The sequence below is a fragment of the Larus michahellis genome, unplaced genomic scaffold (genome assembly GCF_964199755.1).
Source record: "Larus michahellis unplaced genomic scaffold, bLarMic1.1 SCAFFOLD_26, whole genome shotgun sequence".
Lineage (NCBI taxonomy): Eukaryota > Metazoa > Chordata > Aves > Charadriiformes > Laridae > Larus > Larus michahellis.
In genome coordinates this window covers 6070263-6142351 of record NW_027436225.1, presented here as the reverse complement: position 1 = coordinate 6142351, position 72089 = coordinate 6070263, and positions in this window count along the sequence as shown.

Below are 72089 nucleotides of genomic sequence, written 5' to 3'. Positions count from 1 at the left end.
GTACTCAAAGACAGGGAGAGCAAGCTCTACATTACTCTCTTGGCACTTTGGATGTGGGACATACAGGGAGATGTTTGCTGCTTTTGTGTTTGTCTGTTGGGAGATTTACAGCACAAAGATATCTAGTTGATTTGAAGCAGTTCCGAGAAAGTCTAAACATAAGCCCCACTTTTGCCTCCTGGCATTTTCCATGTGGGAGATATAGCAGGATGTATATTGGTTTTGAGGACAACTCAATGGACAGTGTGGGCAGAAAAGTTCCTGGCTCCTTGAATGCCGTTTCTGGAGACACTGCGATCAATGCGGGAGATATGTCAAGATGTGTGTTGGTTTTGAGGAAGGCTCTCTGGAGAGTCTTAGCAAAGAGGTCACACGGATAATCAGAGCAATTCTCAGAGACACTGAGACCAAGCTCCACAATTCCTCCTGGCACTTTCCCCGTAGGAGATACCGCAAGACGTTTCTGTATATTGGGCACAGCGCTATGCAGGGTGTTAGCAGAGACTTTCCCGGGACAGTGAAACCCGACATCAGAGACACTGAGAAGAAGCCCCAATGTTCCTTCCAGTCATTTTCAGTGTGGGTGCCTTCTCCACGTGGTTCCTGGTTTCACTGCAGCTCTGAAGAGAATGTTAGCAAAGAGGTAACCGGGACACTGAAAACTGTACTCAAAGACAGGGAGAGCAAGCTCTACATTACTCTCTTGGCACTTTGGATGTGGGACATACAGCGAGATGTTTGCTGCTTTTGCGTTTGGCTGTTGGGAGATTTACAGCACAAAGATATCTAGTTGATTTGAAGCAGTTCCGAGAAAGTCTAAACATAAGCCCCACTTTTGCCTCCTGGCATTTTCCATGTGGGAGATATAGCAGGATGTATATTGGTTTTGAGGACAACTCAATGGACAGTGTGGGCAGAAAAGTTCCTGGCTCCTTGAATGCCGTTTCTGGAGACACTGCGATCAATGCGGGAGATATGTCAAGATGTGTGTTGGTTTTGAGGAAGGCTCTCTGGAGAGTCTTAGCAAAGAGGTCACACGGATAATCAGAGCAATTCTCAGAGACACTGAGACCAAGCTCCACAATTCCTCCTGGCACTTTCCCCGTAGGAGATACCGCAAGACGTTTCTGTATATTGGGCACAGCGCTCTGCAGGGTGTTAGCAGAGACTTTCCCGGGACAGTGAAACCCTATGTCAGAGACACTGAGAAGAAGCCCCAATGTTCCTTCCAGTCATTTTCAGTGTGGGTGCCTTCTCCACGTGGTTCCTGGTTTCACTGCAGCTCTGAAGAGAATGTTAGCAAAGAGGTAACCGGGACACTGAAAACTGTACTCAAAGACAGGGAGAGCAAGCTCTACATTACTCTCTTGGCACTTTGGATGTGGGACATACAGGGAGATGTTTGCTGCTTTTGCGTTTGTCTGTTGGGAGATTTACAGCACAAAGATATCTAGTTGATTTGAAGCAGTTCCGAGAAAGTCTAAACATAAGCCCCACTTTTGCCTCCTGGCATTTTCCATGTGGGAGATATAGCAGGATGTATATTGGTTTTGAGGACAACTCAATGGACAGTGTGGGCAGAAAAGTTCCTGGCTCCTTGAATGCCGTTTCTGGAGACACGCGATCAATGCGGGAGATATGTCAAGATGTGTGTTGGTTTTGAGGAAGGCTCTCTGGAGAGTCTTAGCAAAGAGGTCACACGGATAATCAGAGCAATTCTCAGAGACACTGAGACCAAGCTCCACAATTCCTCCTGGCACTTTCCCCGTAGGAGATACCGCAAGACGTTTCTGTATATTGGGCACAGCGCTCTGCAGGGTGTTAGCAGAGACTTTCCCGGGACAGTGAAACCCTATGTCAGAGACACTGAGAAGAAGCCCCAATGTTCCTTCCAGTCATTTTCAGTGTGGGTGCCTTCTCCACGTGGTTCCTGGTTTCACTGCAGCTCTGAAGAGAATGTTAGCAAAGAGGTAACCGGGACACTGAAAACTGTACTCAAAGACAGGGAGAGCAAGCTCTACATTACTCTCTTGGCACTTTGGATGTGGGACATACAGCGAGATGTTTGCTGCTTTTGCGTTTGTCTGTTGGGAGATTTACAGCACAAAGATATCTAGTTGATTTGAAGCAGTTCCGAGAAAGTCTAAACATAAGCCCCACTTTTGCCTCCTGGCATTTTCCATGTGGGAGATATAGCAGGATGTATATTGGTTTTGAGGACAACTCAATGGACAGTGTGGGCAGAAAAGTTCCTGGCTCCTTGAATGCCGTTTCTGGAGACACTGCGATCAATGTGGGAGATATGTCAAGATGTGTGTTGGTTTTGAGGACGTCTCTCTGGAGAGTCTTAGCAAAGAGGTCACACGGATAATCAGAGCAATTCTCAGAGACACTGAGAACAAGATCGAGAATTCCCTCTTGGCACTTTCCCTGTAGGAGATACCGCAAGACGTTTCTGTATATTGGGCACAGCGCTCTGCAGGGTGTTAGCAGAGACTTTCCCGGGACAGTGAAACCCTATGTCAGAGACACTGAGAAGAAGCCCCAATGTTCCTTCCAGTCATTTTCAGTGTGGGTGCCTTCTCCACGTGGTTCCTGGTTTCACTGCAGCTCTGAAGAGAATGTTAGCAAAGAGGTAACCGGGACACTGAAAACTGTACTCAAAGACAGGGAGAGCAAGCTCTACATTACTCTCTTGGCACTTTGGATGTGGGACATACAGCGAGATGTTTGCTGCTTTTGTGTTTGTCTGTTGGGAGATTTACAGCACAAAGATATCTAGTTGATTTGAAGCAGTTCCGAGAAAGTCTAAACATAAGCCCCACTTTTGCCTCCTGGCATTTTCCATGTGGGAGATATAGCAGGATGTATATTGGTTTTGAGGACAACTCAATGGACAGTGTGGGCAGAAAAGTTCCTGGCTCCTTGAATGCCGTTTCTGGAGACACTGCAATCAATGCGGGAGATATGTCAAGATGTGTGTTGGTTTTGAGGAAGGCTCTCTGGAGAGTCTTAGCAAAGAGGTCACACGGATAATCAGAGCAATTCTCAGAGACACTGAGACCAAGCTCCACAATTCCTCCTGGCACTTTCCCCGTAGGAGATACCGCAAGACGTTTCTGTATATTGGGCACAGCGCTCTGCAGGGTGTTAGCAGAGACTTTCCCGGGACAGTGAAACCCTATGTCAGAGACACTGAGAAGAAGCCCCAATGTTCCTTCCAGTCATTTTCAGTGTGGGTGCCTTCTCCACGTGGTTCCTGGTTTCACTGCAGCTCTGAAGAGAATGTTAGCAAAGAGGTAACCGGGACACTGAAAACTGTACTCAAAGACAGGGAGAGCAAGCTCTACATTACTCTCTTGGCACTTTGGATGTGGGACATACAGCGAGATGTTTGCTGCTTTTGCGTTTGTCTGTTGGGAGATTTACAGCACAAAGATATCTAGTTGATTTGAAGCAGTTCCGAGAAAGTCTAAACATAAGCCCCACTTTTGCCTCCTGGCATTTTCCATGTGGGAGATATAGCAGGATGTATATTGGTTTTGAGGACAACTCAATGGACAGTGTGGGCAGAAAAGTTCCTGGCTCCTTGAATGCCGTTTCTGGAGACACTGCGATCAATGCGGGAGATATGTCAAGATGTGTGTTGGTTTTGAGGAAGGCTCTCTGGAGAGTCTTAGCAAAGAGGTCACACGGATAATCAGAGCAATTCTCAGAGACACTGAGAACAAGCTCCACAATTCCTCCTGGCACTTTCCCCGTAGGAGATACCGCAAGACGTTTCTGTATATTGGGCACAGCGCTCTGCAGGGTGTTAGCAGAGACTTTCCCGGGACAGTGAAACCCGACATCAGAGACACTGAGAAGAAGCCCCAATGTTCCTTCCAGTCATTTTCAGTGTGGGTGCCTTCTCCACGTGGTTCCTGGTTTCACTGCAGCTCTGAAGAGAATGTTAGCAAAGAGGTAACCGGGACACTGAAAACTGTACTCAAAGACAGGGAGAGCAAGCTCTACATTACTCTCTTGGCACTTTGGATGTGGGACATACAGCGAGATGTTTGCTGCTTTTGCGTTTGTCTGTTGGGAGATTTACAGCACAAAGATATCTAGTTGATTTGAAGCAGTTCCGAGAAAGTCTAAACATAAGCCCCACTTTTGCCTCCTGGCATTTTCCATGTGGGAGATATAGCAGGATGTATATTGGTTTTGAGGACAACTCAATGGACAGTGTGGGCAGAAAAGTTCCTGGCTCCTTGAATGCCGTTTCTGGAGACACTGCGATCAGTGAGGGAGATATGTCAAGATGTGTGTTGGTTTTGAGGACGTCTCTCTGGAGAGTCTTAGCAAAGAGGTCACACGGATAATCAGAGCAATTCTCAGAGACACTGAGAACAAAATCGAGAATTCCCTCTTGGCACTTTCCCTGTAGGAGATACCGCAAGACGTTTCTGTATATTGGGCACTGCGCTCTGCAGGGTGTTAGCAGAGACTTTCCCGGGACAGTGAAACCCTATGTCAGAGACACTGAGAAGAAGCCCCAATGTTCCTTCCAGTCATTTTCAGTGTGGGTGCCTTCTCCACGTGGTTCCTGGTTTCACTGCAGCTCTGAAGAGAATGTTAGCAAAGAGGTAACCGGGACACTGAAAACTGTACTCAAAGACAGGGAGAGCAAGCTCTACATTACTCTCTTGGCACTTTGGATGTGGGACATACAGCGAGATGTTTGCTGCTTTTGCGTTTGTCTGTTGGGAGATTTACAGCACAAAGATATCTAGTTGATTTGAAGCAGTTCCGAGAAAGTCTAAACATAAGCCCCACTTTTGCCTCCTGGCATTTTCCATGTGGGAGATATAGCAGGATGTATATTGGTTTTGAGGACAACTCAATGGACAGTGTGGGCAGAAAAGTTCCTGGCTCCTTGAATGCCGTTTCTGGAGACACTGCGATCAATGCGGGAGATATGTCAAGATGTGTGTTGGTTTTGAGGAAGGCTCTCTGGAGAGTCTTAGCAAAGAGGTCACACGGATAATCAGAGCAATTCTCAGAGACACTGAGAACAAGCTCCACAATTCCTCCTGGCACTTTCCCCGTAGGAGATACCGCAAGACGTTTCTGTATATTGGGCACAGCGCTCTGCAGGGTGTTAGCAGAGACTTTCCCGGGACAGTGAAACCCGACATCAGAGACACTGAGAAGAAGCCCCAATGTTCCTTCCAGTCATTTTCAGTGTGGGTGCCTTCTCCACGTGGTTCCTGGTTTCACTGCAGCTCTGAAGAGAATGTTAGCAAAGAGGTAACCGGGACACTGAAAACTGTACTCAAAGACAGGGAGAGCAAGCTCTACATTACTCTCTTGGCACTTTGGATGTGGGACATACAGCGAGATGTTTGCTGCTTTTGCGTTTGTCTGTTGGGAGATTTACAGCACAAAGATATCTAGTTGATTTGAAGCAGTTCCGAGAAAGTCTAAACATAAGCCCCACTTTTGCCTCCTGGCATTTTCCATGTGGGAGATATAGCAGGATGTATATTGGTTTTGAGGACAACTCAATGGACAGTGTGGGCAGAAAAGTTCCTGGCTCCTTGAATGCCGTTTCTGGAGACACTGCGATCAGTGAGGGAGATATGTCAAGATGTGTGTTGGTTTTGAGGACGTCTCTCTGGAGAGTCTTAGCAAAGAGGTCACACGGATAATCAGAGCAATTCTCAGAGACACTGAGAACAAAATCGAGAATTCCCTCTTGGCACTTTCCCTGTAGGAGATACCGCAAGACGTTTCTGTATATTGGGCACTGCGCTCTGCAGGGTGTTAGCAGAGACTTTCCCGGGACAGTGAAACCCTATGTCAGAGACACTGAGAAGAAGCCCCAATGTTCCTTCCAGTCATTTTCAGTGTGGGTGCCTTCTCCACGTGGTTCCTGGTTTCACTGCAGCTCTGAAGAGAATGTTAGCAAAGAGGTAACCGGGACACTGAAAACTGTACTCAAAGACAGGGAGAGCAAGCTCTACATTACTCTCTTGGCACTTTGGATGTGGGACATACAGCGAGATGTTTGCTGCTTTTGCGTTTGTCTGTTGGGAGATTTACAGCACAAAGATATCTAGTTGATTTGAAGCAGTTCCGAGAAAGTCTAAACATAAGCCCCACTTTTGCCTCCTGGCATTTTCCATGTGGGAGATATAGCAGGATGTATATTGGTTTTGAGGACAACTCAATGGACAGTGTGGGCAGAAAAGTTCCTGGCTCCTTGAATGCCGTTTCTGGAGACACTGCGATCAATGTGGGAGATATGTCAAGATGTGTGTTGGTTTTGAGGACGTCTCTCTGGAGAGTCTTAGCAAAGAGGTCACACGGATAATCAGAGCAATTCTCAGAGACACTGAGAACAAGATCGAGAATTCCCTCTTGGCACTTTCCCTGTAGGAGATACCGCAAGACGTTTCTGTATATTGGGCACTGCGCTCTGCAGGGTGTTAGCAGAGACTTTCCCGGGACAGTGAAACCCGACATCAGAGACACTGAGAAGAAGCCCCAATGTTCCTTCCAGTCATTTTCAGTGTGGGTGCCTTCTCCACGTGGTTCCTGGTTTCACTGCAGCTCTGAAGAGAATGTTAGCAAAGAGGTAACCGGGACACTGAAAACTGTACTCAAAGACAGGGAGAGCAAGCTCTACATTACTCTCTTGGCACTTTGGATGTGGGACATACAGCGAGATGTTTGCTGCTTTTGTGTTTGTCTGTTGGGAGATTTACAGCACAAAGATATCTAGTTGATTTGAAGCAGTTCCGAGAAAGTCTAAACATAAGCCCCACTTTTGCCTCCTGGCATTTTCCATGTGGGAGATATAGCAGGATGTATATTGGTTTTGAGGACAACTCAATGGACAGTGTGGGCAGAAAAGTTCCTGGCTCCTTGAATGCCGTTTCTGGAGACACTGCAATCAATGCGGGAGATATGTCAAGATGTGTGTTGGTTTTGAGGAAGGCTCTCTGGAGAGTCTTAGCAAAGAGGTCACACGGATAATCAGAGCAATTCTCAGAGACACTGAGACCAAGCTCCACAATTCCTCCTGGCACTTTCCCCGTAGGAGATACCGCAAGACGTTTCTGTATATTGGGCACAGCGCTCTGCAGGGTGTTAGCAGAGACTTTCCCGGGACAGTGAAACCCTATGTCAGAGACACTGAGAAGAAGCCCCAATGTTCCTTCCAGTCATTTTCAGTGTGGGTGCCTTCTCCACGTGGTTCCTGGTTTCACTGCAGCTCTGAAGAGAATGTTAGCAAAGAGGTAACCGGGACACTGAAAACTGTACTCAAAGACAGGGAGAGCAAGCTCTACATTACTCTCTTGGCACTTTGGATGTGGGACATACAGCGAGATGTTTGCTGCTTTTGCGTTTGTCTGTTGGGAGATTTACAGCACAAAGATATCTAGTTGATTTGAAGCAGTTCCGAGAAAGTCTAAACATAAGCCCCACTTTTGCCTCCTGGCATTTTCCATGTGGGAGATATAGCAGGATGTATATTGGTTTTGAGGACAACTCAATGGACAGTGTGGGCAGAAAAGTTCGTGGCTCCTTGAATGCCGTTTCTGGAGACACTGCGATCAATGCGGGAGATATGTCAAGATGTGTGTTGGTTTTGAGGAAGGCTCTCTGGAGAGTCTTAGCAAAGAGGTCACACGGATAATCAGAGCAATTCTCAGAGACACTGAGAACAAGCTCCACAATTCCTCCTGGCACTTTCCCCGTAGGAGATACCGCAAGACGTTTCTGTATATTGGGCACAGCGCTCTGCAGGGTGTTAGCAGAGACTTTCCCGGGACAGTGAAACCCGACATCAGAGACACTGAGAAGAAGCCCCAATGTTCCTTCCAGTCATTTTCAGTGTGGGTGCCTTCTCCACGTGGTTCCTGGTTTCACTGCAGCTCTGAAGAGAATGTTAGCAAAGAGGTAACCGGGACACTGAAAACTGTACTCAAAGACAGGGAGAGCAAGCTCTACATTACTCTCTTGGCACTTTGGATGTGGGACATACAGCGAGATGTTTGCTGCTTTTGCGTTTGTCTGTTGGGAGATTTACAGCACAAAGATATCTAGTTGATTTGAAGCAGTTCCGAGAAAGTCTAAACATAAGCCCCACTTTTGCCTCCTGGCATTTTCCATGTGGGAGATATAGCAGGATGTATATTGGTTTTGAGGACAACTCAATGGACAGTGTGGGCAGAAAAGTTCCTGGCTCCTTGAATGCCGTTTCTGGAGACACTGCGATCAGTGAGGGAGATATGTCAAGATGTGTGTTGGTTTTGAGGACGTCTCTCTGGAGAGTCTTAGCAAAGAGGTCACACGGATAATCAGAGCAATTCTCAGAGACACTGAGAACAAAATCGAGAATTCCCTCTTGGCACTTTCCCTGTAGGAGATACCGCAAGACGTTTCTGTATATTGGGCACTGCGCTCTGCAGGGTGTTAGCAGAGACTTTCCCGGGACAGTGAAACCCTATGTCAGAGACACTGAGAAGAAGCCCCAATGTTCCTTCCAGTCATTTTCAGTGTGGGTGCCTTCTCCACGTGGTTCCTGGTTTCACTGCAGCTCTGAAGAGAATGTTAGCAAAGAGGTAACCGGGACACTGAAAACTGTACTCAAAGACAGGGAGAGCAAGCTCTACATTACTCTCTTGGCACTTTGGATGTGGGACATACAGGGAGATGTTTGCTGCTTTTGCGTTTGTCTGTTGGGAGATTTACAGCACAAAGATATCTAGTTGATTTGAAGCAGTTCCGAGAAAGTCTAAACATAAGCCCCACTTTTGCCTCCTGGCATTTTCCATGTGGGAGATATAGCAGGATGTATATTGGTTTTGAGGACAACTCAATGGACAGTGTGGGCAGAAAAGTTCCTGGCTCCTTGAATGCCGTTTCTGGAGACACTGCGATCAATGCGGGAGATATGTCAAGATGTGTGTTGGTTTTGAGGAAGGCTCTCTGGAGAGTCTTAGCAAAGAGGTCACACAGATAATCAGAGCAATTCTCAGAGACACTGAGACCAAGCTCCACAATTCCTCCTGGCACTTTCCCCGTAGGAGATACCGCAAGACGTTTCTGTATATTGGGCACAGCGCTCTGCAGGGTGTTAGCAGAGACTTTCCCGGGACAGTGAAACCCGACATCAGAGACACTGAGAAGAAGCCCCAATGTTCCTTCCAGTCATTTTCAGTGTGGGTGCCTTCTCCACGTGGTTCCTGGTTTCACTGCAGCTCTGAAGAGAATGTTAGCAAAGAGGTAACCGGGACACTGAAAACTGTACTCAAAGACAGGGAGAGCAAGCTCTACATTACTCTCTTGGCACTTTGGATGTGGGACATACAGCGAGATGTTTGCTGCTTTTGCGTTTGTCTGTTGGGAGATTTACAGCACAAAGATATCTAGTTGATTTGAAGCAGTTCCGAGAAAGTCTAAACATAAGCCCCACTTTTGCCTCCTGGCATTTTCCATGTGGGAGATATAGCAGGATGTATATTGGTTTTGAGGACAACTCAATGGACAGTGTGGGCAGAAAAGTTCCTGGCTCCTTGAATGCCGTTTCTGGAGACACTGCGATCAATGAGGGAGATATGTCAAGATGTGTGTTGGTTTTGAGGAAGGCTCTCTGGAGAGTCTTAGCAAAGAGGTCACACGGATAATCAGAGCAATTCTCAGAGACACTGAGAACAAGATCGAGAATTCCCTCTTGGCACTTTCCCTGTAGGAGATACCGCAAGACGTTTCTGTATATTGGGCACTGCGCTCTGCAGGGTGTTAGCAGAGACTTTCCCGTGATAGTGAAACCCGACATCAGAGACACTGAGAAGAAGCCCCAATGTTCCTTCCAGTCATTTTCAGTGTGGGTGCCTTCTCCACGTGGTTCCTGGTTTCACTGCAGCTCTGAAGAGAATGTTAGCAAAGAGGTAACCGGGACACTGAAAACTGTACTCAAAGACAGGGAGAGCAAGCTCTACATTACTCTCTTGGCACTTTGGATGTGGGACATACAGGGAGATGTTTGCTGCTTTTGCGTTTGTCTGTTGGGAGATTTACAGCACAAAGATATCTAGTTGATTTGAAGCAGTTCCGAGAAAGTCTAAACATAAGCCCCACTTTTGCCTCCTGGCATTTTCCATGTGGGAGATATAGCAGGATGTATATTGGTTTTGAGGACAACTCAATGGACAGTGTGGGCAGAAAAGTTCCTGGCTCCTTGAATGCCGTTTCTGGAGACACTGCGATCAATGCGGGAGATATGTCAAGATGTGTGTTGGTTTTGAGGAAGGCTCTCTGGAGAGTCTTAGCAAAGAGGTCACACGGATAATCAGAGCAATTCTCAGAGACACTGAGACCAAGCTCCACAATTCCTCCTGGCACTTTCCCCGTAGGAGATACCGCAAGACGTTTCTGTATATTGGGCACTGCGCTCTGCAGGGTGTTAGCAGAGACTTTCCCGGGACAGTGAAACCCTATGTCAGAGACACTGAGAAGAAGCCCCAATGTTCCTTCCAGTCATTTTCAGTGTGGGTGCCTTCTCCACGTGGTTCCTGGTTTCACTGCAGCTCTGAAGAGAATGTTAGCAAAGAGGTAACCGGGACACTGAAAACTGTACTCAAAGACAGGGAGAGCAAGCTCTACATTACTCTCTTGGCACTTTGGATGTGGGACATACAGCGAGATGTTTGCTGCTTTTGCGTTTGTCTGTTGGGAGATTTACAGCACAAAGATATCTAGTTGATTTGAAGCAGTTCCGAGAAAGTCTAAACATAAGCCCCACTTTTGCCTCCTGGCATTTTCCATGTGGGAGATATAGCAGGATGTATATTGGTTTTGAGGACAACTCAATGGACAGTGTGGGCAGAAAAGTTCCTGGCTCCTTGAATGCCGTTTCTGGAGACACTGCGATCAATGCGGGAGATATGTCAAGATGTGTGTTGGTTTTGAGGAAGGCTCTCTGGAGAGTCTTAGCAAAGAGGTCACACGGATAATCAGAGCAATTCTCAGAGACACTGAGAACAAGATCGAGAATTCCCTCTTGGCACTTTCCCTGTAGGAGATACCGCAAGACGTTTCTGTATATTGGGCACTGCGCTCTGCAGGGTGTTAGCAGAGACTTTCCCGGGACAGTGAAACCCTATGTCAGAGACACTGAGAAGAAGCCCCAATGTTCCTTCCAGTCATTTTCAGTGTGGGTGCCTTCTCCACGTGGTTCCTGGTTTCACTGCAGCTCTGAAGAGAATGTTAGCAAAGAGGTAACCGGGACACTGAAAACTGTACTCAAAGACAAGGAGAGCAAGCTCTACATTACTCTCTTGGCACTTTGGATGTGGGACATACAGCGAGATGTTTGCTGCTTTTGCGTTTGGCTGTTGGGAGATTTACAGCACAAAGATATCTAGTTGATTTGAAGCAGTTCCGAGAAAGTCTAAACATAAGCCCCACTTTTCCCTCCTGGCATTTTCCATGTGGGAGATATAGCAGGATGTATATTGGTTTTGAGGACAACTCAATGGACAGTGTGGGCAGAAAAGTTCCTGGCTCCTTGAATGCCGTTTCTGGAGACACTGCGATCAATGCGGGAGATATGTCAAGATGTGTGTTGGTTTTGAGGAAGGCTCTCTGGAGAGTCTTAGCAAAGAGGTCACACGGATAATCAGAGCAATTCTCAGAGACACTGAGACCAAGCTCCACAATTCCTCCTGGCACTTTCCCCGTAGGAGATACCGCAAGACGTTTCTGTATATTGGGCACAGCGCTCTGCAGGGTGTTAGCAGAGACTTTCCCGGGACAGTGAAACCCGACATCAGAGACACTGAGAAGAAGCCCCAATGTTCCTTCCAGTCATTTTCAGTGTGGGTGCCTTCTCCACGTGGTTCCTGGTTTCACTGCAGCTCTGAAGAGAATGTTAGCAAAGAGGTAACCGGGACACTGAAAACTGTACTCAAAGACAGGGAGAGCAAGCTCTACATTACTCTCTTGGCACTTTGGATGTGGGACATACAGCGAGATGTTTGCTGCTTTTGCGTTTGGCTGTTGGGAGATTTACAGCACAAAGATATCTAGTTGATTTGAAGCAGTTCCGAGAAAGTCTAAACATAAGCCCCACTTTTGCCTCCTGGCATTTTCCATGTGGGAGATATAGCAGGATGTATATTGGTTTTGAGGACAACTCAATGGACAGTGTGGGCAGAAAAGTTCCTGGCTCCTTGAATGCCGTTTCTGGAGACACGCGATCAATGCGGGAGATATGTCAAGATGTGTGTTGGTTTTGAGGAAGGCTCTCTGGAGAGTCTTAGCAAAGAGGTCACACGGATAATCAGAGCAATTCTCAGAGACACTGAGAACAAGCTCCACAATTCCTCCTGGCACTTTCCCCGTAGGAGATACCGCAAGACGTTTCTGTATATTGGGCACAGCGCTCTGCAGGGTGTTAGCAGAGACTTTCCCGGGACAGTGAAACCCTATGTCAGAGACACTGAGAAGAAGCCCCAATGTTCCTTCCAGTCATTTTCAGTGTGGGTGCCTTCTCCACGTGGTTCCTGGTTTCACTGCAGCTCTGAAGAGAATGTTAGCAAAGAGGTAACCGGGACACTGAAAACTGTACTCAAAGACAGGGAGAGCAAGCTCTACATTACTCTCTTGGCACTTTGGATGTGGGACATACAGCGAGATGTTTGCTGCTTTTGCGTTTGTCTGTTGGGAGATTTACAGCACAAAGATATCTAGTTGATTTGAAGCAGTTCCGAGAAAGTCTAAACATAAGCCCCACTTTTGCCTCCTGGCATTTTCCATGTGGGAGATATAGCAGGATGTATATTGGTTTTGAGGACAACTCAATGGACAGTGTGGGCAGAAAAGTTCCTGGCTCCTTGAATGCCGTTTCTGGAGACACTGCGATCAATGTGGGAGATATGTCAAGATGTGTGTTGGTTTTGAGGACGTCTCTCTGGAGAGTCTTAGCAAAGAGGTCACACGGATAATCAGAGCAATTCTCAGAGACACTGAGAACAAGATCGAGAATTCCCTCTTGGCACTTTCCCTGTAGGAGATACCGCAAGACGTTTCTGTATATTGGGCACAGCGCTCTGCAGGGTGTTAGCAGAGACTTTCCCGGGACAGTGAAACCCTATGTCAGAGACACTGAGAAGAAGCCCCAATGTTCCTTCCAGTCATTTTCAGTGTGGGTGCCTTCTCCACGTGGTTCCTGGTTTCACTGCAGCTCTGAAGAGAATGTTAGCAAAGAGGTAACCGGGACACTGAAAACTGTACTCAAAGACAGGGAGAGCAAGCTCTACATTACTCTCTTGGCACTTTGGATGTGGGACATACAGGGAGATGTTTGCTGCTTTTGTGTTTGTCTGTTGGGAGATTTACAGCACAAAGATATCTAGTTGATTTGAAGCAGTTCCGAGAAAGTCTAAACATAAGCCCCACTTTTGCCTCCTGGCATTTTCCATGTGGGAGATATAGCAGGATGTATATTGGTTTTGAGGACAACTCAATGGACAGTGTGGGCAGAAAAGTTCCTGGCTCCTTGAATGCCGTTTCTGGAGACACTGCGATCAATGCGGGAGATATGTCAAGATGTGTGTTGGTTTTGAGGAAGGCTCTCTGGAGAGTCTTAGCAAAGAGGTCACACGGATAATCAGAGCAATTCTCAGAGACACTGAGACCAAGCTCCACAATTCCTCCTGGCACTTTCCCCGTAGGAGATACCGCAAGACGTTTCTGTATATTGGGCACAGCGCTCTGCAGGGTGTTAGCAGAGACTTTCCCGGGACAGTGAAACCCTATGTCAGAGACACTGAGAAGAAGCCCCAATGTTCCTTCCAGTCATTTTCAGTGTGGGTGCCTTCTCCACGTGGTTCCTGGTTTCACTGCAGCTCTGAAGAGAATGTTAGCAAAGAGGTAACCGGGACACTGAAAACTGTACTCAAAGACAGGGAGAGCAAGCTCTACATTACTCTCTTGGCACTTTGGATGTGGGACATACAGCGAGATGTTTGCTGCTTTTGCGTTTGTCTGTTGGGAGATTTACAGCACAAAGATATCTAGTTGATTTGAAGCAGTTCCGAGAAAGTCTAAACATAAGCCCCACTTTTGCCTCCTGGCATTTTCCATGTGGGAGATATAGCAGGATGTATATTGGTTTTGAGGACAACTCAATGGACAGTGTGGGCAGAAAAGTTCCTGGCTCCTTGAATGCCGTTTCTGGAGACACTGCGATCAATGCGGGAGATATGTCAAGATGTGTGTTGGTTTTGAGGAAGGCTCTCTGGAGAGTCTTAGCAAAGAGGTCACACGGATAATCAGAGCAATTCTCAGAGACACTGAGACCAAGCTCCACAATTCCTCCTGGCACTTTCCCCGTAGGAGATACCGCAAGACGTTTCTGTATATTGGGCACAGCGCTCTGCAGGGTGTTAGCAGAGACTTTCCCGGGACAGTGAAACCCTATGTCAGAGACACTGAGAAGAAGCCCCAATGTTCCTTCCAGTCATTTTCAGTGTGGGTGCCTTCTCCACGTGGTTCCTGGTTTCACTGCAGCTCTGAAGAGAATGTTAGCAAAGAGGTAACCGGGACACTGAAAACTGTACTCAAAGACAGGGAGAGCAAGCTCTACATTACTCTCTTGGCACTTTGGATGTGGGACATACAGCGAGATGTTTGCTGCTTTTGCGTTTGTCTGTTGGGAGATTTACAGCACAAAGATATCTAGTTGATTTGAAGCAGTTCCGAGAAAGTCTAAACATAAGCCCCACTTTTGCCTCCTGGCATTTTCCATGTGGGAGATATAGCAGGATGTATATTGGTTTTGAGGACAACTCAATGGACAGTGTGGGCAGAAAAGTTCCTGGCTCCTTGAATGCCGTTTCTGGAGACACTGCGATCAATGCGGGAGATATGTCAAGATGTGTGTTGGTTTTGAGGAAGGCTCTCTGGAGAGTCTTAGCAAAGAGGTCACACGGATAATCAGAGCAATTCTCAGAGACACTGAGACCAAGCTCCACAATTCCTCCTGGCACTTTCCCCGTAGGAGATACCGCAAGACGTTTCTGTATATTGGGCACAGCGCTCTGCAGGGTGTTAGCAGAGACTTTCCCGGGACAGTGAAACCCTATGTCAGAGACACTGAGAAGAAGCCCCAATGTTCCTTCCAGTCATTTTCAGTGTGGGTGCCTTCTCCACGTGGTTCCTGGTTTCACTGCAGCTCTGAAGAGAATGTTAGCAAAGAGGTAACCGGGACACTGAAAACTGTACTCAAAGACAGGGAGAGCAAGCTCTACATTACTCTCTTGGCACTTTGGATGTGGGACATACAGCGAGATGTTTGCTGCTTTTGCGTTTGTCTGTTGGGAGATTTACAGCACAAAGATATCTAGTTGATTTGAAGCAGTTCCGAGAAAGTCTAAACATAAGCCCCACTTTTGCCTCCTGGCATTTTCCATGTGGGAGATATAGCAGGATGTATATTGGTTTTGAGGACAACTCAATGGACAGTGTGGGCAGAAAAGTTCCTGGCTCCTTGAATGCCGTTTCTGGAGACACTGCGATCAGTGAGGGAGATATGTCAAGATGTGTGTTGGTTTTGAGGACGTCTCTCTGGAGAGTCTTAGCAAAGAGGTCACACGGATAATCAGAGCAATTCTCAGAGACACTGAGAACAAAATCGAGAATTCCCTCTTGGCACTTTCCCTGTAGGAGATACCGCAAGACGTTTCTGTATATTGGGCACTGCGCTCTGCAGGGTGTTAGCAGAGACTTTCCCGGGACAGTGAAACCCTATGTCAGAGACACTGAGAAGAAGCCCCAATGTTCCTTCCAGTCATTTTCAGTGTGGGTGCCTTCTCCACGTGGTTCCTGGTTTCACTGCAGCTCTGAAGAGAATGTTAGCAAAGAGGTAACCGGGACACTGAAAACTGTACTCAAAGACAGGGAGAGCAAGCTCTACATTACTCTCTTGGCACTTTGGATGTGGGACATACAGGGAGATGTTTGCTGCTTTTGCGTTTGTCTGTTGGGAGATTTACAGCACAAAGATATCTAGTTGATTTGAAGCAGTTCCGAGAAAGTCTAAACATAAGCCCCACTTTTGCCTCCTGGCATTTTCCATGTGGGAGATATAGCAGGATGTATATTGGTTTTGAGGACAACTCAATGGACAGTGTGGGCAGAAAAGTTCCTGGCTCCTTGAATGCCGTTTCTGGAGACACTGCGATCAATGCGGGAGATATGTCAAGATGTGTGTTGGTTTTGAGGAAGGCTCTCTGGAGAGTCTTAGCAAAGAGGTCACACGGATAATCAGAGCAATTCTCAGAGACACTGAGACCAAGCTCCACAATTCCTCCTGGCACTTTCCCCGTAGGAGATACCGCAAGACGTTTCTGTATATTGGGCACAGCGCTCTGCAGGGTGTTAGCAGAGACTTTCCCGGGACAGTGAAACCCTATGTCAGAGACACTGAGAAGAAGCCCCAATGTTCCTTCCAGTCATTTTCAGTGTGGGTGCCTTCTCCACGTGGTTCCTGGTTTCACTGCAGCTCTGAAGAGAATGTTAGCAAAGAGGTAACCGGGACACTGAAAACTGTACTCAAAGACAGGGAGAGCAAGCTCTACATTACTCTCTTGGCACTTTGGATGTGGGACATACAGCGAGATGTTTGCTGCTTTTGCGTTTGTCTGTTGGGAGATTTACAGCACAAAGATATCTAGTTGATTTGAAGCAGTTCCGAGAAAGTCTAAACATAAGCCCCACTTTTGCCTCCTGGCATTTTCCATGTGGGAGATATAGCAGGATGTATATTGGTTTTGAGGACAACTCAATGGACAGTGTGGGCAGAAAAGTTCCTGGCTCCTTGAATGCCGTTTCTGGAGACACTGCGATCAATGCGGGAGATATGTCAAGATGTGTGTTGGTTTTGAGGAAGGCTCTCTGGAGAGTCTTAGCAAAGAGGTCACACGGATAATCAGAGCAATTCTCAGAGACACTGAGAACAAAATCGAGAATTCCCTCTTGGCACTTTCCCTGTAGGAGATACCGCAAGACGTTTCTGTATATTGGGCACTGCGCTCTGCAGGGTGTTAGCAGAGACTTTCCCGGGACAGTGAAACCCTATGTCAGAGACACTGAGAAGAAGCCCCAATGTTCCTTCCAGTCATTTTCAGTGTGGGTGCCTTCTCCACGTGGTTCCTGGTTTCACTGCAGCTCTGAAGAGAATGTTAGCAAAGAGGTAACCGGGACACTGAAAACTGTACTCAAAGACAGGGAGAGCAAGCTCTACATTACTCTCTTGGCACTTTGGATGTGGGACATACAGGGAGATGTTTGCTGCTTTTGCGTTTGTCTGTTGGGAGATTTACAGCACAAAGATATCTAGTTGATTTGAAGCAGTTCCGAGAAAGTCTAAACATAAGCCCCACTTTTGCCTCCTGGCATTTTACATGTGGGAGATATAGCAGGATGTATATTGGTTTTGAGGACAACTCAATGGACAGTGTGGGCAGAAAAGTTCCTGGCTCCTTGAATGCCGTTTCTGGAGACACTGCGATCAATGTGGGAGATATGTCAAGATGTGTGTTGGTTTTGAGGAAGGCTCTCTGGAGAGTCTTAGCAAAGAGGTCACACGGATAATCAGAGCAATTCTCAGAGACACTGAGAACAAGCTCCACAATTCCCTCTTGGCACTTTCCCCGTAGGAGATACCGCAAGACGTTTCTGTATATTGGGCACAGCGCTCTGCAGGGTGTTAGCAGAGACTTTCCCGGGACAGTGAAACCCTATGTCAGAGACACTGAGAAGAAGCCCCAATGTTCCTTCCAGTCATTTTCAGTGTGGGTGCCTTCTCCACGTGGTTCCTGGTTTCACTGCAGCTCTGAAGAGAATGTTAGCAAAGAGGTAACCGGGACACTGAAAACTGTACTCAAAGACAGGGAGAGCAAGCTCTACATTACTCTCTTGGCACTTTGGATGTGGGACATACAGGGAGATGTTTGCTGCTTTTGTGTTTGTCTGTTGGGAGATTTACAGCACAAAGATATCTAGTTGATTTGAAGCAGTTCCGAGAAAGTCTAAACATAAGCCCCACTTTTGCCTCCTGGCATTTTCCATGTGGGAGATATAGCAGGATGTATATTGGTTTTGAGGACAACTCAATGGACAGTGTGGGCAGAAAAGTTCCTGGCTCCTTGAATGCCGTTTCTGGAGACACTGCGATCAATGTGGGAGATATGTCAAGATGTGTGTTGGTTTTGAGGACGGCTCTCTGGAGAGTCTTAGCAAAGAGGTCACACGGATAATCAGAGCAATTCTCAGAGACACTGAGAACAAAATCGAGAATTCCCTCTTGGCACTTTCCCTGTAGGAGATACCGCAAGACGTTTCTGTATATTGGGCACAGCGCTCTGCAGGGTGTTAGCAGAGACTTTCCCGGGACAGTGAAACCCTATGTCAGAGACACTGAGAAGAAGCCCCAATGTTCCTTCCAGTCATTTTCAGTGTGGGTGCCTTCTCCACGTGGTTCCTGGTTTCACTGCAGCTCTGAAGAGAATGTTAGCAAAGAGGTAACCGGGACACTGAAAACTGTACTCAAAGACAGGGAGAGCAAGCTCTACATTACTCTCTTGGCACTTTGGATGTGGGACATACAGCGAGATGTTTGCTGCTTTTGCGTTTGTCTGTTGGGAGATTTACAGCACAAAGATATCTAGTTGATTTGAAGCAGTTCCGAGAAAGTCTAAACATAAGCCCCACTTTTGCCTCCTGGCATTTTCCATGTGGGAGATATAGCAGGATGTATATTGGTTTTGAGGACAACTCAATGGACAGTGTGGGCAGAAAAGTTCCTGGCTCCTTGAATGCCGTTTCTGGAGACACTGCGATCAATGCGGGAGATATGTCAAGATGTGTGTTGGTTTTGAGGAAGGCTCTCTGGAGAGTCTTAGCAAAGAGGTCACACGGATAATCAGAGCAATTCTCAGAGACACTGAGAACAAGCTCCACAATTCCCTCTTGGCACTTTCCCCGTAGGAGATACCGCAAGACGTTTCTGTATATTGGGCACTGCGCTCTGCAGGGTGTTAGCAGAGACTTTCCCGGGACAGTGAAACCCTATGTCAGAGACACTGAGAAGAAGCCCCAATGTTCCTTCCAGTCATTTTCAGTGTGGGTGCCTTCTCCACGTGGTTCCTGGTTTCACTGCAGCTCTGAAGAGAATGTTAGCAAAGAGGTAACCGGGACACTGAAAACTGTACTCAAAGACAGGGAGAGCAAGCTCTACATTACTCTCTTGGCACTTTGGATGTGGGACATACAGCGAGATGTTTGCTGCTTTTGCGTTTGTCTGTTGGGAGATTTACAGCACAAAGATATCTAGTTGATTTGAAGCAGTTCCGAGAAAGTCTAAACATAAGCCCCACTTTTCCCTCCTGGCATTTTCCATGTGGGAGATATAGCAGGATGTATATTGGTTTTGAGGACAACTCAATGGACAGTGTGGGCAGAAAAGTTCCTGGCTCCTTGAATGCCGTTTCTGGAGACACTGCGATCAATGAGGGAGATATGTCAAGATGTGTGTTGGTTTTGAGGAAGGCTCTCTGGAGAGTCTTAGCAAAGAGGTCACACGGATAATCAGAGCAATTCTCAGAGACACTGAGAACAAGCTCCACAATTCCCTCTTGGCACTTTCCCCGTAGGAGATACCGCAAGACGTTTCTGTATATTGGGCACTGCGCTCTGCAGGGTGTTAGCAGAGACTTTCCCGGGACAGTGAAACCCTATGTCAGAGACACTGAGAAGAAGCCCCAATGTTCCTTCCAGTCATTTTCAGTGTGGGTGCCTTCTCCACGTGGTTCCTGGTTTCACTGCAGCTCTGAAGAGAATGTTAGCAAAGAGGTAACCGGGACACTGAAAACTGTACTCAAAGACAGGGAGAGCAAGCTCTACATTACTCTCTTGGCACTTTGGATGTGGGACATACAGGGAGATGTTTGCTGCTTTTGTGTTTGTCTGTTGGGAGATTTACAGCACAAAGATATCTAGTTGATTTGAAGCAGTTCCGAGAAAGTCTAAACATAAGCCCCACTTTTGCCTCCTGGCATTTTCCATGTGGGAGATATAGCAGGATGTATATTGGTTTTGAGGACAACTCAATGGACAGTGTGGGCAGAAAAGTTCCTGGCTCCTTGAATGCCGTTTCTGGAGACACTGCGATCAATGTGGGAGATATGTCAAGATGTGTGTTGGTTTTGAGGACGGCTCTCTGGAGAGTCTTAGCAAAGAGGTCACACGGATAATCAGAGCAATTCTCAGAGACACTGAGAACAAAATCGAGAATTCCCTCTTGGCACTTTCCCTGTAGGAGATACCGCAAGACGTTTCTGTATATTGGGCACAGCGCTCTGCAGGGTGTTAGCAGAGACTTTCCCGGGACAGTGAAACCCTATGTCAGAGACACTGAGAAGAAGCCCCAATGTTCCTTCCAGTCATTTTCAGTGTGGGTGCCTTCTCCACGTGGTTCCTGGTTTCACTGCAGCTCTGAAGAGAATGTTAGCAAAGAGGTAACCGGGACACTGAAAACTGTACTCAAAGACAGGGAGAGCAAGCTCTACATTACTCTCTTGGCACTTTGGATGTGGGACATACAGCGAGATGTTTGCTGCTTTTGCGTTTGTCTGTTGGGAGATTTACAGCACAAAGATATCTAGTTGATTTGAAGCAGTTCCGAGAAAGTCTAAACATAAGCCCCACTTTTGCCTCCTGGCATTTTCCATGTGGGAGATATAGCAGGATGTATATTGGTTTTGAGGACAACTCAATGGACAGTGTGGGCAGAAAAGTTCCTGGCTCCTTGAATGCCGTTTCTGGAGACACTGCGATCAATGCGGGAGATATGTCAAGATGTGTGTTGGTTTTGAGGAAGGCTCTCTGGAGAGTCTTAGCAAAGAGGTCACACGGATAATCAGAGCAATTCTCAGAGACACTGAGAACAAGCTCCACAATTCCCTCTTGGCACTTTCCCCGTAGGAGATACCGCAAGACGTTTCTGTATATTGGGCACAGCGCTCTGCAGGGTGTTAGCAGAGACTTTCCCGGGACAGTGAAACCCTATGTCAGAGACACTGAGAAGAAGCCCCAATGTTCCTTCCAGTCATTTTCAGTGTGGGTGCCTTCTCCACGTGGTTCCTGGTTTCACTGCAGCTCTGAAGAGAATGTTAGCAAAGAGGTAACCGGGACACTGAAAACTGTACTCAAAGACAGGGAGAGCAAGCTCTACATTACTCTCTTGGCACTTTGGATGTGGGACATACAGCGAGATGTTTGCTGCTTTTGTGTTTGTCTGTTGGGAGATTTACAGCACAAAGATATCTAGTTGATTTGAAGCAGTTCCGAGAAAGTCTAAACATAAGCCCCACTTTTGCCTCCTGGCATTTTCCATGTGGGAGATATAGCAGGATGTATATTGGTTTTGAGGACAACTCAATGGACAGTGTGGGCAGAAAAGTTCCTGGCTCCTTGAATGCCGTTTCTGGAGACACTGCGATCAATGTGGGAGATATGTCAAGATGTGTGTTGGTTTTGAGGACGGCTCTCTGGAGAGTCTTAGCAAAGAGGTCACACGGATAATCAGAGCAATTCTCAGAGACACTGAGAACAAAATCGAGAATTCCCTCTTGGCACTTTCCCTGTAGGAGATACCGCAAGACGTTTCTGTATATTGGGCACAGCGCTCTGCAGGGTGTTAGCAGAGACTTTCCCGGGACAGTGAAACCCTATGTCAGAGACACTGAGAAGAAGCCCCAATGTTCCTTCCAGGCATTTTCAGTGTGGGTGCCTTCTCCACGTGGTTCCTGGTTTCACTGCAGCTCTGAAGAGAATGTTAGCAAAGAGGTAACCGGGACACTGAAAACTGTACTCAAAGACAGGGAGAGCAAGCTCTACATTACTCTCTTGGCACTTTGGATGTGGGACATACAGCGAGATGTTTGCTGCTTTTGCGTTTGTCTGTTGGGAGATTTACAGCACAAAGATATCTAGTTGATTTGAAGCAGTTCCGAGAAAGTCTAAACATAAGCCCCACTTTTGCCTCCTGGCATTTTCCATGTGGGAGATATAGCAGGATGTATATTGGTTTTGAGGACAACTCAATGGACAGTGTGGGCAGAAAAGTTCCTGGCTCCTTGAATGCCGTTTCTGGAGACACTGCGATCAATGCGGGAGATATGTCAAGATGTGTGTTGGTTTTGAGGAAGGCTCTCTGGAGAGTCTTAGCAAAGAGGTCACACGGATAATCAGAGCAATTCTCAGAGACACTGAGAACAAGCTCCACAATTCCCTCTTGGCACTTTCCCCGTAGGAGATACCGCAAGACGTTTCTGTATATTGGGCACTGCGCTCTGCAGGGTGTTAGCAGAGACTTTCCCGGGACAGTGAAACCCTATGTCAGAGACACTGAGAAGAAGCCCCAATGTTCCTTCCAGTCATTTTCAGTGTGGGTGCCTTCTCCACGTGGTTCCTGGTTTCACTGCAGCTCTGAAGAGAATGTTAGCAAAGAGGTAACCGGGACACTGAAAACTGTACTCAAAGACAGGGAGAGCAAGCTCTACATTACTCTCTTGGCACTTTGGATGTGGGACATACAGCGAGATGTTTGCTGCTTTTGCCTTTGTCTGTTGGGAGATTTACAGCACAAAGATATCTAGTTGATTTGAAGCAGTTCCGAGAAAGTCTAAACATAAGCCCCACTTTTCCCTCCTGGCATTTTCCATGTGGGAGATATAGCAGGATGTATATTGGTTTTGAGGACAACTCAATGGACAGTGTGGGCAGAAAAGTTCCTGGCTCCTTGAATGCCGTTTCTGGAGACACTGCGATCAATGAGGGAGATATGTCAAGATGTGTGTTGGTTTTGAGGAAGGCTCTCTGGAGAGTCTTAGCAAAGAGGTCACACGGATAATCAGAGCAATTCTCAGAGACACTGAGAACAAGCTCCACAATTCCCTCTTGGCACTTTCCCCGTAGGAGATACCGCAAGACGTTTCTGTATATTGGGCACTGCGCTCTGCAGGGTGTTAGCAGAGACTTTCCCGGGACAGTGAAACCCTATGTCAGAGACACTGAGAAGAAGCCCCAATGTTCCTTCCAGTCATTTTCAGTGTGGGTGCCTTCTCCACGTGGTTCCTGGTTTCACTGCAGCTCTGAAGAGAATGTTAGCAAAGAGGTAACCGGGACACTGAAAACTGTACTCAAAGACAGGGAGAGCAAGCTCTACATTACTCTCTTGGCACTTTGGATGTGGGACATACAGGGAGATGTTTGCTGCTTTTGTGTTTGTCTGTTGGGAGATTTACAGCACAAAGATATCTAGTTGATTTGAAGCAGTTCCGAGAAAGTCTAAACATAAGCCCCACTTTTGCCTCCTGGCATTTTCCATGTGGGAGATATAGCAGGATGTATATTGGTTTTGAGGACAACTCAATGGACAGTGTGGGCAGAAAAGTTCCTGGCTCCTTGAATGCCGTTTCTGGAGACACTGCGATCAATGTGGGAGATATGTCAAGATGTGTGTTGGTTTTGAGGACGGCTCTCTGGAGAGTCTTAGCAAAGAGGTCACACGGATAATCAGAGCAATTCTCAGAGACACTGAGAACAAAATCGAGAATTCCCTCTTGGCACTTTCCCTGTAGGAGATACCGCAAGACGTTTCTGTATATTGGGCACAGCGCTCTGCAGGGTGTTAGCAGAGACTTTCCCGGGACAGTGAAACCCTATGTCAGAGACACTGAGAAGAAGCCCCAATGTTCCTTCCAGTCATTTTCAGTGTGGGTGCCTTCTCCACGTGGTTCCTGGTTTCACTGCAGCTCTGAAGAGAATGTTAGCAAAGAGGTAACCGGGACACTGAAAACTGTACTCAAAGACAGGGAGAGCAAGCTCTACATTACTCTCTTGGCACTTTGGATGTGGGACATACAGCGAGATGTTTGCTGCTTTTGCGTTTGTCTGTTGGGAGATTTACAGCACAAAGATATCTAGTTGATTTGAAGCAGTTCCGAGAAAGTCTAAACATAAGCCCCACTTTTGCCTCCTGGCATTTTCCATGTGGGAGATATAGCAGGATGTATATTGGTTTTGAGGACAACTCAATGGACAGTGTGGGCAGAAAAGTTCCTGGCTCCTTGAATGCCGTTTCTGGAGACACTGCGATCAATGCGGGAGATATGTCAAGATGTGTGTTGGTTTTGAGGAAGGCTCTCTGGAGAGTCTTAGCAAAGAGGTCACACGGATAATCAGAGCAATTCTCAGAGACACTGAGAACAAGCTCCACAATTCCCTCTTGGCACTTTCCCCGTAGGAGATACCGCAAGACGTTTCTGTATATTGGGCACTGCGCTCTGCAGGGTGTTAGCAGAGACTTTCCCGGGACAGTGAAACCCTATGTCAGAGACACTGAGAAGAAGCCCCAATGTTCCTTCCAGTCATTTTCAGTGTGGGTGCCTTCTCCACGTGGTTCCTGGTTTCACTGCAGCTCTGAAGAGAATGTTAGCAAAGAGGTAACCGGGACACTGAAAACTGTACTCAAAGACAGGGAGAGCAAGCTCTACATTACTCTCTTGGCACTTTGGATGTGGGACATACAGCGAGATGTTTGCTGCTTTTGCCTTTGTCTGTTGGGAGATTTACAGCACAAAGATATCTAGTTGATTTGAAGCAGTTCCGAGAAAGTCTAAACATAAGCCCCACTTTTCCCTCCTGGCATTTTCCATGTGGGAGATATAGCAGGATGTATATTGGTTTTGAGGACAACTCAATGGACAGTGTGGGCAGAAAAGTTCCTGGCTCCTTGAATGCCGTTTCTGGAGACACTGCGATCAATGAGGGAGATATGTCAAGATGTGTGTTGGTTTTGAGGAAGGCTCTCTGGAGAGTCTTAGCAAAGAGGTCACACGGATAATCAGAGCAATTCTCAGAGACACTGAGAACAAGCTCCACAATTCCCTCTTGGCACTTTCCCCGTAGGAGATACCGCAAGACGTTTCTGTATATTGGGCACTGCGCTCTGCAGGGTGTTAGCAGAGACTTTCCCGGGACAGTGAAACCCGACATCAGAGACACTGAGAAGAAGCCCCAATGTTCCTTCCAGTCATTTTCAGTGTGGGTGCCTTCTCCACGTGGTTCCTGGTTTCACTGCAGCTCTGAAGAGAATGTTAGCAAAGAGGTAACCGGGACACTGAAAACTGTACTCAAAGACAGGGAGAGCAAGCTCTACATTACTCTCTTGGCACTTTGGATGTGGGACATACAGGGAGATGTTTGCTGCTTTTGTGTTTGTCTGTTGGGAGATTTACAGCACAAAGATATCTAGTTGATTTGAAGCAGTTCCGAGAAAGTCTAAACATAAGCCCCACTTTTGCCTCCTGGCATTTTCCATGTGGGAGATATAGCAGGATGTATATTGGTTTTGAGGACAACTCAATGGACAGTGTGGGCAGAAAAGTTCCTGGCTCCTTGAATGCCGTTTCTGGAGACACTGCGATCAATGTGGGAGATATGTCAAGATGTGTGTTGGTTTTGAGGACGGCTCTCTGGAGAGTCTTAGCAAAGAGGTCACACGGATAATCAGAGCAATTCTCAGAGACACTGAGAACAAAATCGAGAATTCCCTCTTGGCACTTTCCCTGTAGGAGATACCGCAAGACGTTTCTGTATATTGGGCACAGCGCTCTGCAGGGTGTTAGCAGAGACTTTCCCGGGACAGAGAAACCCTATGTCAGAGACACTGAGAAGAAGCCCCAATGTTCCTTCCAGGCATTTTCAGTGTGGGTGCCTTCTCCACGTGGTTCCTGGTTTCACTGCAGCTCTGAAGAGAATGTTAGCAAAGAGGTAACCGGGACACTGAAAACTGTACTCAAAGACAGGGAGAGCAAGCTCTACATTACTCTCTTGGCACTTTGGATGTGGGACATACAGCGAGATGTTTGCTGCTTTTGCGTTTGTCTGTTGGGAGATTTACAGCACAAAGATATCTAGTTGATTTGAAGCAGTTCCGAGAAAGTCTAAACATAAGCCCCACTTTTGCCTCCTGGCATTTTCCATGTGGGAGATATAGCAGGATGTATATTGGTTTTGAGGACAACTCAATGGACAGTGTGGGCAGAAAAGTTCCTGGCTCCTTGAATGCCGTTTCTGGAGACACTGCGATCAATGCGGGAGATATGTCAAGATGTGTGTTGGTTTTGAGGAAGGCTCTCTGGAGAGTCTTAGCAAAGAGGTCACACGGATAATCAGAGCAATTCTCAGAGACACTGAGAACAAGCTCCACAATTCCCTCTTGGCACTTTCCCCGTAGGAGATACCGCAAGACGTTTCTGTATATTGGGCACTGCGCTCTGCAGGGTGTTAGCAGAGACTTTCCCGGGACAGTGAAACCCTATGTCAGAGACACTGAGAAGAAGCCCCAATGTTCCTTCCAGTCATTTTCAGTGTGGGTGCCTTCTCCACGTGGTTCCTGGTTTCACTGCAGCTCTGAAGAGAATGTTAGCAAAGAGGTAACCGGGACACTGAAAACTGTACTCAAAGACAGGGAGAGCAAGCTCTACATTACTCTCTTGGCACTTTGGATGTGGGACATACAGCGAGATGTTTGCTGCTTTTGCGTTTGTCTGTTGGGAGATTTACAGCACAAAGATATCTAGTTGATTTGAAGCAGTTCCGAGAAAGTCTAAACATAAGCCCCACTTTTGCCTCCTGGCATTTTCCATGTGGGAGATATAGCAGGATGTATATTGGTTTTGAGGACAACTCAATGGACAGTGTGGGCAGAAAAGTTCCTGGCTCCTTGAATGCCGTTTCTGGAGACACTGCGATCAATGAGGGAGATATGTCAAGATGTGTGTTGGTTTTGAGGAAGGCTCTCTGGAGAGTCTTAGCAAAGAGATCACACGGATAATCAGAGCAATTCTCAGAGACACTGAGAACAAGCTCCACAATTCCCTCTTGGCACTTTCCCCGTAGGAGATACCGCAAGACGTTTCTGTATATTGGGCACTGCGCTCTGCAGGGTGTTAGCAGAGACTTTCCCGGGACAGTGAAACCCGACATCAGAGACACTGAGAAGAAGCCCCAATGTTCCTTCCAGTCATTTTCAGTGTGGGTGCCTTCTCCACGTGGTTCCTGGTTTCACTGCAGCTCTGAAGAGAATGTTAGCAAAGAGGTAACCGGGACACTGAAAACTGTACTCAAAGACAGGGAGAGCAAGCTCTACATTACTCTCTTGGCACTTTGGATGTGGGACATACAGCGAGATGTTTGCTGCTTTTGCGTTTGTCTGTTGGGAGATTTACAGCACAAAGATATCTAGTTGATTTGAAGCAGTTCCGAGAAAGTCTAAACATAAGCCCCACTTTTCCCTCCTGGCATTTTCCATGTGGGAGATATAGCAGGATGTATATTGGTTTTGAGGACAACTCAATGGACAGTGTGGGCAGAAAAGTTCCTGGCTCCTTGAATGCCGTTTCTGGAGACACTGCGATCAATGAGGGAGATATGTCAAGATGTGTGTTGGTTTTGAGGAAGGCTCTCTGGAGAGTCTTAGCAAAGAGGTCACACGGATAATCAGAGCAATTCTCAGAGACACTGAGAACAAGCTCCACAATTCCCTCTTGGCACTTTCCCCGTAGGAGATACCGCAAGACGTTTCTGTATATTGGGCACTGCGCTCTGCAGGGTGTTAGCAGAGACTTTCCCGGGACAGTGAAACCCGACATCAGAGACACTGAGAAGAAGCCCCAATGTTCCTTCCAGTCATTTTCAGTGTGGGTGCCTTCTCCACATGGTTCCTGGTTTCACTGCAGCTCTGAAGAGAATGTTAGCAAAGAGGTAACCGGGACACTGAAAACTGTACTCAAAGACAGGGAGAGCAAGCTCTACATTACTCTCTTGGCACTTTGGATGTGGGACATACAGCGAGATGTTTGCTGCTTTTGCGTTTGTCTGTTGGGAGATTTACAGCACAAAGATATCTAGTTGATTTGAAGCAGTTCCGAGAAAGTCTAAACATAAGCCCCACTTTTGCCTCCTGGCATTTTCCATGTGGGAGATATAGCAGGATGTATATTGGTTTTGAGGACAACTCAATGGACAGTGTGGGCAGAAAAGTTCCTGGCTCCTTGAATGCCGTTTCTGGAGACACTGCGATCAATGAGGGAGATATGTCAAGATGTGTGTTGGTTTTGAGGAAGGCTCTCTGGAGAGTCTTAGCAAAGAGGTCACACGGATAATCAGAGCAATTCTCAGAGACACTGAGAACAAGATCGAGAATTCCCTCTTGGCACTTTCCCTGTAGGAGATACCGCAAGACGTTTCTGTATATTGGGCACTGCGCTCTGCAGGGTGTTAGCAGAGACTTTCCCGGGACAGTGAAACCCGACATCAGAGACACTGAGAAGAAGCCCCAATGTTCCTTCCAGTCATTTTCAGTGTGGGTGCCTTCTCCACGTGGTTCCTGGTTTCACTGCAGCTCTGAAGAGAATGTTAGCAAAGAGGTAACCGGGACACTGAAAACTGTACTCAAAGACAGGGAGAGCAAGCTCTACATTACTCTCTTGGCACTTTGGATGTGGGACATACAGGGAGATGTTTGCTGCTTTTGCGTTTGTCTGTTGGGAGATTTACAGCACAAAGATATCTAGTTGATTTGAAGCAGTTCCGAGAAAGTCTAAACATAAGCCCCACTTTTGCCTCCTGGCATTTTCCATGTGGGAGATATAGCAGGATGTATATTGGTTTTGAGGACAACTCAATGGACAGTGTGGGCAGAAAAGTTCCTGGCTCCTTGAATGCCGTTTCTGGAGACACTGCGATCAATGAGGGAGATATGTCAAGATGTGTGTTGGTTTTGAGGAAGGCTCTCTGGAGAGTCTTAGCAAAGAGGTCACACGGATAATCAGAGCAATTCTCAGAGACACTGAGAACAAGCTCCACAATTCCCTCTTGGCACTTTCCCCGTAGGAGATACCGCAAGACGTTTCTGTATATTGGGCACTGCGCTCTGCAGGGTGTTAGCAGAGACTTTCCCGGGACAGTGAAACCCGACATCAGAGACACTGAGAAGAAGCCCCAATGTTCCTTCCAGTCATTTTCAGTGTGGGTGCCTTCTCCACGTGGTTCCTGGTTTCACTGCAGCTCTGAAGAGAATGTTAGCAAAGAGGTAACCGGGACACTGAAAACTGTACTCAAAGACAGGGAGAGCAAGCTCTACATTACTCTCTTGGCACTTTGGATGTGGGACATACAGCGAGATGTTTGCTGCTTTTGCGTTTGTCTGTTGGGAGATTTACAGCACAAAGATATCTAGTTGATTTGAAGCAGTTCCGAGAAAGTCTAAACATAAGCCCCACTTTTCCCTCCTGGCATTTTCCATGTGGGAGATATAGCAGGATGTATATTGGTTTTGAGGACAACTCAATGGACAGTGTGGGCAGAAAAGTTCCTGGCTCCTTGAATGCCGTTTCTGGAGACACTGCGATCAATGAGGGAGATATGTCAAGATGTGTGTTGGTTTTGAGGAAGGCTCTCTGGAGAGTCTTAGCAAAGAGGTCACACGGATAATCAGAGCAATTCTCAGAGACACTGAGAACAAGCTCCACAATTCCCTCTTGGCACTTTCCCCGTAGGAGATACCGCAAGACGTTTCTGTATATTGGGCACTGCGCTCTGCAGGGTGTTAGCAGAGACTTTCCCGGGACAGTGAAACCCGACATCAGAGACACTGAGAAGAAGCCCCAATGTTCCTTCCAGTCATTTTCAGTGTGGGTGCCTTCTCCACATGGTTCCTGGTTTCACTGCAGCTCTGAAGAGAATGTTAGCAAAGAGGTAACCGGGACACTGAAAACTGTACTCAAAGACAGGGAGAGCAAGCTCTACATTACTCTCTTGGCACTTTGGATGTGGGACATACAGCGAGATGTTTGCTGCTTTTGCGTTTGTCTGTTGGGAGATTTACAGCACAAAGATATCTAGTTGATTTGAAGCAGTTCCGAGAAAGTCTAAACATAAGCCCCACTTTTGCCTCCTGGCATTTTCCATGTGGGAGATATAGCAGGATGTATATTGGTTTTGAGGACAACTCAATGGACAGTGTGGGCAGAAAAGTTCCTGGCTCCTTGAATGCCGTTTCTGGAGACACTGCGATCAATGAGGGAGATATGTCAAGATGTGTGTTGGTTTTGAGGAAGGCTCTCTGGAGAGTCTTAGCAAAGAGGTCACACGGATAATCAGAGCAATTCTCAGAGACACTGAGAACAAGATCGAGAATTCCCTCTTGGCACTTTCCCTGTAGGAGATACCGCAAGACGTTTCTGTATATTGGGCACTGCGCTCTGCAGGGTGTTAGCAGAGACTTTCCCGGGACAGTGAAACCCGACATCAGAGACACTGAGAAGAAGCCCCAATGTTCCTTCCAGTCATTTTCAGTGTGGGTGCCTTCTCCACGTGGTTCCTGGTTTCACTGCAGCTCTGAAGAGAATGTTAGCAAAGAGGTAACCGGGACACTGAAAACTGTACTCAAAGACAGGGAGAGCAAGCTCTACATTACTCTCTTGGCACTTTGGATGTGGGACATACAGCGAGATGTTTGCTGCTTTTGCGTTTGTCTGGTGGGAGATTTACAGCACAAAGATATCTAGTTGATTTGAAGCAGTTCCGAGAAAGTCTAAACATAAGCCCCACTTTTGCCTCCTGGCATTTTCCATGTGGGAGATATAGCAGGATGTATATTGGTTTTGAGGACAACTCAATGGACAGTGTGGGCAGAAAAGTTCCTGGCTCCTTGAATGCCGTTTCTGGAGACACTGCGATCAATGCGGGAGATATGTCAAGATGTGTGTTGGTTTTGAGGAAGGCTCTCTGGAGAGTCTTAGCAAAGAGGTCACACGGATAATCAGAGCAATTCTCAGAGACACTGAGACCAAGCTCCACAATTCCTCCTGGCACTTTCCCTGTAGGAGATACCGCAAGACGTTTCTGTATATTGGGCACTGCGCTCTGCAGGGTGTTAGCAGAGACTTTCCCGGGACAGTGAAACCCTATGTCAGAGACACTGAGAAGAAGCCCCAATGTTCCTTCCAGTCATTTTCAGTGTGGGTGCCTTCTCCACGTGGTTCCTGGTTTCACTGCAGCTCTGAAGAGAATGTTAGCAAAGAGGTAACCGGGACACTGAAAACTGTACTCAAAGACAGGGAGAGCAAGCTCTACATTACTCTCTTGGCACTTTGGATGTGGGACATACAGCGAGATGTTTGCTGCTTTTGCGTTTGTCTGTTGGGAGATTTACAGCACAAAGATATCTAGTTGATTTGAAGCAGTTCCGAGAAAGTCTAAACATAAGCCCCACTTTTGCCTCCTGGCATTTTCCATGTGGGAGATATAGCAGGATGTATATTGGTTTTGAGGACAACTCAATGGACAGTGTGGGCAGAAAAGTTCCTGGCTCCTTGAATGCCGTTTCTGGAGACACTGCGATCAATGCGGGAGATATGTCAAGATGTGTGTTGGTTTTGAGGAAGGCTCTCTGGAGAGTCTTAGCAAAGAGGTCACACGGATAATCAGAGCAATTCTCAGAGACACTGAGAACAAGATCGAGAATTCCCTCTTGGCACTTTCCCTGTAGGAGATACCGCAAGACGTTTCTGTATATTGGGCACTGCACTCTGCAGGGTGTTAGCAGAGACTTTCCCGGGACAGTGAAACCCGACATCAGAGACACTGAGAAGAAGCCCCAATGTTCCTTCCAGTCATTTTCAGTGTGGGTGCCTTCTCCACGTGGTTCCTGGTTTCACTGCAGCTCTGAAGAGAATGTTAGCAAAGAGGTAACCGGGACACTGAAAACAGTACTCAAAGACAGGGAGAGCAAGCTCTACATTACTCTCTTGGCACTTTGGATGTGGGACATACAGCGAGATGTTTGTTGCTTTTGCGTTTGTCTGTTGGGAGATTTACAGCACAAAGATATCTAGTTGATTTGAAGCAGTTCCGAGAAAGTCTAAACATAAGCCCCACTTTTGCCTCCTGGCATTTTCCATGTGGGAGATATAGCAGGATGTATATTGGTTTTGAGGACAACTCAATGGACAGTGTGGGCAGAAAAGTTCCTGGCTCCTTGAATGCCGTTTCTGGAGACACTGCGATCAATGTGGGAGATATGTCAAGATGTGTGTTGGTTTTGAGGAAGGCTCTCTGGAGAGTCTTAGCAAAGAGGTCACACGGATAATCAGAGCAATTCTCAGAGACACTGAGACCAAGCTCCACAATTCCTCCTGGCACTTTCCCTGTAGGAGATACCGCAAGACGTTTCTGTATATTGGGCACTGCGCTCTGCAGGGTGTTAGCAGAGACTTTCCCGGGACAGTGAAACCCTATGTCAGAGACACTGAGAAGAAGCCCCAATGTTCCTTCCAGTCATTTTCAGTGTGGGTGCCTTCTCCACGTGGTTCCTGGTTTCACTGCAGCTCTGAAGAGAATGTTAGCAAAGAGGTAACCGGGACACTGAAAACTGTACTCAAAGACAGGGAGAGCAAGCTCTACATTACTCTCTTGGCACTTTGGATGTGGGACATACAGCGAGATGTTTGTTGCTTTTGCGTTTGTCTGTTGGGAGATTTACAGCACAAAGATATCTAGTTGATTTGAAGCAGTTCCGAGAAAGTCTAAACATAAGCCCCACTTTTGCCTCCTGGCATTTTCCATGTGGGAGATATAGCAGGATGTATATTGGTTTTGAGGACAACTCAATGGACAGTGTGGGCAGAAAAGTTCCTGGCTCCTTGAATGCCGTTTCTGGAGACACTGCGATCAATGTGGGAGATATGTCAAGATGTGTGTTGGTTTTGAGGAAGGCTCTCTGGAGAGTCTTAGCAAAGAGGTCACACGGATAATCAGAGCAATTCTCAGAGACACTGAGACCAAGCTCCACAATTCCTCCTGGCACTTTCCCTGTAGGAGATACCGCAAGACGTTTCTGTATATTGGGCACTGCGCTCTGCAGGGTGTTAGCAGAGACTTTCCCGGGACAGTGAAACCCTATGTCAGAGACACTGAGAAGAAGCCCCAATGTTCCTTCCAGTCATTTTCAGTGTGGGTGCCTTCTCCACGTGGTTCCTGGTTTCACTGCAGCTCTGAAGAGAATGTTAGCAAAGAGGTAACCGGGACACTGAAAACTGTACTCAAAGACAGGGAGAGCAAGCTCTACATTACTCTCTTGGCACTTTGGATGTGGGACATACAGCGAGATGTTTGCTGCTTTTGCGTTTGTCTGTTGGGAGATTTACAGCACAAAGATATCTAGTTGATTTGAAGCAGTTCCGAGAAAGTCTAAACATAAGCCCCACTTTTGCCTCCTGGCATTTTCCATGTGGGAGATATAGCAGGATGTATATTGGTTTTGAGGACAACTCAATGGACAGTGTGGGCAGAAAAGTTCCTGGCTCCTTGAATGCCGTTTCTGGAGACACTGCGATCAATGCGGGAGATATGTCAAGATGTGTGTTGGTTTTGAGGAAGGCTCTCTGGAGAGTCTTAGCAAAGAGGTCACACGGATAATCAGAGCAATTCTCAGAGACACTGAGAACAAGCTCCACAATTCCTCCTGGCACTTTCCCCGTAGGAGATACCGCAAGACGTTTCTGTATATTGGGCACTGCGCTCTGCAGGGTGTTAGCAGAGACTTTCCCGGGACAGTGAAACCCTATGTCAGAGACACTGAGAAGAAGCCCCAATGTTCCTTCCAGTCATTTTCAGTGTGGGTGCCTTCTCCACGTGGTTCCTGGTTTCACTGCAGCTCTGAAGAGAATGTTAGCAAAGAGGTAACCGGGACACTGAAAACTGTACTCAAAGACAGGGAGAGCAAGCTCTACATTACTCTCTTGGCACTTTGGATGTGGGACATACAGCGAGATGTTTGCTGCTTTTGCGTTTGTCTGTTGGGAGATTTACAGCACAAAGATATCTAGTTGATTTGAAGCAGTTCCGAGAAAGTCTAAACATAAGCCCCACTTTTGCCTCCTGGCATTTTCCATGTGGGAGATATAGCAGGATGTATATTGGTTTTGAGGACAACTCAATGGACAGTGTGGGCAGAAAAGTTCCTGGCTCCTTGAATGCCGTTTCTGGAGACACTGCGATCAATGCGGGAGATATGTCAAGATGTGTGTTGGTTTTGAGGAAGGCTCTCTGGAGAGTCTTAGCAAAGAGGTCACACGGATAATCAGAGCAATTCTCAGAGACACTGAGAACAAGATCGAGAATTCCCTCTTGGCACTTTCCCTGTAGGAGATACCGCAAGACGTTTCTGTATATTGGGCACTGCACTCTGCAGGGTGTTAGCAGAGACTTTCCCGGGACAGTGAAACCCGACATCAGAGACACTGAGAAGAAGCCCCAATGTTCCTTCCAGTCATTTTCAGTGTGGGTGCCTTCTCCACGTGGTTCCTGGTTTCACTGCAGCTCTGAAGAGAATGTTAGCAAAGAGGTAACCGGGACACTGAAAACTGTACTCAAAGACAGGGAGAGCAAGCTCTACATTACTCTCTTGGCACTTTGGATGTGGGACATACAGCGAGATGTTTGCTGCTTTTGCGTTTGTCTGTTGGGAGATTTACAGCACAAAGATATCTAGTTGATTTGAAGCAGTTCCGAGAAAGTCTAAACATAAGCCCCACTTTTGCCTCCTGGCATTTTCCATGTGGGAGATATAGCAGGATGTATATTGGTTTTGAGGACAACTCAATGGACAGTGTGGGCAGAAAAGTTCCTGGCTCCTTGAATGCCGTTTCTGGAGACACTGCGATCAATGCGGGAGATATGTCAAGATGTGTGTTGGTTTTGAGGAAGGCTCTCTGGAGAGTCTTAGCAAAGAGGTCACACGGATAATCAGAGCAATTCTCAGAGACACTGAGAACAAGATCGAGAATTCCCTCTTGGCACTTTCCCTGTAGGAGATACCGCAAGACGTTTCTGTATATTGGGCACTGCACTCTGCAGGGTGTTAGCAGAGACTTTCCCGGGACAGTGAAACCCGACATCAGAGACACTGAGAAGAAGCCCCAATGTTCCTTCCAGTCATTTTCAGTGTGGGTGCCTTCTCCACGTGGTTCCTGGTTTCACTGCAGCTCTGAAGAGAATGTTAGCAAAGAGGTAACCGGGACACTGAAAACAGTACTCAAAGACAGGGAGAGCAAGCTCTACATTACTCTCTTGGCACTTTGGATGTGGGACATACAGCGAGATGTTTGTTGCTTTTGCGTTTGTCTGTTGGGAGATTTACAGCACAAAGATATCTAGTTGATTTGAAGCAGTTCCGAGAAAGTCTAAACATAAGCCCCACTTTTGCCTCCTGGCATTTTCCATGTGGGAGATATAGCAGGATGTATATTGGTTTTGAGGACAACTCAATGGACAGTGTGGGCAGAAAAGTTCCTGGCTCCTTGAATGCCGTTTCTGGAGACACTGCGATCAATGTGGGAGATATGTCAAGATGTGTGTTGGTTTTGAGGAAGGCTCTCTGGAGAGTCTTAGCAAAGAGGTCACACGGATAATCAGAGCAATTCTCAGAGACACTGAGACCAAGCTCCACAATTCCTCCTGGCACTTTCCCTGTAGGAGATACCGCAAGACGTTTCTGTATATTGGGCACTGCGCTCTGCAGGGTGTTAGCAGAGACTTTCCCGGGACAGTGAAACCCTATGTCAGAGACACTGAGAAGAAGCCCCAATGTTCCTTCCAGTCATTTTCAGTGTGGGTGCCTTCTCCACGTGGTTCCTGGTTTCACTGCAGCTCTGAAGAGAATGTTAGCAAAGAGGTAACCGGGACACTGAAAACTGTACTCAAAGACAGGGAGAGCAAGCTCTACATTACTCTCTTGGCACTTTGGATGTGGGACATACAGCGAGATGTTTGCTGCTTTTGCGTTTGTCTGTTGGGAGATTTACAGCACAAAGATATCTAGTTGATTTGAAGCAGTTCCGAGAAAGTCTAAACATAAGCCCCACTTTTGCCTCCTGGCATTTTCCATGTGGGAGATATAGCAGGATGTATATTGGTTTTGAGGACAACTCAATGGACAGTGTGGGCAGAAAAGTTCCTGGCTCCTTGAATGCCGTTTCTGGAGACACTGCGATCAATGTGGGAGATATGTCAAGATGTGTGTTGGTTTTGAGGAAGGCTCTCTGGAGAGTCTTAGCAAAGAGGTCACACGGATAATCAGAGCAATTCTCAGAGACACTGAGACCAAGCTCCACAATTCCTCCTGGCACTTTCCCTGTAGGAGATACCGCAAGACGTTTCTGTATATTGGGCACTGCGCTCTGCAGGGTGTTAGCAGAGACTTTCCCGGGACAGTGAAACCCTATGTCAGAGACACTGAGAAGAAGCCCCAATGTTCCTTCCAGTCATTTTCAGTGTGGGTGCCTTCTCCACGTGGTTCCTGGTTTCACTGCAGCTCTGAAGAGAATGTTAGCAAAGAGGTAACCGGGACACTGAAAACTGTACTCAAAGACAGGGAGAGCAAGCTCTACATTACTCTCTTGGCACTTTGGATGTGGGACATACAGCGAGATGTTTGCTGCTTTTGCGTTTGTCTGTTGGGAGATTTACAGCACAAAGATATCTAGTTGATTTGAAGCAGTTCCGAGAAAGTCTAAACATAAGCCCCACTTTTGCCTCCTGGCATTTTCCATGTGGGAGATATAGCAGGATGTATATTGGTTTTGAGGACAACTCAATGGACAGTGTGGGCAGAAAAGTTCCTGGCTCCTTGAATGCCGTTTCTGGAGACACTGCGATCAATGCGGGAGATATGTCAAGATGTGTGTTGGTTTTGAGGAAGGCTCTCTGGAGAGTCTTAGCAAAGAGGTCACACGGATAATCAGAGCAATTCTCAGAGACACTGAGAACAAGCTCCACAATTCCTCCTGGCACTTTCCCCGTAGGAGATACCGCAAGACGTTTCTGTATATTGGGCACTGCGCTCTGCAGGGTGTTAGCAGAGACTTTCCCGGGACAGTGAAACCCTATGTCAGAGACACTGAGAAGAAGCCCCAATGTTCCTTCCAGTCATTTTCAGTGTGGGTGCCTTCTCCACGTGGTTCCTGGTTTCACTGCAGCTCTGAAGAGAATGTTAGCAAAGAGGTAACCGGGACACTGAAAACTGTACTCAAAGACAGGGAGAGCAAGCTCTACATTACTCTCTTGGCACTTTGGATGTGGGACATACAGCGAGATGTTTGCTGCTTTTGCGTTTGTCTGTTGGGAGATTTACAGCACAAAGATATCTAGTTGATTTGAAGCAGTTCCGAGAAAGTCTAAACATAAGCCCCACTTTTGCCTCCTGGCATTTTCCATGTGGGAGATATAGCAGGATGTATATTGGTTTTGAGGACAACTCAATGGACAGTGTGGGCAGAAAAGTTCCTGGCTCCTTGAATGCCGTTTCTGGAGACACTGCGATCAATGCGGGAGATATGTCAAGATGTGTGTTGGTTTTGAGGAAGGCTCTCTGGAGAGTCTTAGCAAAGAGGTCACACGGATAATCAGAGCAATTCTCAGAGACACTGAGAACAAGATTGAGAATTCCCTCTTGGCACTTTCCCTGTAGGAGATACCGCAAGATATTTCTGTATATTGGGCACTGCGCTCTGCAGGGTGTTAGCAGAGACTTTCCCGGGACAGTGAAACCCTATGTCAGAGACACTGAGAAGAAGCCCCAATGTTCCTTCCAGTCATTTTCAGTGTGGGTGCCTTCTCCACGTGGTTCCTGGTTTCACTGCAGCTCTGAAGAGAATGTTAGCAAAGAGGTAACCGGGACACTGAAAACTGTACTCAAAGACAGGGAGAGCAAGCTCTACATTACTCTCTTGGCACTTTGGATGTGGGACATACAGCGAGATGTTTGCTGCTTTTGCCTTTGTCTGTTGGGAGATTTACAGCACAAAGATATCTAGTTGATTTGAAGCAGTTCCGAGAAAGTCTAAACATAAGCCCCACTTTTGCCTCCTGGCATTTTCCATGTGGGAGATATAGCAGGATGTATATTGGTTTTGAGGACAACTCAATGGACAGTGTGGGCAGAAAAGTTCCTGGCTCCTTGAATGCCGTTTCTGGAGACACTGCGATCAATGCGGGAGATATGTCAAGATGTGTGTTGGTTTTGAGGAAGGCTCTCTGGAGAGTCTTAGCAAAGAGGTCACACGGATAATCAGAGCAATTCTCAGAGACACTGAGAACAAGATTGAGAATTCCCTCTTGGCACTTTCCCTGTAGGAGATACCGCAAGACGTTTCTGTATATTGGGCACTGCGCTCTGCAGGGTGTTAGCAGAGACTTTCCCGGGACAGTGAAACCCTATGTCAGAGACACTGAGAAGAAGCCCCAATGTTCCTTCCAGTCATTTTCAGTGTGGGTGCCTTCTCCACGTGGTTCCTGGTTTCACTGCAGCTCTGAAGAGAATGTTAGCAAAGAGGTAACCGGGACACTGAAAACTGTACTCAAAGACAGGGAGAGCAAGCTCTACATTACTCTCTTGGCACTTTGGATGTGGGACATACAGCGAGATGTTTGCTGCTTTTGCGTTTGTCTGTTGGGAGATTTACAGCACAAAGATATCTAGTTGATTTGAAGCAGTTCCGAGAAAGTCTAAACATAAGCCCCACTTTTGCCTCCTGGCATTTTCCATGTGGGAGATATAGCAGGATGTATATTGGTTTTGAGGACAACTCAATGGACAGTGTGGGCAGAAAAGTTCCTGGCTCCTTGAATGCCGTTTCTGGAGACACTGCGATCAATGCGGGAGATATGTCAAGATGTGTGTTGGTTTTGAGGAAGGCTCTCTGGAGAGTCTTAGCAAAGAGGTCACACGGATAATCAGAGCAATTCTCAGAGACACTGAGAACAAGCTCCACAATTCCTCCTGGCACTTTCCCCGTAGGAGATACCGCAAGACGTTTCTGTATATTGGGCACTGCGCTCTGCAGGGTGTTAGCAGAGACTTTCCCGGGACAGTGAAACCCTATGTCAGAGACACTGAGAAGAAGCCCCAATGTTCCTTCCAGTCATTTTCAGTGTGGGTGCCTTCTCCACGTGGTTCCTGGTTTCACTGCAGCTCTGAAGAGAATGTTAGCAAAGAGGTAACCGGGACACTGAAAACTGTACTCAAAGACAGGGAGAGCAAGCTCTACATTACTCTCTTGGCACTTTGGATGTGGGACATACAGCGAGATGTTTGCTGCTTTTGCGTTTGTCTGTTGGGAGATTTACAGCACAAAGATATCTAGTTGATTTGAAGCAGTTCCGAGAAAGTCTAAACATAAGCCCCACTTTTGCCTCCTGGCATTTTCCATGTGGGAGATATAGCAGGATGTATATTGGTTTTGAGGACAACTCAATGGACAGTGTGGGCAGAAAAGTTCCTGGCTCCTTGAATGCCGTTTCTGGAGACACTGCGATCAATGCGGGAGATATGTCAAGATGTGTGTTGGTTTTGAGGAAGGCTCTCTGGAGAGTCTTAGCAAAGAGGTCACACGGATAATCAGAGCAATTCTCAGAGACACTGAGAACAAGATCGAGAATTCCCTCTTGGCACTTTCCCTGTAGGAGATACCGCAAGATATTTCTGTATATTGGGCACTGCGCTCTGCAGGGTGTTAGCAGAGACTTTCCCGGGACAGTGAAACCCTATGTCAGAGACACTGAGAAGAAGCCCCAATGTTCCTTCCAGTCATTTTCAGTGTGGGTGCCTTCTCCACGTGGTTCCTGGTTTCACTGCAGCTCTGAAGAGAATGTTAGCAAAGAGGTAACCGGGACACTGAAAACTGTACTCAAAGACAGGGAGAGCAAGCTCTACATTACTCTCTTGGCACTTTGGATGTGGGACATACAGCGAGATGTTTGCTGCTTTTGCCTTTGTCTGTTGGGAGATTTACAGCACAAAGATATCTAGTTGATTTGAAGCAGTTCCGAGAAAGTCTAAACATAAGCCCCACTTTTCCCTCCTGGCATTTTCCATGTGGGAGATATAGCAGGATGTATATTGGTTTGGAGGACAACTCAATGGACAGTGTGGGCAGAAAAGTTCCTGGCTCCTTGAATGCCGTTTCTGGAGACACTGCGATCAATGCGGGAGATATGTCAAGATGTGTGTTGGTTTTGAGGAAGGCTCTCTGGAGAGTCTTAGCAAAGAGGTCACACGGATAATCAGAGCAATTCTCAGAGACACTGAGAACAAGATCGAGAATTCCCTCTTGGCACTTTCCCTGTAGGAGATACCGCAAGATATTTCTGTATATTGGGCACTGCGCTCTGCAGGGTGTTAGCAGAGACTTTCCCGGGACAGTGAAACCCTATGTCAGAGACACTGAGAAGAAGCCCCAATGTTCCTTCCAGGCATTTTCAGTGTGGGTGCCTTCTCCACGTGGTTCCTGGTTTCACTGCAGCTCTGAAGAGAATGTTAGCAAAGAGGTAACCGGGACACTGAAAACTGTACTCAAAGACAGGGAGAGCAAGCTCTACATTACTCTCTTGGCACTTTGGATGTGGGACATACAGGGAGATGTTTGCTGCTTTTGCGTTTGTCTGTTGGGAGATTTACAGCACAAAGATATCTAGTTGATTTGAAGCAGTTCCGAGAAAGTCTAAACATAAGCCCCACTTTTGCCTCCTGGCATTTTCCATGTGGGAGATATAGCAGGATGTATATTGGTTTTGAGGACAACTCAATGGACAGTGTGGGCAGAAAAGTTCCTGGCTCCTTGAATGCCGTTTCTGGAGACACTGCGATCAATGCGGGAGATATGTCAAGATGTGTGTTGGTTTTGAGGAAGGCTCTCTGGAGAGTCTTAGCAAAGAGGTCACACGGATAATCAGAGCAATTCTCAGAGACACTGAGAACAAGATCGAGAATTCCCTCTTGGCACTTTCCCTGTAGGAGATACCGCAAGACGTTTCTGTATATTGGGCACTGCGCTCTGCAGGGTGTTAGCAGAGACTTTCCCGGGACAGTGAAACCCTATGTCAGAGACACTGAGAAGAAGCCCCAATGTTCCTTCCAGTCATTTTCAGTGTGGGTGCCTTCTCCACGTGGTTCCTGGTTTCACTGCAGCTCTGAAGAGAATGTTAGCAAAGAGGTAACCGGGACACTGAAAACTGTACTCAAAGACAGGGAGAGCAAGCTCTACATTACTCTCTTGGCACTTTGGATGTGGGACATACAGGGAGATGTTTGCTGCTTTTGCGTTTGTCTGTTGGGAGATTTACAGCACAAAGATATCTAGTTGATTTGAAGCAGTTCCGAGAAAGTCTAAACATAAGCCCCACTTTTGCCTCCTGGCATTTTCCATGTGGGAGATATAGCAGGATGTATATTGGTTTTGAGGACAACTCAATGGACAGTGTGGGCAGAAAAGTTCCTGGCTCCTTGAATGCCGTTTCTGGAGACACTGCGATCAATGCGGGAGATATGTCAAGATGTGTGTTGGTTTTGAGGAAGGCTCTCTGGAGAGTCTTAGCAAAGAGGTCACACGGATAATCAGAGCAATTCTCAGAGACACTGAGAACAAGATTGAGAATTCCCTCTTGGCACTTTCCCTGTAGGAGATACCGCAAGATATTTCTGTATATTGGGCACTGCGCTCTGCAGGGTGTTAGCAGAGACTTTCCCGGGACAGTGAAACCCTATGTCAGAGACACTGAGAAGAAGCCCCAATGTTCCTTCCAGTCATTTTCAGTGTGGGTGCCTTCTCCACGTGGTTCCTGGTTTCACTGCAGCTCTGAAGAGAATGTTAGCAAAGAGGTAACCGGGACACTGAAAACTGTACTCAAAGACAGGGAGAGCAAGCTCTACATTACTCTCTTGGCACTTTGGATGTGGGACATACAGCGAGATGTTTGCTGCTTTTGCGTTTGTCTGTTGGGAGATTTACAGCACAAAGATATCTAGTTGATTTGAAGCAGTTCCGAGAAAGTCTAAACATAAGCCCCACTTTTGCCTCCTGGCATTTTCCATGTGGGAGATATAGCAGGATGTATATTGGTTTTGAGGACAACTCAATGGACAGTGTGGGCAGAAAAGTTCCTGGCTCCTTGAATGCCGTTTCTGGAGACACTGCGATCAATGTGGGAGATATGTCAAGATGTGTGTTGGTTTTGAGGAAAGCTCTCTGGAGAGTCTTAGCAAAGAGGTCACACGGATAATCAGAGCAATTCTCAGAGACACTGAGAACAAGATTGAGAATTTCCTCTTGGCACTTTCCCTGTAGGAGATACCGCAAGATATTTCTGTATATTGGGCACTGCGCTCTGCAGGGTGTTAGCAGAGACTTTCCCGGGACAGTGAAACCCTATGTCAGAGACACTGAGAAGAAGCCCCAATGTTCCTTCCAGTCATTTTCAGTGTGGGTGCCTTCTCCACGTGGTTCCTGGTTTCACTGCAGCTCTGAAGAGAATGTTAGCAAAGAGGTAACCGGGACACTGAAAACTGTACTCAAAGACAGGGAGAGCAAGCTCTACATTACTCTCTTGGCACTTTGGATGTGGGACATACAGGGAGATGTTTGCTGCTTTTGCGTTTGTCTGTTGGGAGATTTACAGCACAAAGATATCTAGTTGATTTGAAGCAGTTCCGAGAAAGTCTAAACATAAGCCCCACTTTTGCCTCCTGGCATTTTCCATGTGGGAGATATAGCAGGATGTATATTGGTTTTGAGGACAACTCAATGGACAGTGTGGGCAGAAAAGTTCCTGGCTCCTTGAATGCCGTTTCTGGAGACACTGCGATCAATGAGGGAGATATGTCAAGATGTGTGTTGGTTTTGAGGAAGGCTCTCTGGAGAGTCTTAGCAAAGAGGTCACACGGATAATCAGAGCAATTCTCAGAGACACTGAGAACAAGATCGAGAATTCCCTCTTGGCACTTTCCCTGTAGGAGATACCGCAAGACGTTTCTGTATATTGGGCACTGCGCTCTGCAGGGTGTTAGCAGAGACTTTCCCGGGACAGTGAAACCCTATGTCAGAGACACTGAGAAGAAGCCCCAATGTTCCTTCCAGTCATTTTCAGTGTGGGTGCCTTCTCCACGTGGTTCCTGGTTTCACTGCAGCTCTGAAGAGAATGTTAGCAAAGAGGTAACCGGGACACTGAAAACTGTACTCAAAGACAGGGAGAGCAAGCTCTACATTACTCTCTTGGCACTTTGGATGTGGGACATACAGCGAGATGTTTGCTGCTTTTGCGTTTGTCTGTTGGGAGATTTACAGCACAAAGATATCTAGTTGATTTGAAGCAGTTCCGAGAAAGTCTAAACATAAGCCCCACTTTTGCCTCCTGGCATTTTCCATGTGGGAGATATAGCAGGATGTATATTGGTTTTGAGGACAACTCAATGGACAGTGTGGGCAGAAAAGTTCCTGGCTCCTTGAATGCCGTTTCTGGAGACACTGCGATCAATGCGGGAGATATGTCAAGATGTGTGTTGGTTTTGAGGAAGGCTCTCTGGAGAGTCTTAGCAAAGAGGTCACACGGATAATCAGAGCAATTCTCAGAGACACTGAGAACAAGATCGAGAATTCCCTCTTGGCACTTTCCCTGTAGGAGATACCGCAAGACGTTTCTGTATATTGGGCACTGCGCTCTGCAGGGTGTTAGCAGAGACTTTCCCGGGACAGTGAAACCCTATGTCAGAGACACTGAGAAGAAGCCCCAATGTTCCTTCCAGTCATTTTCAGTGTGGGTGCCTTCTCCACGTGGTTCCTGGTTTCACTGCAGCTCTGAAGAGAATGTTAGCAAAGAGGTAACCGGGACACTGAAAACTGTACTCAAAGACAGGGAGAGCAAGCTCTACATTACTCTCTTGGCACTTTGGATGTGGGACATACAGGGAGATGTTTGCTGCTTTTGCGTTTGGCTGTTGGGAGATTTACAGCACAAAGATATCTAGTTGATTTGAAGCAGTTCCGAGAAAGTCTAAACATAAGCCCCACTTTTGCCTCCTGGCATTTTCCATGTGGGAGATATAGCAGGATGTATATTGGTTTTGAGGACAACTCAATGGACAGTGTGGGCAGAAAAGTTCCTGGCTCCTTGAATGCCGTTTCTGGAGACACTGCGATCAATGCGGGAGATATGTCAAGATGTGTGTTGGTTTTGAGGAAGGCTCTCTGGAGAGTCTTAGCAAAGAGGTCACACGGATAATCAGAGCAATTCTCAGAGACACTGAGAACAAGATCGAGAATTCCCTCTTGGCACTTTCCCTGTAGGAGATACCGCAAGACGTTTCTGTATATTGGGCACTGCGCTCTGCAGGGTGTTAGCAGAGACTTTCCCGGGACAGTGAAACCCTATGTCAGAGACACTGAGAAGAAGCCCCAATGTTCCTTCCAGTCATTTTCAGTGTGGGTGCCTTCTCCACGTGGTTCCTGGTTTCACTGCAGCTCTGAAGAGAATGTTAGCAAAGAGGTAACTGGGACACTGAAAACTGTACTCAAAGACAGGGAGAGCAAGCTCTACATTACTCTCTTGGCACTTTGGATGTGGGACATACAGGGAGATGTTTGCTGCTTTTGCGTTTGGCTGTTGGGAGATTTACAGCACAAAGATATCTAGTTGATTTGAAGCAGTTCCGAGAAAGTCTAAACATAAGCCCCACTTTTGCCTCCTGGCATTTTCCATGTGGGAGATATAGCAGGATGTATATTGGTTTTGAGGACAACTCAATGGACAGTGTGGGCAGAAAAGTTCCTGGCTCCTTGAATGCCGTTTCTGGAGACACTGCGATCAATGCGGGAGATATGTCAAGATGTGTGTTGGTTTTGAGGAAGGCTCTCTGGAGAGTCTTAGCAAAGAGGTCACACGGATAATCAGAGCAATTCTCAGAGACACTGAGAACAAGATCGAGAATTCCCTCTTGGCACTTTCCCTGTAGGAGATACCGCAAGACGTTTCTGTATATTGGGCACTGCGCTCTGCAGGGTGTTAGCAGAGACTTTCCCGGGACAGTGAAACCCTATGTCAGAGACACTGAGAAGAAGCCCCAATGTTCCTTCCAGTCATTTTCAGTGTGGGTGCCTTCTCCACGTGGTTCCTGGTTTCACTGCAGCTCTGAAGAGAATGTTAGCAAAGAGGTAACCGGGACACTGAAAACAGTACTCAAAGACAGGGAGAGCAAGCTCTACATTACTCTCTTGGCACTTTGGATGTGGGACATACAGGGAGATGTTTGCTGCTTTTGCGTTTGTCTGTTGGGAGATTTACAGCACAAATATATCTAGTTGATTTGAAGCAGTTCCGAGAAAGTCTAAACATAAGCCCCACTTTTGCCTCCTGGCATTTTCCATGTGGGAGATATAGCAGGATGTATATTGGTTTTGAGGACAACTCAATGGACAGTGTGGGCAGAAAAGTTCCTGGCTCCTTGAATGCCGTTTCTGGAGACACTGCGATCAATGCGGGAGATATGTCAAGATGTGTGTTGGTTTTGAGGAAGGCTCTCTGGAGAGTCTTAGCAAAGAGGTCACACGGATAATCAGAGCAATTCTCAGAGACACTGAGACCAAGCTCCACAATTCCTCCTGGCACTTTCCCTGTAGGAGATACCGCAAGACGTTTCTGTATATTGGGCACTGCGCTCTGCAGGGTGTTAGCAGAGACTTTCCCGGGACAGTGAAACCCTATGTCAGAGACACTGAGAAGAAGCCCCAATGTTCCTTCCAGTCATTTTCAGTGTGGGTGCCTTCTCCACGTGGTTCCTGGTTTCACTGCAGCTCTGAAGAGAATGTTAGCAAAGAGGTAACCGGGACACTGAAAACTGTACTCAAAGACAGGGAGAGCAAGCTCTACATTACTCTCTTGGCACTTTGGATGTGGGACATACAGGGAGATGTTTGCTGCTTTTGCGTTTGTCTGTTGGGAGATTTACAGCACAAAGATATCTAGTTGATTTGAAGCAGTTCCGAGAAAGTCTAAACATAAGCCCCACTTTTGCCTCCTGGCATTTTCCATGTGGGAGATATAGCAGGATGTATATTGGTTTTGAGGACAACTCAATGGACAGTGTGGGCAGAAAAGTTCCTGGCTCCTTGAATGCCGTTTCTGGAGACACTGCGATCAATGCGGGAGATATGTCAAGATGTGTGTTGGTTTTGAGGAAGGCTCTCTGGAGAGTCTTAGCAAAGAGGTCACACGGATAATCAGAGCAATTCTCAGAGACACTGAGAACAAGATCGAGAATTCCCTCTTGGCACTTTCCCTGTAGGAGATACCGCAAGACGTTTCTGTATATTGGGCACTGCGCTCTGCAGGGTGTTAGCAGAGACTTTCCCGGGACAGTGAAACCCTATGTCAGAGACACTGAGAAGAAGCCCCAATGTTCCTTCCAGTCATTTTCAGTGTGGGTGCCTTCTCCACGTGGTTCCTGGTTTCACTGCAGCTCTGAAGAGAATGTTAGCAAAGAGGTAACCGGGACACTGAAAACTGTACTCAAAGACAGGGAGAGCAAGCTCTACATTACTCTCTTGGCACTTTGGATGTGGGACATACAGGGAGATGTTTGCTGCTTTTGCGTTTGGCTGTTGGGAGATTTACAGCACAAAGATATCTAGTTGATTTGAAGCAGTTCCGAGAAAGTCTAAACATAAGCCCCACTTTTGCCTCCTGGCATTTTCCATGTGGGAGATATAGCAGGATGTATATTGGTTTTGAGGACAACTCAATGGACAGTGTGGGCAGAAAAGTTCCTGGCTCCTTGAATGCCGTTTCTGGAGACACTGCGATCAATGCGGGAGATATGTCAAGATGTGTGTTGGTTTTGAGGAAGGCTCTCTGGAGAGTCTTAGCAAAGAGGTCACACGGATAATCAGAGCAATTCTCAGAGACACTGAGACCAAGCTCCACAATTCCTCCTGGCACTTTCCCTGTAGGAGATACCGCAAGACGTTTCTGTATATTGGGCACTGCGCTCTGCAGGGTGTTAGCAGAGACTTTCCCGGGACAGTGAAACCCTATGTCAGAGACACTGAGAAGAAGCCCCAATGTTCCTTCCAGTCATTTTCAGTGTGGGTGCCTTCTCCACGTGGTTCCTGGTTTCACTGCAGCTCTGAAGAGAATGTTAGCAAAGAGGTAACCGGGACACTGAAAACAGTACTCAAAGACAGGGAGAGCAAGCTCTACATTACTCTCTTGGCACTTTGGATGTGGGACATACAGCGAGATGTTTGCTGCTTTTGCGTTTGTCTGTTGGGAGATTTACAGCACAAAGATATCTAGTTGATTTGAAGCAGTTCCGAGAAAGTCTAAACATAAGCCCCACTTTTGCCTCCTGGCATTTTCCATGTGGGAGATATAGCAGGATGTATATTGGTTTTGAGGACAACTCAATGGACAGTGTGGGCAGAAAAGTTCCTGGCTCCTTGAATGCCGTTTCTGGAGACACTGCGATCAGTGAGGGAGATATGTCAAGATGTGTGTTGGTTTTGAGGAAGGCTCTCTGGAGAGTCTTAGCAAAGAGGTCACACGGATAATCAGAGCAATTCTCAGAGACACTGAGAACAAGATCAAGAATTCCCTCTTGGCACTTTCCCCGTAGGAGATACCGCAAGACGTTTCTGTATATTGGGCACTGCGCTCTGCAGGGTGTTAGCAGAGACTTTCCCGGGACAGTGAAACCCTATGTCAGAGACACTGAGAAGAAGCCCCAATGTTCCTTCCAGTCATTTTCAGTGTGGGTGCCTTCTCCACGTGGTTCCTGGTTTCACTGCAGCTCTGAAGAGAATGTTAGCAAAGAGGTAACCGGGACACTGAAAACTGTACTCAAAGACAGGGAGAGCAAGCTCTACATTACTCTCTTGGCACTTTGGATGTGGGACATACAGGGAGATGTTTGCTGCTTTTGCGTTTGTCTGTTGGGAGATTTACAGCACAAAGATATCTAGTTGATTTGAAGCAGTTCCGAGAAAGTCTAAACATAAGCCCCACTTTTGCCTCCTGGCATTTTCCATGTGGGAGATATAGCAGGATGTATATTGGTTTTGAGGACAACTCAATGGACAGTGTGGGCAGAAAAGTTCCTGGCTCCTTGAATGCCGTTTCTGGAGACACTGCGATCAATGCGGGAGATATGTCAAGATGTGTGTTGGTTTTGAGGAAGGCTCTCTGGAGAGTCTTAGCAAAGAGGTCACACGGATAATCAGAGCAATTCTCAGAGACACTGAGACCAAGCTCCACAATTCCTCCTGGCACTTTCCCTGTAGGAGATACCGCAAGACGTTTCTGTATATTGGGCACTGCGCTCTGCAGGGTGTTAGCAGAGACTTTCCCGGGACAGTGAAACCCTATGTCAGAGACACTGAGAAGAAGCCCCAATGTTCCTTCCAGTCATTTTCAGTGTGGGTGCCTTCTCCACGTGGTTCCTGGTTTCACTGCAGCTCTGAAGAGAATGTTAGCAAAGAGGTAACCGGGACACTGAAAACTGTACTCAAAGACAGGGAGAGCAAGCTCTACATTACTCTCTTGGCACTTTGGATGTGGGACATACAGCGAGATGTTTGCTGCTTTTGCGTTTGTCTGTTGGGAGATTTACAGCACAAAGATATCTAGTTGATTTGAAGCAGTTCCGAGAAAGGCTAAACATAAGCCCCACTTTTCCCTCCTGGCATTTTCCATGTGGGAGATATAGCAGGATGTATATTGGTTTTGAGGACAACTCAATGGACAGTGTGGGCAGAAAAGTTCCTGGCTCCTTGAATGCCGTTTCTGGAGACACTGCGATCAGTGAGGGAGATATGTCAAGATGTGTGTTGGTTTTGAGGAAGGCTCTCTGGAGAGTCTTAGCAAAGAGATCACACGGATAATCAGAGCAATTCTCAGAGACACTGAGACCAAGCTCCACAATTCCTCCTGGCACTTTCCCTGTAGGAGATACCGCAAGACGTTTCTGTATATTGGGCACAGCGCTCTGCAGGGTGTTAGCAGAGACTTTCCCGGGACAGTGAAACCCGACATCAGAGACACTGAGAAGAAGCCCCAATGTTCCTTCCAGTCATTTTCAGTGTGGGTGCCTTCTCCACGTGGTTCCTGGTTTCACTGCAGCTCTGAAGAGAATGTTAGCAAAGAGGTAACCGGGACACTGAAAACTGTACTCAAAGACAGGGAGAGCAAGCTCTACATTACTCTCTTGGCACTTTGGATGTGGGACATACAGCGAGATGTTTGCTGCTTTTGCGTTTGTCTGTTGGGAGATTTACAGCACAAAGATATCTAGTTGATTTGAAGCAGTTCCGAGAAAGTCTAAACATAAGCCCCACTTTTCCCTCCTGGCATTTTCCATGTGGGAGATATAGCAGGATGTATATTGGTTTTGAGGACAACTCAATGGACAGTGTGGGCAGAAAAGTTCCTGGCTCCTTGAATGCCGTTTCTGGAGACACTGCGATCAGTGAGGGAGATATGTCAAGATGTGTGTTGGTTTTGAGGAAGGCTCTCTGGAGAGTCTTAGCAAAGAGGTCACACGGATAATCAGAGCAATTCTCAGAGACACTGAGAACAAGATCGAGAATTCCCTCTTGGCACTTTCCCTGTAGGAGATACCGCAAGACGTTTCTGTATATTGGGCACTGCGCTCTGCAGGGTGTTAGCAGAGACTTTCCCGGGACAGTGAAACCCTATGTCAGAGACACTGAGAAGAAGCCCCAATGTTCCTTCCAGTCATTTTCAGTGTGGGTGCCTTCTCCACGTGGTTCCTGGTTTCACTGCAGCTCTGAAGAGAATGTTAGCAAAGAGGTAACTGGGACACTGAAAACTGTACTCAAAGACAGGGAGAGCAAGCTCTACATTACTCTCTTGGCACTTTGGATGTGGGACATACAGGGAGATGTTTGCTGCTTTTGCGTTTGGCTGTTGGGAGATTTACAGCACAAAGATATCTAGTTGATTTGAAGCAGTTCCGAGAAAGTCTAAACATAAGCCCCACTTTTGCCTCCTGGCATTTTCCATGTGGGAGATATAGCAGGATGTATATTGGTTTTGAGGACAACTCAATGGACAGTGTGGGCAGAAAAGTTCCTGGCTCCTTGAATGCCGTTTCTGGAGACACTGCGATCAATGCGGGAGATATGTCAAGATGTGTGTTGGTTTTGAGGAAGGCTCTCTGGAGAGTCTTAGCAAAGAGGTCACACGGATAATCAGAGCAATTCTCAGAGACACTGAGAACAAGATCGAGAATTCCCTCTTGGCACTTTCCCTGTAGGAGATACCGCAAGACGTTTCTGTATATTGGGCACTGCGCTCTGCAGGGTGTTAGCAGAGACTTTCCCGGGACAGTGAAACCCTATGTCAGAGACACTGAGAAGAAGCCCCAATGTTCCTTCCAGTCATTTTCAGTGTGGGTGCCTTCTCCACGTGGTTCCTGGTTTCACTGCAGCTCTGAAGAGAATGTTAGCAAAGAGGTAACCGGGACACTGAAAACAGTACTCAAAGACAGGGAGAGCAAGCTCTACATTACTCTCTTGGCACTTTGGATGTGGGACATACAGGGAGATGTTTGCTGCTTTTGCGTTTGTCTGTTGGGAGATTTACAGCACAAATATATCTAGTTGATTTGAAGCAGTTCCGAGAAAGTCTAAACATAAGCCCCACTTTTGCCTCCTGGCATTTTCCATGTGGGAGATATAGCAGGATGTATATTGGTTTTGAGGACAACTCAATGGACAGTGTGGGCAGAAAAGTTCCTGGCTCCTTGAATGCCGTTTCTGGAGACACTGCGATCAATGCGGGAGATATGTCAAGATGTGTGTTGGTTTTGAGGAAGGCTCTCTGGAGAGTCTTAGCAAAGAGGTCACACGGATAATCAGAGCAATTCTCAGAGACACTGAGACCAAGCTCCACAATTCCTCCTGGCACTTTCCCTGTAGGAGATACCGCAAGACGTTTCTGTATATTGGGCACTGCGCTCTGCAGGGTGTTAGCAGAGACTTTCCCGGGACAGTGAAACCCTATGTCAGAGACACTGAGAAGAAGCCCCAATGTTCCTTCCAGTCATTTTCAGTGTGGGTGCCTTCTCCACGTGGTTCCTGGTTTCACTGCAGCTCTGAAGAGAATGTTAGCAAAGAGGTAACCGGGACACTGAAAACTGTACTCAAAGACAGGGAGAGCAAGCTCTACATTACTCTCTTGGCACTTTGGATGTGGGACATACAGGGAGATGTTTGCTGCTTTTGCGTTTGTCTGTTGGGAGATTTACAGCACAAAGATATCTAGTTGATTTGAAGCAGTTCCGAGAAAGTCTAAACATAAGCCCCACTTTTGCCTCCTGGCATTTTCCATGTGGGAGATATAGCAGGATGTATATTGGTTTTGAGGACAACTCAATGGACAGTGTGGGCAGAAAAGTTCCTGGCTCCTTGAATGCCGTTTCTGGAGACACTGCGATCAATGCGGGAGATATGTCAAGATGTGTGTTGGTTTTGAGGAAGGCTCTCTGGAGAGTCTTAGCAAAGAGGTCACACGGATAATCAGAGCAATTCTCAGAGACACTGAGAACAAGATCGAGAATTCCCTCTTGGCACTTTCCCTGTAGGAGATACCGCAAGACGTTTCTGTATATTGGGCACTGCGCTCTGCAGGGTGTTAGCAGAGACTTTCCCGGGACAGTGAAACCCTATGTCAGAGACACTGAGAAGAAGCCCCAATGTTCCTTCCAGTCATTTTCAGTGTGGGTGCCTTCTCCACGTGGTTCCTGGTTTCACTGCAGCTCTGAAGAGAATGTTAGCAAAGAGGTAACCGGGACACTGAAAACTGTACTCAAAGACAGGGAGAGCAAGCTCTACATTACTCTCTTGGCACTTTGGATGTGGGACATACAGGGAGATGTTTGCTGCTTTTGCGTTTGGCTGTTGGGAGATTTACAGCACAAAGATATCTAGTTGATTTGAAGCAGTTCCGAGAAAGTCTAAACATAAGCCCCACTTTTGCCTCCTGGCATTTTCCATGTGGGAGATATAGCAGGATGTATATTGGTTTTGAGGACAACTCAATGGACAGTGTGGGCAGAAAAGTTCCTGGCTCCTTGAATGCCGTTTCTGGAGACACTGCGATCAATGCGGGAGATATGTCAAGATGTGTGTTGGTTTTGAGGAAGGCTCTCTGGAGAGTCTTAGCAAAGAGGTCACACGGATAATCAGAGCAATTCTCAGAGACACTGAGACCAAGCTCCACAATTCCTCCTGGCACTTTCCCTGTAGGAGATACCGCAAGACGTTTCTGTATATTGGGCACTGCGCTCTGCAGGGTGTTAGCAGAGACTTTCCCGGGACAGTGAAACCCTATGTCAGAGACACTGAGAAGAAGCCCCAATGTTCCTTCCAGTCATTTTCAGTGTGGGTGCCTTCTCCACGTGGTTCCTGGTTTCACTGCAGCTCTGAAGAGAATGTTAGCAAAGAGGTAACCGGGACACTGAAAACAGTACTCAAAGACAGGGAGAGCAAGCTCTACATTACTCTCTTGGCACTTTGGATGTGGGACATACAGCGAGATGTTTGCTGCTTTTGCGTTTGTCTGTTGGGAGATTTACAGCACAAAGATATCTAGTTGATTTGAAGCAGTTCCGAGAAAGTCTAAACATAAGCCCCACTTTTGCCTCCTGGCATTTTCCATGTGGGAGATATAGCAGGATGTATATTGGTTTTGAGGACAACTCAATGGACAGTGTGGGCAGAAAAGTTCCTGGCTCCTTGAATGCCGTTTCTGGAGACACTGCGATCAGTGAGGGAGATATGTCAAGATGTGTGTTGGTTTTGAGGAAGGCTCTCTGGAGAGTCTTAGCAAAGAGGTCACACGGATAATCAGAGCAATTCTCAGAGACACTGAGAACAAGATCAAGAATTCCCTCTTGGCACTTTCCCCGTAGGAGATACCGCAAGACGTTTCTGTATATTGGGCACTGCGCTCTGCAGGGTGTTAGCAGAGACTTTCCCGGGACAGTGAAACCCTATGTCAGAGACACTGAGAAGAAGCCCCAATGTTCCTTCCAGTCATTTTCAGTGTGGGTGCCTTCTCCACGTGGTTCCTGGTTTCACTGCAGCTCTGAAGAGAATGTTAGCAAAGAGGTAACCGGGACACTGAAAACTGTACTCAAAGACAGGGAGAGCAAGCTCTACATTACTCTCTTGGCACTTTGGATGTGGGACATACAGGGAGATGTTTGCTGCTTTTGCGTTTGTCTGTTGGGAGATTTACAGCACAAAGATATCTAGTTGATTTGAAGCAGTTCCGAGAAAGTCTAAACATAAGCCCCACTTTTGCCTCCTGGCATTTTCCATGTGGGAGATATAGCAGGATGTATATTGGTTTTGAGGACAACTCAATGGACAGTGTGGGCAGAAAAGTTCCTGGCTCCTTGAATGCCGTTTCTGGAGACACTGCGATCAATGCGGGAGATATGTCAAGATGTGTGTTGGTTTTGAGGAAGGCTCTCTGGAGAGTCTTAGCAAAGAGGTCACACGGATAATCAGAGCAATTCTCAGAGACACTGAGACCAAGCTCCACAATTCCTCCTGGCACTTTCCCTGTAGGAGATACCGCAAGACGTTTCTGTATATTGGGCACTGCGCTCTGCAGGGTGTTAGCAGAGACTTTCCCGGGACAGTGAAACCCTATGTCAGAGACACTGAGAAGAAGCCCCAATGTTCCTTCCAGTCATTTTCAGTGTGGGTGCCTTCTCCACGTGGTTCCTGGTTTCACTGCAGCTCTGAAGAGAATGTTAGCAAAGAGGTAACCGGGACACTGAAAACTGTACTCAAAGACAGGGAGAGCAAGCTCTACATTACTCTCTTGGCACTTTGGATGTGGGACATACAGCGAGATGTTTGCTGCTTTTGCGTTTGTCTGTTGGGAGATTTACAGCACAAAGATATCTAGTTGATTTGAAGCAGTTCCGAGAAAGGCTAAACATAAGCCCCACTTTTCCCTCCTGGCATTTTCCATGTGGGAGATATAGCAGGATGTATATTGGTTTTGAGGACAACTCAATGGACAGTGTGGGCAGAAAAGTTCCTGGCTCCTTGAATGCCGTTTCTGGAGACACTGCGATCAGTGAGGGAGATATGTCAAGATGTGTGTTGGTTTTGAGGAAGGCTCTCTGGAGAGTCTTAGCAAAGAGATCACACGGATAATCAGAGCAATTCTCAGAGACACTGAGACCAAGCTCCACAATTCCTCCTGGCACTTTCCCTGTAGGAGATACCGCAAGACGTTTCTGTATATTGGGCACAGCGCTCTGCAGGGTGTTAGCAGAGACTTTCCCGGGACAGTGAAACCCGACATCAGAGACACTGAGAAGAAGCCCCAATGTTCCTTCCAGTCATTTTCAGTGTGGGTGCCTTCTCCACGTGGTTCCTGGTTTCACTGCAGCTCTGAAGAGAATGTTAGCAAAGAGGTAACCGGGACACTGAAAACTGTACTCAAAGACAGGGAGAGCAAGCTCTACATTACTCTCTTGGCACTTTGGATGTGGGACATACAGCGAGATGTTTGCTGCTTTTGCGTTTGTCTGTTGGGAGATTTACAGCACAAAGATATCTAGTTGATTTGAAGCAGTTCCGAGAAAGTCTAAACATAAGCCCCACTTTTCCCTCCTGGCATTTTCCATGTGGGAGATATAGCAGGATGTATATTGGTTTTGAGGACAACTCAATGGACAGTGTGGGCAGAAAAGTTCCTGGCTCCTTGAATGCCGTTTCTGGAGACACTGCGATCAGTGAGGGAGATATGTCAAGATGTGTGTTGGTTTTGAGGAAGGCTCTCTGGAGAGTCTTAGCAAAGAGGTCACACGGATAATCAGAGCAATTCTCAGAGACACTGAGAACAAGATCGAGAATTCCCTCTTGGCACTTTCCCTGTAGGAGATACCGCAAGACGTTTCTGTATATTGGGCACTGCGCTCTGCAGGGTGTTAGCAGAGACTTTCCCGGGACAGTGAAACCCTATGTCAGAGACACTGAGAAGAAGCCCCAATGTTCCTTCCAGTCATTTTCAGTGTGGGTGCCTTCTCCACGTGGTTCCTGGTTTCACTGCAGCTCTGAAGAGAATGTTAGCAAAGAGGTAACCGGGACACTGAAAACTGTACTCAAAGACAGGGAGAGCAAGCTCTACATTACTCTCTTGGCACTTTGGATGTGGGACATACAGGGAGATGTTTGCTGCTTTTGCGTTTGTCTGTTGGGAGATTTACAGCACAAAGATATCTAGTTGATTTGAAGCAGTTCCGAGAAAGTCTAAACATAAGCCCCACTTTTGCCTCCTGGCATTTTCCATGTGGGAGATATAGCAGGATGTATATTGGTTTTGAGGACAACTCAATGGACAGTGTGGGCAGAAAAGTTCCTGGCTCCTTGAATGCCGTTTCTGGAGACACTGCGATCAATGCGGGAGATATGTCAAGATGTGTGTTGGTTTTGAGGAAGGCTCTCTGGAGAGTCTTAGCAAAGAGGTCACACGGATAATCAGAGCAATTCTCAGAGACACTGAGAACAAGATCGAGAATTCCCTCTTGGCACTTTCCCTGTAGGAGATACCGCAAGACGTTTCTGTATATTGGGCACTGCGCTCTGCAGGGTGTTAGCAGAGACTTTCCCGGGACAGTGAAACCCTATGTCAGAGACACTGAGAAGAAGCCCCAATGTTCCTTCCAGTCATTTTCAGTGTGGGTGCCTTCTCCACGTGGTTCCTGGTTTCACTGCAGCTCTGAAGAGAATGTTAGCAAAGAGGTAACCGGGACACTGAAAACTGTACTCAAAGACAGGGAGAGCAAGCTCTACATTACTCTCTTGGCACTTTGGATGTGGGACATACAGGGAGATGTTTGCTGCTTTTGCGTTTGTCTGTTGGGAGATTTACAGCACAAAGATATCTAGTTGATTTGAAGCAGTTCCGAGAAAGTCTAAACATAAGCCCCACTTTTGCCTCCTGGCATTTTCCATGTGGGAGATATAGCAGGATGTATATTGGTTTTGAGGACAACTCAATGGACAGTGTGGGCAGAAAAGTTCCTGGCTCCTTGAATGCCGTTTCTGGAGACACTGCGATCAATGCGGGAGATATGTCAAGATGTGTGTTGGTTTTGAGGAAGGCTCTCTGGAGAGTCTTAGCAAAGAGGTCACACGGATAATCAGAGCAATTCTCAGAGACACTGAGACCAAGCTCCACAATTCCTCCTGGCACTTTCCCTGTAGGAGATACCGCAAGACGTTTCTGTATATTGGGCACTGCGCTCTGCAGGGTGTTAGCAGAGACTTTCCCGGGACAGTGAAACCCTATGTCAGAGACACTGAGAAGAAGCCCCAATGTTCCTTCCAGTCATTTTCAGTGTGGGTGCCTTCTCCACGTGGTTCCTGGTTTCACTGCAGCTCTGAAGAGAATGTTAGCAAAGAGGTAACCGGGACACTGAAAACTGTACTCAAAGACAGGGAGAGCAAGCTCTACATTACTCTCTTGGCACTTTGGATGTGGGACATACAGCGAGATGTTTGCTGCTTTTGCGTTTGTCTGTTGGGAGATTTACAGCACAAAGATATCTAGTTGATTTGAAGCAGTTCCGAGAAAGGCTAAACATAAGCCCCACTTTTCCCTCCTGGCATTTTCCATGTGGGAGATATAGCAGGATGTATATTGGTTTTGAGGACAACTCAATGGACAGTGTGGGCAGAAAAGTTCCTGGCTCCTTGAATGCCGTTTCTGGAGACACTGCGATCAGTGAGGGAGATATGTCAAGATGTGTGTTGGTTTTGAGGAAGGCTCTCTGGAGAGTCTTAGCAAAGAGGTCACACGGATAATCAGAGCAATTCTCAGAGACACTGAGAACAAGATCAAGAATTCCCTCTTGGCACTTTCCCTGTAGGAGATACCGCAAGACGTTTCTGTATATTGGGCACAGCGCTCTGCAGGGTGTTAGCAGAGACTTTCCCGGGACAGTGAAACCCGACATCAGAGACACTGAGAAGAAGCCCCAATGTTCCTTCCAGTCATTTTCAGTGTGGGTGCCTTCTCCACGTGGTTCCTGGTTTCACTGCAGCTCTGAAGAGAATGTTAGCAAAGAGGTAACCGGGACACTGAAAACTGTACTCAAAGACAGGGAGAGCAAGCTCTACATTACTCTCTTGGCACTTTGGATGTGGGACATACAGCGAGATGTTTGCTGCTTTTGCGTTTGTCTGTTGGGAGATTTACAGCACAAAGATATCTAGTTGATTTGAAGCAGTTCCGAGAAAGTCTAAACATAATCCCCACTTTTGCCTCCTGGCATTTTCCATGTGGGAGATATAGCAGGATGTATATTGGTTTTGAGGACAACTCAATGGACAGTGTGGGCAGAAAAGTTCCTGGCTCCTTGAATGCCGTTTCTGGAGACACTGCGATCAGTGAGGGAGATATGTCAAGATGTGTGTTGGTTTTGAGGAAGGCTCTCTGGAGAGTCTTAGCAAAGAGGTCACACGGATAATCAGAGCAATTCTCAGAGACACTGAGAACAAGATCGAGAATTCCCTCTTGGCACTTTCCCTGTAGGAGATACCGCAAGACGTTTCTGTATATTGGGCACTGCGCTCTGCAGGGTGTTAGCAGAGACTTTCCCGGGACAGTGAAACCCTATGTCAGAGACACTGAGAAGAAGCCCCAATGTTCCTTCCAGTCATTTTCAGTGTGGGTGCCTTCTCCACGTGGTTCCTGGTTTCACTGCAGCTCTGAAGAGAATGTTAGCAAAGAGGTAACCGGGACACTGAAAACTGTACTCAAAGACAGGGAGAGCAAGCTCTACATTACTCTCTTGGCACTTTGGATGTGGGACATACAGGGAGATGTTTGCTGCTTTTGCGTTTGTCTGTTGGGAGATTTACAGCACAAAGATATCTAGTTGATTTGAAGCAGTTCCGAGAAAGTCTAAACATAAGCCCCACTTTTGCCTCCTGGCATTTTCCATGTGGGAGATATAGCAGGATGTATATTGGTTTTGAGGACAACTCAATGGACAGTGTGGGCAGAAAAGTTCCTGGCTCCTTGAATGCCGTTTCTGGAGACACTGCGATCAATGCGGGAGATATGTCAAGATGTGTGTTGGTTTTGAGGAAGGCTCTCTGGAGAGTCTTAGCAAAGAGGTCACACGGATAATCAGAGCAATTCTCAGAGACACTGAGACCAAGCTCCACAATTCCTCCTGGCACTTTCCCTGTAGGAGATACCGCAAGACGTTTCTGTATATTGGGCACTGCGCTCTGCAGGGTGTTAGCAGAGACTTTCCCGGGACAGTGAAACCCTATGTCAGAGACACTGAGAAGAAGCCCCAATGTTCCTTCCAGTCATTTTCAGTGTGGGTGCCTTCTCCACGTGGTTCCTGGTTTCACTGCAGCTCTGAAGAGAATGTTAGCAAAGAGGTAACCGGGACACTGAAAACAGTACTCAAAGACAGGGAGAGCAAGCTCTACATTACTCTCTTGGCACTTTGGATGTGGGACATACAGCGAGATGTTTGCTGCTTTTGCGTTTGGCTGTTGGGAGATTTACAGCACAAAGATATCTAGTTGATTTGAAGCAGTTCCGAGAAAGTCTAAACATAAGCCCCACTTTTGCCTCCTGGCATTTTCCATGTGGGAGATATAGCAGGATGTATATTGGTTTTGAGGACAACTCAATGGACAGTGTGGGCAGAAAAGTTCCTGGCTCCTTGAATGCCGTTTCTGGAGACACTGCGATCAGTGAGGGAGATATGTCAAGATGTGTGTTGGTTTTGAGGAAGGCTCTCTGGAGAGTCTTAGCAAAGAGGTCACACGGATAATCAGAGCAATTCTCAGAGACACTGAGAACAAGATCAAGAATTCCCTCTTGGCACTTTCCCTGTAGGAGATACCGCAAGACGTTTCTGTATATTGGGCACAGCGCTCTGCAGGGTGTTAGCAGAGACTTTCCCGGGACAGTGAAACCCTATGTCAGAGACACTGAGAAGAAGCCCCAATGTTCCTTCCAGTCATTTTCAGTGTGGGTGCCTTCTCCACGTGGTTCCTGGTTTCACTGCAGCTCTGAAGAGAATGTTAGCAAAGAGGTAACCGGGACACTGAAAACTGTACTCAAAGACAGGGAGAGCAAGCTCTACATTACTCTCTTGGCACTTTGGATGTGGGACATACAGCGAGATGTTTGCTGCTTTTGCGTTTGTCTGTTGGGAGATTTACAGCACAAAGATATCTAGTTGATTTGAAGCAGTTCCGAGAAAGTCTAAACATAAGCCCCACTTTTGCCTCCTGGCATTTTCCATGTGGGAGATATAGCAGGATGTATATTGGTTTTGAGGACAACTCAATGGACAGTGTGGGCAGAAAAGTTCCTGGCTCCTTGAATGCCGTTTCTGGAGACACTGCGATCAATGCGGGAGATATGTCAAGATGTGTGTTGGTTTTGAGGAAGGCTCTCTGGAGAGTCTTAGCAAAGAGGTCACACGGATAATCAGAGCAATTCTCAGAGACACTGAGACCAAGCTCCACAATTCCTCCTGGCACTTTCCCTGTAGGAGATACCGCAAGACGTTTCTGTATATTGGGCACTGCGCTCTGCAGGGTGTTAGCAGAGACTTTCCCGGGACAGTGAAACCCTATGTCAGAGACACTGAGAAGAAGCCCCAATGTTCCTTCCAGTCATTTTCAGTGTGGGTGCCTTCTCCACGTGGTTCCTGGTTTCACTGCAGCTCTGAAGAGAATGTTAGCAAAGAGGTAACCGGGACACTGAAAACTGTACTCAAAGACAGGGAGAGCAAGCTCTACATTACTCTCTTGGCACTTTGGATGTGGGACATACAGCGAGATGTTTGCTGCTTTTGCGTTTGTCTGTTGGGAGATTTACAGCACAAAGATATCTAGTTGATTTGAAGCAGTTCCGAGAAAGGCTAAACATAAGCCCCACTTTTCCCTCCTGGCATTTTCCATGTGGGAGATATAGCAGGATGTATATTGGTTTTGAGGACAACTCAATGGACAGTGTGGGCAGAAAAGTTCCTGGCTCCTTGAATGCCGTTTCTGGAGACACTGCGATCAGTGAGGGAGATATGTCAAGATGTGTGTTGGTTTTGAGGAAGGCTCTCTGGAGAGTCTTAGCAAAGAGGTCACACGGATAATCAGAGCAATTCTCAGAGACACTGAGAACAAGATCAAGAATTCCCTCTTGGCACTTTCCCTGTAGGAGATACCGCAAGACGTTTCTGTATATTGGGCACAGCGCTCTGCAGGGTGTTAGCAGAGACTTTCCCGGGACAGTGAAACCCGACATCAGAGACACTGAGAAGAAGCCCCAATGTTCCTTCCAGTCATTTTCAGTGTGGGTGCCTTCTCCACGTGGTTCCTGGTTTCACTGCAGCTCTGAAGAGAATGTTAGCAAAGAGGTAACCGGGACACTGAAAACTGTACTCAAAGACAGGGAGAGCAAGCTCTACATTACTCTCTTGGCACTTTGGATGTGGGACATACAGCGAGATGTTTGCTGCTTTTGCGTTTGTCTGTTGGGAGATTTACAGCACAAAGATATCTAGTTGATTTGAAGCAGTTCCGAGAAAGTCTAAACATAATCCCCACTTTTGCCTCCTGGCATTTTCCATGTGGGAGATATAGCAGGATGTATATTGGTTTTGAGGACAACTCAATGGACAGTGTGGGCAGAAAAGTTCCTGGCTCCTTGAATGCCGTTTCTGGAGACACTGCGATCAGTGAGGGAGATATGTCAAGATGTGTGTTGGTTTTGAGGAAGGCTCTCTGGAGAGTCTTAGCAAAGAGGTCACACGGATAATCAGAGCAATTCTCAGAGACACTGAGAACAAGATCGAGAATTCCCTCTTGGCACTTTCCCTGTAGGAGATACCGCAAGACGTTTCTGTATATTGGGCACTGCGCTCTGCAGGGTGTTAGCAGAGACTTTCCCGGGACAGTGAAACCCTATGTCAGAGACACTGAGAAGAAGCCCCAATGTTCCTTCCAGTCATTTTCAGTGTGGGTGCCTTCTCCACGTGGTTCCTGGTTTCACTGCAGCTCTGAAGAGAATGTTAGCAAAGAGGTAACCGGGACACTGAAAACTGTACTCAAAGACAGGGAGAGCAAGCTCTACATTACTCTCTTGGCACTTTGGATGTGGGACATACAGGGAGATGTTTGCTGCTTTTGCGTTTGGCTGTTGGGAGATTTACAGCACAAAGATATCTAGTTGATTTGAAGCAGTTCCGAGAAAGTCTAAACATAAGCCCCACTTTTGCCTCCTGGCATTTTCCATGTGGGAGATATAGCAGGATGTATATTGGTTTTGAGGACAACTCAATGGACAGTGTGGGCAGAAAAGTTCCTGGCTCCTTGAATGCCGTTTCTGGAGACACTGCGATCAATGCGGGAGATATGTCAAGATGTGTGTTGGTTTTGAGGAAGGCTCTCTGGAGAGTCTTAGCAAAGAGGTCACACGGATAATCAGAGCAATTCTCAGAGACACTGAGACCAAGCTCCACAATTCCTCCTGGCACTTTCCCTGTAGGAGATACCGCAAGACGTTTCTGTATATTGGGCACTGCGCTCTGCAGGGTGTTAGCAGAGACTTTCCCGGGACAGTGAAACCCTATGTCAGAGACACTGAGAAGAAGCCCCAATGTTCCTTCCAGTCATTTTCAGTGTGGGTGCCTTCTCCACGTGGTTCCTGGTTTCACTGCAGCTCTGAAGAGAATGTTAGCAAAGAGGTAACCGGGACACTGAAAACAGTACTCAAAGACAGGGAGAGCAAGCTCTACATTACTCTCTTGGCACTTTGGATGTGGGACATACAGCGAGATGTTTGCTGCTTTTGCGTTTGGCTGTTGGGAGATTTACAGCACAAAGATATCTAGTTGATTTGAAGCAGTTCCGAGAAAGTCTAAACATAAGCCCCACTTTTGCCTCCTGGCATTTTCCATGTGGGAGATATAGCAGGATGTATATTGGTTTTGAGGACAACTCAATGGACAGTGTGGGCAGAAAAGTTCCTGGCTCCTTGAATGCCGTTTCTGGAGACACTGCGATCAGTGAGGGAGATATGTCAAGATGTGTGTTGGTTTTGAGGAAGGCTCTCTGGAGAGTCTTAGCAAAGAGGTCACACGGATAATCAGAGCAATTCTCAGAGACACTGAGAACAAGATCAAGAATTCCCTCTTGGCACTTTCCCTGTAGGAGATACCGCAAGACGTTTCTGTATATTGGGCACAGCGCTCTGCAGGGTGTTAGCAGAGACTTTCCCGGGACAGTGAAACCCTATGTCAGAGACACTGAGAAGAAGCCCCAATGTTCCTTCCAGTCATTTTCAGTGTGGGTGCCTTCTCCACGTGGTTCCTGGTTTCACTGCAGCTCTGAAGAGAATGTTAGCAAAGAGGTAACCGGGACACTGAAAACTGTACTCAAAGACAGGGAGAGCAAGCTCTACATTACTCTCTTGGCACTTTGGATGTGGGACATACAGCGAGATGTTTGCTGCTTTTGCGTTTGTCTGTTGGGAGATTTACAGCACAAAGATATCTAGTTGATTTGAAGCAGTTCCGAGAAAGTCTAAACATAAGCCCCACTTTTGCCTCCTGGCATTTTCCATGTGGGAGATATAGCAGGATGTATATTGGTTTTGAGGACAACTCAATGGACAGTGTGGGCAGAAAAGTTCCTGGCTCCTTGAATGCCGTTTCTGGAGACACTGCGATCAGTGAGGGAGATATGTCAAGATGTGTGTTGGTTTTGAGGAAGGCTCTCTGGAGAGTCTTAGCAAAGAGATCACACGGATAATCAGAGCAATTCTCAGAGACACTGAGACCAAGCTCCACAATTCCTCCTGGCACTTTCCCTGTAGGAGATACCGCAAGACGTTTCTGTATATTGGGCACTGCGCTCTGCAGGGTGTTAGCAGAGACTTTCCCGGGACAGTGAAACCCGACATCAGAGACACTGAGAAGAAGCCCCAATGTTCCTTCCAGTCATTTTCAGTGTGGGTGCCTTCTCCACGTGGTTCCTGGTTTCACTGCAGCTCTGAAGAGAATGTTAGCAAAGAGGTAACCGGGACACTGAAAACTGTACTCAAAGACAGGGAGAGCAAGCTCTACATTACTCTCTTGGCACTTTGGATGTGGGACATACAGCGAGATGTTTGCTGCTTTTGCGTTTGTCTGTTGGGAGATGTACAGCACAAAGATATCTAGTTGATTTGAAGCAGTTCCGAGAAAGTCTAAACATAAGCCCCACTTTTGCCTCCTGGCATTTTCCATGTGGGAGATATAGCAGGATGTATATTGGTTTTGAGGACAACTCAATGGACAGTGTGGGCAGAAAAGTTCCTGGCTCCTTGAATGCCGTTTCTGGAGACACTGCGATCAATGCGGGAGATATGTCAAGATGTGTGTTGGTTTTGAGGAAGGCTCTCTGGAGAGTCTTAGCAAAGAGGTCACACGGATAATCAGAGCAATTCTCAGAGACACTGAGAACAAGATCGAGAATTCCCTCTTGGCACTTTCCCTGTAGGAGATACCGCAAGACGTTTCTGTATATTGGGCACTGCGCTCTGCAGGGTGTTAGCAGAGACTTTCCCGGGACAGTGAAACCCTATGTCAGAGACACTGAGAAGAAGCCCCAATGTTCCTTCCAGTCATTTTCAGTGTGGGTGCCTTCTCCACATGGTTCCTGGTTTCACTGCAGCTCTGAAGAGAATGTTAGCAAAGAGGTAACCGGGACACTGAAAACTGTACTCAAAGACAGGGAGAGCAAGCTCTACATTACTCTCTTGGCACTTTGGATGTGGGACATACAGCGAGATGTTTGCTGCTTTTGCGTTTGTCTGTTGGGAGATTTACAGCACAAAGATATCTAGTTGATTTGAAGCAGTTCCGAGAAAGTCTAAACATAAGCCCCACTTTTGCCTCCTGGCATTTTCCATGTGGGAGATATAGCAGGATGTATATTGGTTTTGAGGACAACTCAATGGACAGTGTGGGCAGAAAAGTTCCTGGCTCCTTGAATGCCGTTTCTGGAGACACTGCGATCAATGAGGGAGATATGTCAAGATGTGTGTTGGTTTTGAGGAAGGCTCTCTGGAGAGTCTTAGCAAAGAGGTCACACGGATAATCAGAGCAATTCTCAGAGACACTGAGACCAAGCTCCACAATTCCTCCTGGCACTTTCCCTGTAGGAGATACCGCAAGACGTTTCTGTATATTGGGCACTGCGCTCTGCAGGGTGTTAGCAGAGACTTTCCCGGGACAGTGAAACCCTATGTCAGAGACACTGAGAAGAAGCCCCAATGTTCCTTCCAGTCATTTTCAGTGTGGGTGCCTTCTCCACGTGGTTCCTGGTTTCACTGCAGCTCTGAAGAGAATGTTAGCAAAGAGGTAACCGGGACACTGAAAACAGTACTCAAAGACAGGGAGAGCAAGCTCTACATTACTCTCTTGGCACTTTGGATGTGGGACATACAGCGAGATGTTTGCTGCTTTTGCGTTTGTCTGTTGGGAGATTTACAGCACAAAGATATCTAGTTGATTTGAAGCAGTTCCGAGAAAGTCTAAACATAAGCCCCACTTTTCCCTCCTGGCATTTTCCATGTGGGAGATATAGCAGGATGTATATTGGTTTTGAGGACAACTCAATGGACAGTGTGGGCAGAAAAGTTCCTGGCTCCTTGAATGCCGTTTCTGGAGACACTGCGATCAGTGAGGGAGATATGTCAAGATGTGTGTTGGTTTTGAGGAAGGCTCTCTGGAGAGTCTTAGCAAAGAGATCACACGGATAATCAGAGCAATTCTCAGAGACACTGAGACCAAGCTCCACAATTCCTCCTGGCACTTTCCCTGTAGGAGATACCGCAAGACGTTTCTGTATATTGGGCACTGCGCTTTGCAGGGTGTTAGCAGAGACTTTCCCGGGACAGTGAAACCCGACATCAGAGACACTGAGAAGAAGCCCCAATGTTCCTTCCAGTCATTTTCAGTGTGGGTGCCTTCTCCACGTGGTTCCTGGTTTCACTGCAGCTCTGAAGAGAATGTTAGCAAAGAGGTAACCGGGACACTGAAAACTGTACTCAAAGACAGGGAGAGCAAGCTCTACATTACTCTCTTGGCACTTTGGATGTGGGACATACAGGGAGATGTTTGCTGCTTTTGCGTTTGTCTGTTGGGAGATTTACAGCACAAAGATATCTAGTTGATTTGAAGCAGTTCCGAGAAAGTCTAAACATAAGCCCCACTTTTGCCTCCTGGCATTTTCCATGTGGGAGATATAGCAGGATGTATATTGGTTTTGAGGACAACTCAATGGACAGTGTGGGCAGAAAAGTTCCTGGCTCCTTGAATGCCGTTTCTGGAGACACTGCGATCAATGCGGGAGATATGTCAAGATGTGTGTTGGTTTTGAGGAAGGCTCTCTGGAGAGTCTTAGCAAAGAGGTCACACGGATAATCAGAGCAATTCTCAGAGACACTGAGAACAAGATCGAGAATTCCCTCTTGGCACTTTCCCTGTAGGAGATACCGCAAGACGTTTCTGTATATTGGGCACTGCGCTCTGCAGGGTGTTAGCAGAGACTTTCCCGGGACAGTGAAACCCTATGTCAGAGACACTGAGAAGAAGCCCCAATGTTCCTTCCAGTCATTTTCAGTGTGGGTGCCTTCTCCACGTGGTTCCTGGTTTCACTGCAGCTCTGAAGAGAATGTTAGCAAAGAGGTAACCGGGACACTGAAAACTGTACTCAAAGACAGGGAGAGCAAGCTCTACATTACTCTCTTGGCACTTTGGATGTGGGACATACAGCGAGATGTTTGCTGCTTTTGCGTTTGGCTGTTGGGAGATTTACAGCACAAAGATATCTAGTTGATTTGAAGCAGTTCCGAGAAAGTCTAAACATAAGCCCCACTTTTCCCTCCTGGCATTTTCCATGTGGGAGATATAGCAGGATGTATATTGGTTTTGAGGACAACTCAATGGACAGTGTGGGCAGAAAAGTTCCTGGCTCCTTGAATGCCGTTTCTGGAGACACTGTGATCAATGCGGGAGATATGTCAAGATGTGTGTTGGTTTTGAGGAAGGCTCTCTGGAGAGTCTTAGCAAAGAGGTCACACGGATAATCAGAGCAATTCTCAGAGACACTGAGAACAAGATCGAGAATTCCCTCTTGGCACTTTCCCTGTAGGAGATACCGCAAGACGTTTCTGTATATTGGGCACTGCGCTCTGCAGGGTGTTAGCAGAGACTTTCCCGGGACAGTGAAACCCTATGTCAGAGACACTGAGAAGAAGCCCCAATGTTCCTTCCAGGCATTTTCAGTGTGGGTGCCTTCTCCACGTGGTTCCTGGTTTCACTGCAGCTCTGAAGAGAATGTTAGCAAAGAGGTAACCGGGACACTGAAAACTGTACTCAAAGACAGGGAGAGCAAGCTCTACATTACTCTCTTGGCACTTTGGATGTGGGACATACAGCGAGATGTTTGCTGCTTTTGCGTTTGTCTGTTGGGAGATTTACAGCACAAAGATATCTAGTTGATTTGAAGCAGTTCCGAGAAAGTCTAAACATAAGCCCCACTTTTGCCTCCTGGCATTTTCCATGTGGGAGATATAGCAGGATGTATATTGGTTTTGAGGACAACTCAATGGACAGTGTGGGCAGAAAAGTTCCTGGCTCCTTGAATGCCGTTTCTGGAGACACTGCGATCAATGCGGGAGATATGTCAAGATGTGTGTTGGTTTTGAGGAAGGCTCTCTGGAGAGTCTTAGCAAAGAGGTCACACGGATAATCAGAGCAATTCTCAGAGACACTGAGAACAAGATTGAGAATTCCCTCTTGGCACTTTCCCTGTAGGAGATACCGCAAGACGTTTCTGTATATTGGGCACAGCGCTCTGCAGGGTGTTAGCAGAGACTTTCCCGGGACAGTGAAACCCTATGTCAGAGACACTGAGAAGAAGCCCCAATGTTCCTTCCAGTCATTTTCAGTGTGGGTGCCTTCTCCACGTGGTTCCTGGTTTCACTGCAGCTCTGAAGAGAATGTTAGCAAAGAGGTAACCGGGACACTGAAAACTGTACTCAAAGACAGGGAGAGCAAGCTCTACATTACTCTCTTGGCACTTTGGATGTGGGACATACAGCGAGATGTTTGCTGCTTTTGCGTTTGTCTGTTGGGAGATTTACAGCACAAAGATATCTAGTTGATTTGAAGCAGTTCCGAGAAAGTCTAAACATAAGCCCCACTTTTCCCTCCTGGCATTTTCCATGTGGGAGATATAGCAGGATGTATATTGGTTTTGAGGACAACTCAATGGACAGTGTGGGCAGAAAAGTTCCTGGCTCCTTGAATGCCGTTTCTGGAGACACTGCGATCAGTGAGGGAGATATGTCAAGATGTGTGTTGGTTTTGAGGAAGGCTCTCTGGAGAGTCTTAGCAAAGAGATCACACGGATAATCAGAGCAATTCTCAGAGACACTGAGACCAAGCTCCACAATTCCTCCTGGCACTTTCCCTGTAGGAGATACCGCAAGACGTTTCTGTATATTGGGCACTGCGCTCTGCAGGGTGTTAGCAGAGACTTTCCCGGGACAGTGAAACCCTATGTCAGAGACACTGAGAAGAAGCCCCAATGTTCCTTCCAGTCATTTTCAGTGTGGGTGCCTTCTCCACGTGGTTCCTGGTTTCACTGCAGCTCTGAAGAGAATGTTAGCAAAGAGGTAACCGGGACACTGAAAACTGTACTCAAAGACAGGGAGAGCAAGCTCTACATTACTCTCTTGGCACTTTGGATGTGGGACATACAGCGAGATGTTTGCTGCTTTTGCGTTTGGCTGTTGGGAGATTTACAGCACAAAGATATCTAGTTGATTTGAAGCAGTTCCGAGAAAGTCTAAACATAAGCCCCACTTTTCCCTCCTGGCATTTTCCATGTGGGAGATATAGCAGGATGTATATTGGTTTTGAGGACAACTCAATGGACAGTGTGGGCAGAAAAGTTCCTGGCTCCTTGAATGCCGTTTCTGGAGACACTGCGATCAATGCGGGAGATATGTCAAGATGTGTGTTGGTTTTGAGGAAGGCTCTCTGGAGAGTCTTAGCAAAGAGGTCACACGGATAATCAGAGCAATTCTCAGAGACACTGAGAACAAGATCGAGAATTCCCTCTTGGCACTTTCCCTGTAGGAGATACCGCAAGACGTTTCTGTATATTGGGCACTGCGCTCTGCAGGGTGTTAGCAGAGACTTTCCCGGGACAGTGAAACCCTATGTCAGAGACACTGAGAAGAAGCCCCAATGTTCCTTCCAGGCATTTTCAGTGTGGGTGCCTTCTCCACGTGGTTCCTGGTTTCACTGCAGCTCTGAAGAGAATGTTAGCAAAGAGGTAACCGGGACACTGAAAACTGTACTCAAAGACAGGGAGAGCAAGCTCTACATTACTCTCTTGGCACTTTGGATGTGGGACATACAGCGAGATGTTTGCTGCTTTTGCGTTTGTCTGTTGGGAGATTTACAGCACAAAGATATCTAGTTGATTTGAAGCAGTTCCGAGAAAGTCTAAACATAAGCCCCACTTTTGCCTCCTGGCATTTTCCATGTGGGAGATATAGCAGGATGTATATTGGTTTTGAGGACAACTCAATGGACAGTGTGGGCAGAAAAGTTCCTGGCTCCTTGAATGCCGTTTCTGGAGACACTGCGATCAATGCGGGAGATATGTCAAGATGTGTGTTGGTTTTGAGGAAGGCTCTCTGGAGAGTCTTAGCAAAGAGGTCACACGGATAATCAGAGCAATTCTCAGAGACACTGAGAACAAGATTGAGAATTCCCTCTTGGCACTTTCCCTGTAGGAGATACCGCAAGACGTTTCTGTATATTGGGCACAGCGCTCTGCAGGGTGTTAGCAGAGACTTTCCCGGGACAGTGAAACCCTATGTCAGAGACACTGAGAAGAAGCCCCAATGTTCCTTCCAGTCATTTTCAGTGTGGGTGCCTTCTCCACGTGGTTCCTGGTTTCACTGCAGCTCTGAAGAGAATGTTAGCAAAGAGGTAACCGGGACACTGAAAACTGTACTCAAAGACAGGGAGAGCAAGCTCTACATTACTCTCTTGGCACTTTGGATGTGGGACATACAGCGAGATGTTTGCTGCTTTTGCGTTTGTCTGTTGGGAGATTTACAGCACAAAGATATCTAGTTGATTTGAAGCAGTTCCGAGAAAGTCTAAACATAAGCCCCACTTTTCCCTCCTGGCATTTTCCATGTGGGAGATATAGCAGGATGTATATTGGTTTTGAGGACAACTCAATGGACAGTGTGGGCAGAAAAGTTCCTGGCTCCTTGAATGCCGTTTCTGGAGACACTGCGATCAGTGAGGGAGATATGTCAAGATGTGTGTTGGTTTTGAGGAAGGCTCTCTGGAGAGTCTTAGCAAAGAGATCACACGGATAATCAGAGCAATTCTCAGAGACACTGAGACCAAGCTCCACAATTCCTCCTGGCACTTTCCCTGTAGGAGATACCGCAAGACGTTTCTGTATATTGGGCACTGCGCTCTGCAGGGTGTTAGCAGAGACTTTCCCGGGACAGTGAAACCCGACATCAGAGACACTGAGAAGAAGCCCCAATGTTCCTTCCAGTCATTTTCAGTGTGGGTGCCTTCTCCACGTGGTTCCTGGTTTCACTGCAGCTCTGAAGAGAATGTTAGCAAAGAGGTAACCGGGACACTGAAAACTGTACTCAAAGACAGGGAGAGCAAGCTCTACATTACTCTCTTGGCACTTTGGATGTGGGACATACAGCGAGATGTTTGCTGCTTTTGCGTTTGTCTGTTGGGAGATTTACAGCACAAAGATATCTAGTTGATTTGAAGCAGTTCCGAGAAAGTCTAAACATAAGCCCCACTTTTGCCTCCTGGCATTTTCCATGTGGGAGATATAGCAGGATGTATATTGGTTTTGAGGACAACTCAATGGACAGTGTGGGCAGAAAAGTTCCTGGCTCCTTGAATGCCGTTTCTGGAGACACTGCGATCAGTGAGGGAGATATGTCAAGATGTGTGTTGGTTTTGAGGAAGGCTCTCTGGAGAGTCTTAGCAAAGAGGTCACACGGATAATCAGAGCAATTCTCAGAGACACTGAGACCAAGCTCCACAATTCCTCCTGGCACTTTCCCTGTAGGAGATACCGCAAGACGTTTCTGTATATTGGGCACTGCGCTCTGCAGGGTGTTAGCAGAGACTTTCCCGGGACAGTGAAACCCGACATCAGAGACACTGAGAAGAAGCCCCAATGTTCCTTCCAGTCATTTTCAGTGTGGGTGCCTTCTCCACGTGGTTCCTGGTTTCACTGCAGCTCTGAAGAGAATGTTAGCAAAGAGGTAACCGGGACACTGAAAACTGTACTCAAAGACAGGGAGAGCAAGCTCTACATTACTCTCTTGGCACTTTGGATGTGGGACATACAGCGAGATGTTTGCTGCTTTTGCGTTTGGCTGTTGGGAGATTTACAGCACAAAGATATCTAGTTGATTTGAAGCAGTTCCGAGAAAGTCTAAACATAAGCCCCACTTTTGCCTCCTGGCATTTTCCATGTGGGAGATATAGCAGGATGTATATTGGTTTTGAGGACAACTCAATGGACAGTGTGGGCAGAAAAGTTCCTGGCTCCTTGAATGCCGTTTCTGGAGACACTGCGATCAGTGAGGGAGATATGTCAAGATGTGTGTTGGTTTTGAGGAAGGCTCTCTGGAGAGTCTTAGCAAAGAGGTCACACGGATAATCAGAGCAATTCTCAGAGACACTGAGAACAAGATCAAGAATTCCCTCTTGGCACTTTCCCTGTAGGAGATACCGCAAGACGTTTCTGTATATTGGGCACTGCGCTCTGCAGGGTGTTAGCAGAGACTTTCCCGGGACAGTGAAACCCTATGTCAGAGACACTGAGAAGAAGCCCCAATGTTCCTTCCAGTCATTTTCAGTGTGGGTGCCTTCTCCACGTGGTTCCTGGTTTCACTGCAGCTCTGAAGAGAATGTTAGCAAAGAGGTAACCGGGACACTGAAAACTGTACTCAAAGACAGGGAGAGCAAGCTCTACATTACTCTCTTGGCACTTTGGATGTGGGACATACAGCGAGATGTTTGCTGCTTTTGCGTTTGTCTGTTGGGAGATTTACAGCACAAAGATATCTAGTTGATTTGAAGCAGTTCCGAGAAAGTCTAAACATAAGCCCCACTTTTCCCTCCTGGCATTTTCCATGTGGGAGATATAGCAGGATGTATATTGGTTTTGAGGACAACTCAATGGACAGTGTGGGCAGAAAAGTTCCTGGCTCCTTGAATGCCGTTTCTGGAGACACTGCGATCAATGCGGGAGATATGTCAAGATGTGTGTTGGTTTTGAGGAAGGCTCTCTGGAGAGTCTTAGCAAAGAGGTCACACGGATAATCAGAGCAATTCTCAGAGACACTGAGAACAAGATCGAGAATTCCCTCTTGGCACTTTCCCTGTAGGAGATACCGCAAGACGTTTCTGTATATTGGGCACTGCGCTCTGCAGGGTGTTAGCAGAGACTTTCCCGGGACAGTGAAACCCTATGTCAGAGACACTGAGAAGAAGCCCCAATGTTCCTTCCAGTCATTTTCAGTGTGGGTGCCTTCTCCACGTGGTTCCTGGTTTCACTGCAGCTCTGAAGAGAATGTTAGCAAAGAGGTAACCGGGACACTGAAAACTGTACTCAAAGACAGGGAGAGCAAGCTCTACATTACTCTCTTGGCACTTTGGATGTGGGACATACAGCGAGATGTTTGCTGCTTTTGCGTTTGGCTGTTGGGAGATTTACAGCACAAAGATATCTAGTTGATTTGAAGCAGTTCCGAGAAAGTCTAAACATAAGCCCCACTTTTCCCTCCTGGCATTTTCCATGTGGGAGATATAGCAGGATGTATATTGGTTTTGAGGACAACTCAATGGACAGTGTGGGCAGAAAAGTTCCTGGCTCCTTGAATGCCGTTTCTGGAGACACTGCGATCAATGAGGGAGATAT